The 72,089-nt window shown below is 28.7% G+C and overlaps 2 protein-coding genes across 2 annotated transcripts; both read right to left on the bottom strand.

Annotated features, from left to right (window-relative positions):
* Positions 1-37,444: 37,444 nt before the first annotated feature.
* LOC129984153 (uncharacterized) lies at positions 37,445-50,713 on the bottom strand. The gene is made up of 5 exons (XM_056093954.1): positions 50,563-50,713; positions 46,200-46,320; positions 44,604-44,779; positions 42,052-42,208; positions 37,445-37,743 (listed from the first exon to the last, which is right to left on the bottom strand). Exons 1-5 carry the CDS (start codon positions 50,600-50,602, stop codon positions 37,509-37,511), a joined length of 729 nt encoding a protein of 242 aa, XP_055949929.1. The 5' UTR covers positions 50,603-50,713; the 3' UTR covers positions 37,445-37,508.
* Positions 50,714-56,459: 5,746 nt separating this feature from the next.
* Positions 56,460-70,784, bottom strand: LOC129984154 (uncharacterized). The gene is made up of 5 exons (XM_056093955.1): positions 70,643-70,784; positions 66,620-66,740; positions 60,915-61,090; positions 58,727-58,883; positions 56,460-56,857 (listed from the first exon to the last, which is right to left on the bottom strand). The coding sequence occupies exons 1-5, from the start codon at positions 70,680-70,682 to the stop codon at positions 56,629-56,631; spliced, it is 723 nt and encodes a 240-aa protein (XP_055949930.1). The 5' UTR covers positions 70,683-70,784; the 3' UTR covers positions 56,460-56,628.
* Between the last annotated feature and the right edge of the window lie 1,305 nt (positions 70,785-72,089).

The raw sequence follows: 72,089 nt of genomic DNA, 5'->3' as shown, positions 1-72,089 counted from the left end.
GTTCCCAGAATTCTTTGTTAGATCTTAACCTTGACTTCTATTCCGTTTGACGTATGTTCTGTAATCTCGCTAGTATTTTGGCGAAATAAGAGCATGCGCAAAAGAGCAGAATGAATCCGAATCCTAGAACTGATAGTGAGGTGGTAGCTTCATAAGCCAGTTAACAGTCTCCGGACTGGGTGATCACTTTTATCTAGTGGTTATGTTACGTGGCTACGGACCCTAATGTCCCGGGTTCTGTTCTCTGGAATGCAATCTCCACAATACTACACACTTCTCTAATTTTCCATGTACGTATTTATATATTCTTTTTAATCACAGGAGCAAGCAATGATATTTAAGAATGGGTGCATTCTAAAGATTTTTCGACATTGACGTTTATCTGAAGTTAAATCTAAATTTCAAGTGCAACAAAATTTTTAAAATATAAAAAGGATTCCATCCACTTACTCAACGTGGAAAAATAAATAAACCAAATCTTCATACCTTGATTCTCAAAAATGCAAGAAAACAACCAGGATGAAATATTATAATTTGGGTTTGATTGATTAGCTGTGAACAATTTTGTCAATAAAAATACAAATGTCTTTTATTAATTCCTGTTGTTTCCTTGTAAAGCAAATTTAAAGTTATATTAATTTAATGCTTGGTGTCTCAATGAAATTTAAAAGAAAAATGATATAGGTCGCTTCGATTATTTAAAACGAATTTCAATGACAAATTTTTCTTTTTTAAAAACAATTCTGGTTGAAATATTTGAACAGAACAGGCAATTTAATATGATGTTTTATGGCGAAGTATTGTGCGCTGTTTCCCGTTAGATATTTGTTATGATTTCCAGAGTATTCTTCTTTTCATATATTTGATTTTTCAGCTGTCCGAATAAATCTTAAGAATATATCTTTTTCAGAAATATTTCTTGTCAATAATTCAAATGTTTACCAGTTTCCCTTTTCACGTTTTTACAGAAAATATATCATAAATGATTTATTCGTGTTCAGAATTCTCTTTGAAGTGTTTTCTTTCCTTTTACATGAGAATGACAAATCAATTCGTCAAAAAAAATCCTTGAAATATTTGGGCATCGTAAAATAAATTCTCATAGCAATTTTAGTTACTCATTTTATAGCTTTAAGATATCTACAAAAGGTATGAAAATCAGTTAAGATATTTTTGCTGTCATCTGTATTTCTTGATTAACATAAAACCTACAGCGATGATGTGTCAACTAATATGATCCTTTTGTCGAGTTTTGTCATAATGTATTTTAAATTATGTTGAATTTTTTTTCTTGGTAGTAAAAAAATTAATCAAAACCGACGATGTGAACGATTTAGCCAAATATTATTTATTTTATGTGTATATGTTCTGACGTTCTCTATACGTAGTACAGAAAAGTAATAGTAATCGTAAAAAAAAAATCAAACTTGAGATTTAAGGAAGTTTTACGTTTCAGACCACCCCAGTTCAAAAAAAAAAAAAAAAAAAAAAAAAAAAATGGAAAATGTCCGTCTATATGCGACAAGGATAACTAACTCAGAAACGCAGACTCAGAAACGTCTTGTCTAGAGGATGAAATTCGACATACGATCGTTTTACTAAATTTGCAGATTTTTATAAAATTTTGAACAAAATCCGCTCTGAGGAAGTCTGTCTGTCCAACTGTTTGAATATAATTTAACCCTATAACTGCAAAATAAAGAGAGTTAGACAGATAACATTCAATACCAAGAATTAAAATATGCAGTGTAGATATCTTTCAAATTCTGTGCCAAATCTAACAAGGCATTGGCCGTCTGACTCTCTATACTTTCAGGAACATGTAAACGCGATAATTGAAAAACGGAATTATTCAAATTTGATATAGGATTTTGGCACTATAATAGTATGCTGCGTCAAATCTTAGTTTGAAAGGTGTGGTGAAAACGCATTTAAAACAAAATTCGAATGTTGAATATTATTAACCGAATGGCAGAGATTAATCGCCAAAATACTCGCCAAGAATTGCATGATAGATTCAGTAAAAATGCTAAATTCAAGCCAAACGTTAATATTTCTTAACTATTGTACGCCAACGCCATGCAAGTGTTTTCTGGAATTACATCTTTATCAGAGAAGTATGCGAGAAGATTTCGGTTACTTTACTGGTTACACACCTGCTGGTTATTTTCTCTTTTTACTTTGTACAAAAGAGAAAATATTGTAGTCATATAATATATATAAAAAACTCGATTTTAACATTTTCCCGTTTCCTGAATTCGAAAAATATATTTTTATAATAAAGTCTATCTGTTTATTTGCCAAATTTCAATTAAGATAAAATTTTTGTTTAGCATTTTGTATATATAAAGTTTTTATTTTCTTTTCTTTTTTGTGTAATCGGTACATCCTGAGCTGTTCGTTTATAGTTCATGATGATGAACATATCATTTTTTTTTATTGAAAGGGAACTATTTCTGACTAATAATACGAAATAATTAAATATTAGGTTTTTTGAATTTGATTTTGTTTTATTTTTGAATTGTTTTGCCGTATAAATTATATATCAGAGGCCTTTGGTATAGCTCACTGGGAATATAGATCTCTGCATTTAATTTCAATCAAATCTCGCAAGCATAAGTTAATGTTCAAAGTATTTTTAAAGATCCAATTATCAGGAGACTACTTTTAAGTATCAAACTATCAGGTGATTACTTTTAAGTATCAAACTATCAGGTGATTACTTTTAAGTATCAAACTATCAGGTGATTACTTTTAAGTATCAAACTATCAGGAGACTACTTTTAAGTATCAAACTATCAGGAGACTACTTTTAAGTATCAAACTATCAGGAGACTACTTTTAAGTATCAAACTATCAGGAGACTAATTTTAAGTATCAAACTATCAGGAGACTAATTTTAAGTATCAAACTATGAGCAGACTACTTTTAAGTATCAAACTAGGAGCAGACTACTTTTAAGTATCAAACTAGGAGCAGACTACTTTTAAGTATCAAACTAGGAGCAGACTACTTTTAAGTATCAAACTAGGAGCAGACTACTTTTAAGTATCAAACTAGGAGCAGACTACTTTTAAGTATCAAACTATGAGCAGACTACTTTTAAGTATCAAACTATGAGCAGACTACTTTTAAGTATCAAACTATGAGCAGACTACTTTTAAGTATCAAACTATGAGCAGACTACTTTTAAGTATCAAACTATGAGCAGACTACTTTTAAGTATCAAACTAGGAGCAGACTACTTTTAAGTATCAAACTATGAGCAGACTACTTTTAAGTATCAAACTATGAGCAGACTACTTTTAAGTATCAAACTATGAGCAGACTACTTTTAAGTATCAAACTATGAGCAGACTACTTTTAAGTATCAAACTATGAGCAGACTACTTTTAAGTATCAAACTATGAGCAGACTACTTTTAAGCATCCAATTATATAAGCGGACTACTTTTAAGCATCCAATTATATAAGCGGACTACTTTTGAGCATCCAATTATATGAGCAGAGTATTTTTGAGCATGCAATAATATGAGCAGAGTATTTTTGAGCATGCAATAATATGAGCAGAGTATTTTTGAGCATGCAATAATATGAGCAGAGTATTTTTGAGCATGCAATAATATGAGCAGAGTATTTTTGAGCATGCAATAATATGAGCAGAGTATTTTTGAGCATGCAATAATATGAGCAGAGTATTTTTGAGCATGCAATAATATGAGCAGAGTATTTTTGAGCATGCAATAATATGAGCAGAGTATTTTTGAGCATCCAATTATATAAGCAGAGTATTTTTGAGCATCCAATTATATAAGCAGAGTATTTTTGAGCATCCAATTATATAAGCAGAGTATTTTTGAGCATCCAATTATATAAGCAGAGTATTTTTAAAAATCAAATAATGGTAAGTATTAAAGCCATGTTATTTTCATCACTCTACAACTGTTCTGTTTAATCTGTATATGTAAATTTTGCAATGAAATCGGGTGAAATGACATCATAATGTCATAACAAATTATATGTCTGAATAATTTATTTCAAATTGCATGTTGTCATTTTTCAGTAAGTATAATTTCTCATTTTAATTTCTCTTGTAAACTGAGCAGATAATTAGAGATAAGCAGAGATTTTACGCTTTCAATCATAGAAAAAATAGTTGAGGAAATAATAAAGCGGTTTAAATTTTATTACAACAATATAGTCTGTTGGTAAAAATTATGTAAAAACAAACAAACAAGAAAACATACTTTTTTGAATATTTGCCAGAACTCGGAAGAAACTGCGTACTAATTGAATCGATGTTAACACGATAGTTTTTTAAAAGGATAAAAAAAATTCCAAATCTCATTTATATTTTAATCAATAACAATACTACAGTACAATCAATATAGTATCGTATCAATAACAATTGTACAATCAATATAGTATCGTATCAATAACAATTGTACAATCAATATAGTATCGTATCAATAACAATTGTACAATCAATATAGTATCGTATCAATAACAATTGTACAATCAATATAGTATCGTATCAATAACAATTGTACAATCAATATAGTATCGTATCAATAGCAATTGTACAATCAATATAGTATCGTATCAATAACAATTGTACAATCAATAACAGTTTTATTTCAAATTTCAAACAATCGCTTCAAAGTGCATTTTTTTTACCTTCTAAAGTATATCTATTCTGAATTTATCAGCTTTCGATTTAATGATCAATCATATAAGGTATGCTCACGCACTTTCACCTCTTTTTACAAGCATGGAGATTGTGGTGCCTTAAATTTTGAAATGCTGTTATAAATAAGTGTAAAAAATTAGTGTTTGAAATTGATAATATCAATGATCAGCTTTGGTTTGTAACATGAACACTAACTTAATTCTGAAACATAAAAACTTATCAAAACACCTCAGAGAACAGAATTCGCATGATTTCAGTAGCTGAATTTTTTAATGTCTTCAGATTATAGGTAATTTCTCTAAGATAAGTCTTCGTAACAAATGTATTGTTATTTTTTGTAAGGGAGAGAAGTTATAAATTTAATTAAAATAATGCTTTTTTTTAATGAAAGATGTATAAGATTCTTTTTTCTAAACCTCATATATCATACAATCAACTTAATTAAACAATTTCTCTATGTATTGCCACTTAATGTACCACTATCGATCAAAATACATTTCCAAAGACATCATTAATAAGACAGTTTGAATTATATTAAGTCGATGCAAATCGTAAGTTTACATTAACTAGCTGCCTTTGGTGACCGACCGTACGCCCACCACATCAACAGCATTGATTTAGTTATATCAATCAACTTTGATGTGCTACATCAAAATAAAATATTTATTGGAAATTACTCTTCAATAATTAATATAAAAATTTTGATTGGCTAGCCCTTCTTGTAAAGAATGTCGAATTTGGCTAACTTAGAAAATTGGCTAAATAACTCGATTAATTGAGTTTCTAAAGCTGGGGGCTTTACCAAATTTTATTTTGCAATATCTCTGAAAATCGTAGGGCGATAGAAAGTAGATGATTAATGACTATTCTAGGGGTCATGAACTGCTGAATATTACAAATATTTTTTTTATTTCAGTATATACAGCGAAATAATCTTTTTTGATGTTTTTCCTTCAATATTGATGGTGGTAGAGATAAGCGATCATCGATGACATATCTACAGGCCAAGAGCTTTCATAAAAATAAATTAGTGAAAATGGACAATGGTTGTGGTTGGGAACTGATTGTTTGGTTTTGTTAATTTAAATATATAGATATATTGAAAACATTAAATTTTATGTCGATTAAATAGCTTTTCTTTATGTTAAAATTTCTTATCCTAAACCATAAAATTAATTATACATGCGCACTTCATTCATTTAATTCATATTATATAATCTTTTTCCATACTTAAAAAAATTATGCGGCATCTTTATAAAAAAAAGAAGTGAAAATACCAAAACAAATTCCTTTTGCCTATTTTATTTCTTTTCCAGCGTGCTGCCAAAACAGCAAATATAAATGCTGCCAAACCCAGCAGATATGCTGTCTTCCTTCCATTTATTCCAAACATGCGTGAGATAATATTATCCCCTAGACACCTAAGGATTTTGTGCGGGAGTCGCTTTTGTTGAATAGCTTAAAAAGAAGCACGCCCTTCTTTGTGCCTGTATCACCATTCCTGCGAGTTACAGTTTAATTTGCATATTTTATGAGGAAGTCTTGCTTTGTTTTCCTCATTTCATTTGAACGAAAATTGCTTTAGTGTCTATTCTCTACTGTGTGCAGAGGAATATGTGCTTTCAGCTTGTTGTTACCCGTTAATTCTTAATATCACCCGTGTCTGTCAAGCTGTATTATGTTGAAATCCCAGTTATTGTTTCAGTCATAATGGTATATTTGCATATTATCAATAAAGCAGCGGTGTTTTTGAACGTAATGAAGCGAATCAGTGGTATGAGTCATTTTGTAAATGCACGCTTTTGTTCGACAGTAATAGTTTGTGTCGATTAGTGAGGTAATGTTTTTATTATAGAAAATCCGAGAAGGAAAACATAAGTATCTCACTATATATGTTGATTTCATTTTATAAAATGCCTTTTTTTTATTAAGGATAGTGTAGTAGCGTCAAGTTAAGTTTACAGCAAAAGATTTTCAGTTATTTATTATAATTTAGGGTAATATTTTGTTGAGATAAATAACTCTTTAACACAAATCTTGACTTTAATAAAAATCAAGATTGAATGACTTTAATAAAAATCAAGATTGAATGACTTTAATAAAAATCAAGATTGAATGACTTTAATAAAAATCAAGATTGAATGACTTTAATAAAAATCAAGATTGAATGACTTTAATAAAAATCAAGATTGAATGACTTTAATAAAAATCAAGATTGAATGACTTTAATAAAAATCAAGATTGAATGACTTTAATAAAAATCAAGATTGAATGACTATAATGAAAATCAAGATTGAATGACTTTAATAAAAATCAAGATTGAATGACTTTAATAAAAATCAAGATTGAATGACTATAATGAAAATCAAGATTGAATGACTATAATGAAAATCAACGCTAAATTGTACAAAGCTACCATGGTACTAAATTAACACCTTACCAGGGTAAAAAATAAGGTAGGGATAATTAAATGTTACGATAAATGAATATTTATCATTTTAAAATTTTGTCGGCACACGCTGGTCATCACGAATTATGAGTTGAATTTCTCGTAAATTGATCAGCTAATCTGAGCCCTCACCTGTGACCCTATGCATCACTTTCACATGCTATTAATTTAATATTTCAAACAAGAAGTATAAAATAAATTTTCCAATAGATATATTTCAAATTTTTGGCTGCTATTATGAATTTCACACGGTAAGTTCACCGAGCATTTATCAAATTGACAAAAAAAAAGTAACCAAATGTTTTTTGCTGTAAGAAATGCATAAAATATAAAATTTAATTATATAAGATTTAAACGTGTTCCAAGCATATTAAAATGAATTGTATTAATAAAAAAATTAATTGATTCTCAATGATGCTATATATTTTATGTTTGCTATTGAAATCATATAAAACAAGTACAGAAACAGAATTATTTGAGTTTTCTTCATAGATTAAAATATACAATTCTGGTCTGAATGTAAAAGCAACAAATATAAAGGAATATTTTTAATGTTAAATTTCAGCAAGCTAAAATTTCCATTATATGAGTCATTCACTTATGGCTAGAAATTTGGAAATTATTTCAATAAACATAGTTTTAATCCGTACCAAATTTTAACACTTAAGAAAGATATTTAAATATGTAATGATATCTCTTGATCTATTTTAAATTCTTCCTATTTTCTTAATTCTTAAAATAGCCCATATTACTTTATTCTAAAATTTTCTCTCATTAACTGATGCAAAATATCCATTTTTATTTAATTATTTCTAACACGCGTTTCGAAAAATTGTGTCTGGTATTCTCACTCTCCAAGTGAAGGGATAAAACCCCTAACACCCATGACCCAAATTCCAAAAATTCTGAAAATTCTCTTTCCGAAAACGACACGAGAGAAAAAAATCATTAAAAGAATCTCTTAGTAAAAATATATTTGTGCTATGTCTGGTGGCAACAAACGCATTTCATCGATCCTCCACGTGTACAAATCATGCACTTCCGTCAAAATATAAATTGTTGTTCATTCCAATTTTGTCTTCGTTTGGGCCTTTCATACACAAAACTATGTTATAATATATATATAAATTGTACTTATTATTTTTGTTGCTATCTTTTTTTATTTATTTTTTTACTTTTTATCTTTTCTTTGTATATTATTTTCTTTCACTCTCTCGCTCATAAAGTAATAATTTCTAATTTATTTTCTAAAAAAATGTTAATTATTTGAATTCCAACTTCACTTCTGAATTGAATTTCGATGGTTATTTTCCCCCAGAATCTAAATACTGTGTAGTCAAATTCTTTTTTTAAATTGTATAAGAACAGATTACTTTCTCACGGCCTCTCATTCCTGCTTTCCTTATTTTCAATTTGGCACGCTGTATCTTTCTCTCCTAGATCAGACAAAAAGTCTTGATAATGTATAAAAATTTGGCTACTTTTTAAAATTAAAAATAATAAATATTATTAAAGAATTCTACAAATCTTTCCTTAAATAATATTTTATAGATGCAAGTGCAGCGCACACATACACACTAATCTAGAAAAATATTTTAAAAAATTCATTTTATGCCCAACATACACACCGAGCAGTGCATAAGCTTTTAAACAATTTGTTTGCATCCACGCATGCACGTAAGAAAAGTTTATACATTTGAATATTTTTTATTAAAATAATTGACACAACTTTAATAATCTAATTAAAAACATTTCGACTAGACATTTCTTTTTTTACGTTGAAAATGTTTTAAGCAAGCCATTTTGCCAATCAAATAGCAAATCATACAAAATTGCAAAAATGTTTCTACTGATAATTTACGCATTCATGCTATAAAAATTCATTAAATTCACTCTTATTTTATCGCTTTAAACCTTCAAAAGGTTTATATGCAATATTAAACTAAATACAATTCATTGCACTACAGTTTATTTTATATAGGATATTTACAACGAAATATTTAAAGTACATAAATGAATTATGAAAAAAAAAAAAAAAAATGAATCTTCAAATTTCTTTTCTCGAAATTATAATTAAAATTAAATCTACAATTTTGCATTTAGGAATTGGTCCCTTATTGCGTAATTGCGTCTATATACCTACCTGCGTGCGTGTGCGCAATATTTAAACTAATAAAACCAGCCTTCATTGTAGAATTAGGAGCGGATTGAATCTAGAGACTTGTCTGGGAATAAATTCATAATTATGTTAAATGCATCCTGTTAAATTTTGAAAACTATAGCTTGTTTTTTCTTCTTTGTTGCAGTTAATATACTGCACAGTTCAAACTAAAAACAAAATGCAGTTAAAAAGGTAAATTCATGGATGGCTTGAGCATTTGTCCTTTTCATGAAATAATATCTACATTTGAATTCACTACACTTCGGCAGGTTTTTCAATTTTCTAATGTCTATTGTTTTTTAATCATTTTAAAATATATAACGAGAAAAGTTGACTTATACCATATCTAATTTAAATGTGTTTCGAGAAATGAAATGACGTGGATTTAACAGAACAATATTTTCCTTCCATTTTCTGTTAGTTTTTTTTTTTTTTAACATAATTGTTTTTAAAAGCACTTTTTTTTTTTTTTTTTTTTTTTTTTTTTTTGTCAAACAGAAATTTGAAATTGTTTTGTTTTTTCTTTCATACTTCGTTGATTTTGATTAAAAAAAAAAAGGCATATCTGTTTTTCTTTTTCTTTCTATAACTTTTATGACTCTAAACTATTACAAAGAAATTATAATTTTTTTATGAATTCTATCACTTTAATTTATCGTCAAAAGTTATATAAAATTTATCTGGAATAAGTTCATTTTTTATTATTCTCAAAAGTTAGAGAAAAAAAGGGAACAGGACACTTTTTTTTTGATAATAAGAAAATAAATATATCTACAATATTATTTTAAAATTTCTGAATCTAAATCTCCCTTTTTTCAATTAACAAAACTTTACTTGCTTTGTGCATAATTATCTCTGGTTGACTAGTGCAAACGATTTTTAAAAAATAAATATACATATTTTATTGCTAGTATAAAATGCATGAAACTTTTAGCCGACATTTTATAGTAATAAAAAAAATGCCCAATTCATAATTTATAATTAATTTTATTGCAATTAAAATACAGTTGCTAAATAATGTTTTTAAAAGTTTTATATCATATTAGCTTCGAAAAATGAAATCCTATGGAAAGATAAAATCGTAGTGGAATCAACAATTAAATCAGTAGAACTTAAAGAAAAACTGAGTAAAAAAAAAGACATTGATAAGAATTTAATAAATTACTAAAGATAATAAATATATAGTTGCAGAAATAGTTTACTCCAGTTTAGTTTTAATCTAGGGCTAAAAAGAATATTACTATTTCAATCATCACTGTTTAACTACTAGGGAACTGATTTCGGATATAACAGCTAGCATATTCTAACTGCTTCTGTTCTTTTAAAAATGAGGAATTGCATGTTATTCCTATTAGCTGGGCTTTGACTTTCAATTCTTTCTTAAATATTTGTAAGAATTTTGCATTTCGGAGATGGTATTGCTCTATTTTAGTTTTTCTAAAACATTAATGTTTACTTTAAAGGAAGAATTTTGTGAGGTTTAATTTATATTTGATCTTTTTTGTATCTTATCAATTGTCTGTGCGATATTTTATTATCGTTTGCAAATATTTTACTGTGAAGTTAGTGTGGATTCTGATCTTCTTTTTACCTCTTAAAAGCCTGATTTTTCAAATTAAATTTAAAAAAAATATCAATGTGTTTATTGTAGGATCCAGATAAAGGGAAAAATAATAAACAAAATCACAATAAATATTTTAGTACATTTTAGACTGAAGTATCAAAACTGATATTCACAAAAAGTTCAATCTTCTTCAAGCAAAACAGGACCTTTCTAAAAATGTATCATGGTAAAAAATAAGATACTCACCTGCCTCAAAAATAATTTTATTTTTCGGAAAAATGAAATGCGTCAAAGATTTATTTTTTTCTAAAATTATGTCACTCGTTAAATACTGCTGGAAAAAATATTTGATTATATTATTTGTTATTATTTGAACATTATTTATATTATTTATATTTATTATATTTAGCATTATTTATATTTTAATAAATATTTATTATATTTAACATTATTTATATTTTAATAAATATTTATTATATTTAACATTATTTATATTTTAATAAATATTTATTATATTTAACATTATTTATATTTATTTATATTATTTGAACAGTTTAGATAGCTTAAGTCTATTTTTTTTACTTTTCTTTCAAATGGACATTGCATAATGTTAATATACATACAGCCAAATATTAAATACAAACTAACTGCAAGTGTATAATTCGATTTAAAAGTCCGATATCAAATTTGAAACTTAGATCATTTAAAAGTTGATAGAAATATTTAATCCAATATGCATATGTATGCTCAATGCATATTTTGGCATATTTTAAATTATTGCAGCACAGTTGCTATTCTTGTGAGTTGCAAACTGAATTTGTGTATATTATCCGATTAAAACTTTTTTAGCACTTGGTTTAATATATTTGGTCACTTGTTTTTATTTTTATACTCAAACTTGGTTCAAATATTAAATATTTGTTGTAAGGAAAACATTTCGAACGCTTGTTATATTTGCGTTTGCCAACCAATGCGACAGAATATTCTAAGCTTTAATATTCAGTTTACAAACTTGAAATTTTATGTATAAGATATTTTATGCAGCAGTATGTACTATACTAATAAACTAGAGGATGGTGTACTAAATAATAATCTCTATTCTCTCATATTCTCTATTCATGTATAATATTCTCTACTAATCTTTACTTCGAATAAAAATGTGTGTTTATATAATTGTTGGCGTTCTGCAAATTAAACCGTTTGACCTAGCGCTACTACTGCTGTGCTAGCTAGCGTTACATGTATACTGTGAAAATTGTGAATGAGCCTATCAAGGTGATTTGTTTCAAATTTTAATTAGAGTTTCACTAATTAAAAATTACGGGAAGTTTCGGCATTTCCCCAATATATTTTTCTAAAATATTAGTGCACAAAAAATGGCTTTTACATCGTTTCAAAATTTAAAAATTGTCTTTCTAATGATACTAATTTAATAATCGTGTAAAATTTTCCTGAATGTTGGGAATTAAAATTTTTTGCCTAATTTCCAACAATAGATTGCATTGCACATTGGAATATGTGGAAATGAGAGAGCAGATGAATGTGCAAAAAAAGGTTACTCAGAAAGACCAAGTAGATATTGTAGTCCCAAAATCATTCCAAATCTTAAAGAAGGAAATTAGAAAAGAGATGACTATGAAGTGGCAGGATAGATGGGTAATGTTGTGCAAAGGGCGCACATATGAATTCATAACGGAACCAACAATTTTGAAAAGAATTTTTCACTTGGTGTTAGTGCAAATTATATCGGGACATGGAAGATTTCCTGAATGCTTCTACAGATTCTGAAGGATTCAAGACAACACATGTATATGTGAGGAAATAAGCTCAGTTCAATACTACATAACAGAATGTGTCGAACTGAAAGAAATTAGAGGAAGTCTCATTATTGGATAGTAATTTTAACACAATATTACAATACCATGGAATTTAAAAATATTAAAAGAAATGAAAGAAAAGAAAAGAAAGAAAAAAAAAAGAAAGAAAAGAAAGAATGAAAAAGATTTCTAGGCTTTTACCAATAGTTTGAAGATTCTTTAAAATTTGTTGGCTGTTCTTTTCTTATGCAAAAGCTGGATAGTGAATGAGCATAAAAGGCAGTCACAGTATCCTCTGTTTCTACGGCTTAGTTCTGTGTTTAAGGGGTGAAAATAAATTTTAAAAAAGGGAGATAAATTGTATTGTTGGCCAGATTCAGGATCGTTGTTGTTGTTATTTAATCAAAAATATTTAATCGAGTGATTTTCTTCCACTGTTGAAAGCCGCGATAAAGAATTTTGTTTAATGTCTATGTAGTTGACAAGAAGAAAAAAAATAAAGTTCAACATTGAGAAATTTAAAGACATGAATCGCATATTTGCATTTTTAATGACGCTAAAATGCCATGGGAGTTCTCTCCATTAGTAAAGTTTAATAAACTTTACATTTTACATTATTTTATTTTATTCTGTTTCAATAAACAGAACAAAAATAAAACAATTACAAATAAACCGACTTTAATGTTCGAAAATTTGGCAGAATTTTAAAGTTACATCCAAATTATTTAAATGAAATTAAATATAGATAATATCTTATGTAAACCAGCTTGTTGCGAAATGGGAATAGCTATAAACATAATTGCAGCATTGTTAATTTATTACATTTTAACGAATCCATACATTATATCAAGAAATAACTAGACATTGAATAAAATAACTGAATTGCATTCAAATTATTTAATAATAATAATTCATTTGCAATTAATATTAATAAAAGCTGCCAAACAATCTCTTAATTTTCATGCTTATTTAACACATTTTCGTGCTATGGAATGTCGCTGAGTGCGTACTCCTTTCATGAAGGAATCGGAAAAATCAAGAGAACATAAAGTAATGTAATTAATCCTCCTTCCTTTAGTGTAACAAATGAGCTTTTTCTTCTGACATCGTGGCAAATGAGAGAATCAAATGAGCTTGCTGATTGGCGCTTGAGGGCAAATAATTAATGAGCTCTTCAGAAACAGTGATTACAAATCTGGCGAAATGTCGTTTGGAACTTTTTGTTGCTGATGCTAATCAGCGAGGTTCTTTAATTCTTTAGTTAAAAGGGTACATTGTTATTTTTCATTGTTAAGGATTTTTGTGTTGTTGTTTCATTGATTTGACCATATTGTGGATGTTAGCGTTTTCTTCCCTTATAAAGTATCGAATCTTTAAAATTATTAATGAATTAACTCAAGATAAAAATTCAACAATAAGATTAATTTTTAAAAACTCAGTTTATTTTTATGTAAAATGGCTTTAGTATCATTTATTTGTGATTGTATTAAATTATTAGATTATTATTGTTTTATTTTTATTGATTCGCCATTTTTGTCAAGGCAAATTTATATAATTACATTAATTTTTCATTTTGAAGAAAATAATGGGCTGTAACTAATCTGTGACAGACAATATGAATTTAATAATCAGATGGGCAAAACAATACCCGAGCCATTGGCATTTTCTCCAAATTTCCATACCATTCCACCAAAAAGGTGTTTGGCCATATAAAACCTTAAATATTTCATGTCAAGACTGAATTGAGCCCTACAGATGCCTGTATAGACAATGCAGATTTCGTATTTCCTACCTCATTTTCTATATACTGATATTCTTTAATTGATTTCAATTTAATGCTTCTATTAGCAATTTTTAAGCAAAAATTATAATTGCGTATAATTATTATAATTATCTAAATTTAATATTGAAATAACGAAACATATAATAGCGGATCAATTTTAAGAGAATTGGTTTTATAATATTTAACGCTTATGGGCATTTTGACTAAAAATAATTCTAAACTAAATAGAAGAAAATTCTGAACTTACAAAAGTCCGTCTAACTGAATTAACACAATTTATGCTATTGACTTGCAAGCCAGATAGCCAACTGCTAAATTAATTAGGTCATACTAGTAGGCTAGGAAAGATGAAAATCATATTAAAAATAATATTCTGGAATTAAGCATTAATTATAAATGTAATTAAATCGAATAATATCTTTTCTGAATAAAATAAAAACACAAAATTAGATTTCTTCGAAAAAATTTTAGAGTTATTTTCGAAGACTAGGGCCTCCAAAGTTTGAGGGTTCCGCGGGCATTTACCTACTTCGCTTATTTAATAATCCGAATTTTTTTAATAAATTCACTGATCCAGATTTATACTTTGGCATTTGCAATCGTCGGAAACCTATCATTGGCACCGTTATTATGGCGTGTATATTATTATCCATCCACCTGTTGGCATATGATGTCCGAGCATTTGGCGACATTTCTCCAGAAAGGTTGCAGTACCCTACATCCCCGGGCATAGCAAGGAATCGTTGGATTCTATCAAAGTTGTAATATGATGCATTTTCAACTAAATATGCCTCACCATGAATCGTTGGAAAAAGGCTCAAGTCAGAATTAACTTGCATGAGATCACAACCTGTCACCATATTAACAGCAATTATTCTACGGGATTTTATTTTGAACTGGAATTCTCTGACACTTAAGATGCGATTTTGTCATCACGCAATTATCGGGTGAGTTTTGTGATAACGCAAGGATGTCAGATTACAATTTATTTTTAAATTAGGCAACTTTTCGATGGTCTCATATTGAGGTTCGAAGTTTGTGCATTCGAAATCTCCATTCTATCATATCCATTATCTTCATAAATAGATGCCAGTCGATGTGATGCCATTTTCATTTAATGTGATGTCAGTCACGTGCACGCAGTATAATACTTTACAATATATTTCCTAAGGATGGGCTTATAATATGCCACTATGATCAAGCAAGTAAGTTACGAATGCGCAAGAAATTGCGCAGAAAGAATAGACTTTGACTAATGATTACTTTCATGAGATGATTAAATGATGCTATTCTGTCTTTTCCTCCCTGTGTTTTATTGACAGTGGCTGCACAAACTTAGTGTGAATTGTGACACCATTTTTATTTTCGTCTTGCAAAATGCGTCATGGATATCAGAATTTAATTGCATCACACATTTAACGAGTGTCACATGTCGCATTATAAATTGCAAAAATTATGTTGCTAAACAATTGTTACGATTCTGTGAAAATATAATTAGGCTGTTGGAAGGCATTCAGATTGAAAGACAGCCGAATCAGTTTAAACTTTATTTTATTGAATGTTTATAATTAAAAAATAAACTGTTGAATAAGGTAATTTTCCTATTAAGTAATCGGCGGGAGGGATCTCTCGGAGATAATCTCATATATTTTCTAATAAAGATTTTAGTCCCCTTGTATAAAATTGTGAATTTTGGATAATGCCACGAATACTTTGCATGGTATTGGAAAACGATAATAATTAAATATAGATCATTGCTGTGAATCATCCACTGTAATTGAATCCATTACGCGAATGCAATTTATCCCACTTTTGCTGCTTTAATTTCTATCTTTTCACGCCACATTTGGCGCGAAACTACAATAGCAGTAACAAATCAACACACCGAATTCCATTGATTTAAGTCATTGCGTGTGTGACTGAATTTACATACACGCTAAATTACAGATCGACTGACGATTATTGACTGATTCGATTCAAAATTATATACGGATCTACATTTTAGATGATAAATATTTGAACCATATTTTATCCGTTTAGCGCTTTTTGCTTTATAATCGCACTTGCTTGTGCTAGAAAAGCCGGACAGACAGATTTCCTAAGAATAGATTTCGTTCAAAATTTTACAGAAATCTTCAAATTCCACCGTAATTCCATGCACCAAGTTTCAGCATCCGACTCAAAGCGTTATTGAGTTATGCCCAGAGGTGTTGTTCACTTCCCATCTAATTCACTTGTACTCAGACTGTTAGACAGACAGACTGCCTGCGAAAAGATTCAAAATTCGACAGGCATATACAAATTTGGTCGTAATTCCATATACCAAGTTTCAACCATTTAATTCTAAGCGTTTTTGAGTTATGTACACCGGCTGGCAGGCAGGCAAACAAAACTGTGCTCCAAGATGCAAATTTAATCTTTCCTATATGCTAAAAATGTGTTTTTCACTTAGAGGGAAGTCTGTAACGTGGAGAGTAGTCAAAATCTCGAATCTCCAATTTTTTGACGATTACAATACTTCCTTTATAATTTGTTTTGGAGAAAGTAATAATATTCTACAAAACAGCATGGTTGTTGTTGTTTCTTATGCCACTTGCCATGGACAAGCCCGCTGTTCAAAGACAGCCGATTTAAGCCTGAGGGGGAGCGCCTCTTGTTTCTATAGTAGCACCATCTAGGGCCAAGAGAACGACTTAGCTACACACACGTCACAACACTTTTTACGGGGTGGACTTCATTCACGCATTTCATTCACTCAATCACAGATCGTAATTTAGACCTGAATTAGAGAACGATCACCCCCGATCCAGTACCCCCACTGGTATTACTCTCGACATGGAGGACTTTGTGACCACGACAGATTTAAAGCGCGTCAGCCACCAAGCACATGGGAAACAGCATGGTAACTACAGGAAGTGAGTAATTAATACAATTAAAACAAATAGACCAGATATACAATAAATATACTAGCTATGACTTGAAATACGTCATAACCTGATGACGAAAGAATTCAAACTAATCGTTGCCAATATAAGATAAAAGTAAGTATTAATATCACCATACTATTTCATCTTTAATACTGAACTTTAATGCAAGAATTGTTTAAAGAACTACTCTTGCAAATAGCAGTATTTATTTACTACAAAATTTTTAAAAAACATTTTAAATTAAAGAAATATAATTCAAGGTATCGATTAATGATATTTATTACTTTCTTTAATTCCTAATTAGGGAAACTGAATTAACATCCCCAAGGCAATAGATATCGGAAAGGTAATCATAATTCGGGAGAAAAGCGATAAGATTTTCAGTAGAAAATTCATTGTTTCAATAGAAAAGATAAGCTAATTATACTTGATAAGGAATTTGTATTTTTGCTTCATTACTGGATTTGCGTTGCTTTTTTTCTGGTTATTAGGATCGATTTTTCATGTCTCAAAATGGCAACTGATGTGTCGTAGTTAAAATATTTTCATTCTCTAATAATTCTGTCTGAAGAACACTTTATATAGCCTATAACAAGCAAAAAATAAATTGATTTCGTTAAATATGAGTTATAATTTCACATCACATAGTGTGTAATGTAATTTTTGGTTTCTTTTAGAATACAGTTTTGATGTATTTTTTACGAACCAATTATTATATGATAAATCTTTTACAGCTTCGATTAATTTCAAAGAGTTTTTGCTTACTCTTTTAGAATATTTAAGTCTGTTAATTTATATCCGCATAACATATGAGACATATAAAAGCGTAGCATTAAATAATTATTGAACAAACTAGTAACATTGTGTGTTTTTGGTTTATTTCTTGACTCGACTTTTAGCTCCGACTGCTTCGTCAATAATCACGCAAATGTTATGGTTGAGCTGCTTTTATCAGGATACGTATGCAATTATACTACTATATTACATATGCAACTATATGGTTGTACTGTTTTTTCTTACCAGCACACATTTGCACTCATATGGTTGTGCTGTCCTTATCAGGATCCATAGACAACTATACGGTTGTGTTGATCTCATTAGGATACATATGTAATTTTATTATTATTACATATGCGATGTTAAAGTTGTGCTGTTGTTATCAGGATACATATGCAACTATCCATTTGTGCTGTTGTTATCAGGATACATATGCAACTATCCATTTGTGCTGTTGTTATCAGGATACATATGCAACTATCCATTTGTGCTGTTGTTATCAGGATACATATGCAACTATTCATTTGTGCTGTTCTTATCAGGATACATATTCACTCATATGGTTGTGCTGTCCTTACCAGGATACATATGCAACTATCCATTTGTGCTGTTGTTATCAGGATACATATGCAACTATTCATTTGTGCTGTTCTTATCAGGATACATATTCACTCATATGGTTGTGCTGTCCTTACCAGGATACATATGCAACTATACGGTTGAATTGTTCTCATTAGGATATATATATGCAATTTTACTATTATATTACATATGCAATGTTAAGGTTGTGCTGTTCTTACCAGAATACATATGCAACTATTCATTTGTGCTGTTCTTACAAGGATACATATGCAACTATTCATTTGTGCTGTTCTTACAAGGATACATATGCAACTATTCATTTGTGCTGTTCTTATAAAGATACATATGCACTCATATGGTTGGGCTGTTCTTACCAGAATACATATGCAACTACACTAGACGTAGAGCGAGCGCCTACCTACATCTTATGTGTGGAAAACGAACTATAGTTTTTTTGGGTAATGCAAAGCAAAAAAAAAAAAAAATAGATATCAGTAATATGATCGTTTATTGATATCTAAATGTCTAAAAGAATGATAATATATTGTGGAAATTTGAGGTGAAATAATTTATTGGATTATTTGAAGAACTTTGCCGATGTAGAAAACTCAAGATTAGACCGTACAAAGAAACCCAATGAAATTTTTTCATGAAACTTTCAAAAGTTTTTTTTTTTTTTCAAGTGGGTTGAAATTTTCTGAAATGTAATTTTCATAAAGAAAAGTCATAAATGAGAGTTACTATGATGAAAAAAAAATGCTTGAGATGGATGGTGAAAACGAATGTGAAAACAATCAACCGTAACAAAAACTAATTGTCATATTTTCTCATCCATTTCCTTTCAGCAAGTATTGCTATAACCGTCATCTAAAAAAATATCAACATAAAAAGTAATTTTAACCCTTTCATTACTGACCTGGCCTAACCGGTTGCCCATATTCTGTCCTGGCGGCCGGTTTCTGTTTCAAACAAGGAGTACAGGATGTAAAGCAAATATCATTCTATGTGATTACTCGTTTTACATCCTGCACCCCCTCATCTGAAACAGAAATCGGCATGCCGGAATCGCATTTTCACTGCTGGGTGGGCCGGTTCAGTAGTGAAAGGGTTAAATAATAGGATAATACGCTGATAAATGTACAAAATGCAATTTTACTGTACTGGTCGAATAATTCTAACTAATGGAAAACGTATGAACAATGTCTGAAGCGTGCATCTCACCAGATGCAATAGTTCTAACTAATGGAAAACGTATGAACAATGTCTGAAGCGTGCATCTCACCAGATGCAATAATTCTAACTAATGGAAAACGTATGAACAATGTCTGAAGCGTGCATCTCACCAGATGCAATAGTTCTACCTTCTAGTATGAATCACTAGCAGTAAATCTGATCTGAGCCGAGATACGATGTTGCAATTTTTTATACTATTTCTCAATAAAAGTTAATGAATAATTGATAATCTAATTTCTTTTAAATGGTATGGATTTATGTTATGCAAAAGTCCATTTTTAATATAAGAAATCAATGTATTTATAAAAAGAAAGTTGATGTCACAAGCCTGTATAAATTTTCACTATTGGGTAAGCATTATTAAAATAAGTTTTTCTTTGAATCGTACATTCTAGATACAATATAAAAACAATATAAAGAACATATATATAAGCATCATAAAAAAATTACTTTTTTTTACGTTTTTAATATTTTAGAGATAAATTCCTTAAAAAAAAAAATTCCGAAAACATCGAAAGAAAAACTGGCTTTGGTTCAATTTCCTTTTTTTTTTTTAAATTGCTTTGAAACATTTTCTCATCTGCTATCGCAATTCATTTTGTGGACATTCCTTATTCTTCGATTCGGAAGTGTTTCCAACGTGCGCTGCAAACAATAAAATATTTATTATTTCTGCGATGATAGATGGTTGGAAAATGTCTTTATCACGGAACTGCAGGCGATAGACTGAACTATTATCGTGGAAGAAAATAAAAGAATAAAGAATGATGGAAGAGAAATGGTATTAAAGGGACTTACAAAAATGAGAAGTAACCTTTTGGGAATAAAGAAGATTGGTATATAAAACAGCAAAAATGATGCATCATGCGAAGAAGCATTTCTTCTATCGAATGCTTTTTTATTGAAAAAGAGAAGAGAAGATAAAATAGAGAATGAAGCAATTTTATGCGAATGTTAGATTACGTTCTACTGCACGTTAAAAAATAAATTGATTTGATTTTAAGCCATCAAAAAATTAAATGCGGGAAAATATTCAGAATACTTTATATTTTCATAATACAATAAAAAAAACATACCAAAAGGTATTCTTTGATAAGAGTGGAAAACATAACAAGAGTAGCAGTCGAAAAAAAAAATGCTAAGCATTTTTTATTTTTAGGGCAGGATTTGGAAATATAAAGAAGTTCTGAAGTTAGACAGGGAGGCTCCATTAATAACTCTAGTTTTGTACCATATTTTCAAACCTTTTCAAGGAATGCTCTGAAAGTTGGTCGTCTTAGAATTTCGGAGTGTGTGATGGATCAATATAACCATTTATCTTATTAAACATATAGTTTCTTAATATTTAAACATTATTATGATCTATTGCTTTCTTCTGTATTATTATTTTTTCTTTAGAATTTTATATTAATTTTTGTTTTTGTCGTTAATCATGCTCTAAATTTTTTCAATCTTTTCTAAATTTCTTTGAATGTCGGTATGCATACATTATTATTATCTATTACTCTCTTCTCTATTATAATTTTTTTCATTAGAATTCTACATTAATTTGTGTTTTTATTGTTAGTCACGGTTTAATTTTTTTTCAATTTTTTCTAAATTTCTTTTAATGTCGGTATGCGTATATTATTATCTATTAGTTTCTTCTCTATTATTATTTTCTCATTAGAATTCTACATTAATTTGTGTTTTTATTGTTAGTCACGGTTTAATTTTTTTTCAATTTTTTCTAAATTTCTTTTAATGTCAGTATTTGTATATTATTATCTATTAGTTTCTTCTCTATTATTATTTTCTCATTAGAATTCTACATTAATTTGTGTTTTTATTGTTAGTCTCTGTTTAATTGTTTTTAAAAAATTTTCTAAATTTCTTTTAATGTCGGTATGCGTATATTATTATCTATTAGTTTCTTCTCTATTATTTTTCTCATTAGAATTCTACATTAATTTGTGTTTTTATTGTTAGTCACGGTTTAATTTTTTTTCCAATTTTTTCTAAATTTCTTTTAATGTCAGTATTTGTATATTATTATCTATTAGTTTCTTCTCTATTATTATTTTTCTCATTAGAATTCTACATTAATTTGTGTTTTTATTGTTAGTCATGGTTTAATTTATTTTTTTTTTTCAATTTTTTCTAAATTTCTTTTAATGTCGGTTTGCGTATATTATTATCTATTAGTTTCTTCTCTATTATTATTTTTTTCATTAGAATTCTACATTAATTTGTGTTTTTATTATTAGTCACGGTTTAATTTTTTTTTCAATTTTTTCTAAATTTCTTTTAATGTCGGTATGTGTATATTATTATCTATTAGTTTCTTCTCTATTATTATTTTTTTCATTAGAATTCTGCATTAATTTGTGTTGATATTGTTAGCCACAGTTTAATTTTTTTTCTCAATATTTTCCAAATTTCTTTGAATGTCAATGTTACCGTATGTTTTAGTTTCGAAATACTTTGTTTGTGTTTTTTGTTATGTATTGTAACATATATGATTTGAGAATCTTTTTTTATTGCTTTCATACGCCTTATACCATTTTGGATACGTAATTGAAGCTGATTATAGTTAAATAAATAATGAATTGAAAGTATTCTTGAGGCAATAAAAACTTTAAATTGAATATCAAAAATGATAATTATCGATGTATTTTATCCAATGAAAAAAATGTTAAAGTCTAATCCAGTGAAAAAAATGTTAAGGTAAATCTTAAGGTTACTATTTGTTAATCATTTGAACTAATCATGGATTGTCTAACCTAAGCTAACTTCTTTTTACTTTTAGTATGAAATAAATATTGTATAAATATTATTATCTCCGAATATTCAACCTCGATTTTTTCATGAATTTAGATATATATTATTACATACAAAAATTAGAGTACTTTTGGTTAATTATATCTGTGTAGGTTCTTGATTATATGAATACAGTAATTCAAATATGTGATCATTTAGATTGACGAATTTTGATATGTGATTCTTCAGACTTAAGTGTATACTTGTATCTAATTTTGCATAGTATTCAACATCAAGATAAAATGTATAAAAAATAAGCCAAAAAAAGAAGAAACATTCGAAATTAACTTTAATTCATTTCTCCAAGGAAGTCAAGATTTCTACAAGAGGAAGATAAAGAGATTCGTCCATTCACATCATTTTACAGAAACAGAAATTTTCCCTTCTATGATTTTACTATCAGATTTTGATAGGGATTTCTTTGATACGTATAGACTTAGAAAAGGGAATCTTGGGTATCTTTGAATGAAATACCGAAGTATTAGTAATTTTTTATGGCGTATGTTAGAAATAATTAAATACAAAGGAAAATAAGAGAGCATTTTAGAATAAAGTAAAATGAACTAATTAAAAATAAAAATTAGGAAATAAATTAAGATTTAAATTCAATTAAAAAATATCATTACATGTATAATTTCTTCATTATGCTATAAAACTGCAAATAAATAAAATATTTTTTTTTTTAATATATGCCTTTTTCCATCCACATCGAATGAAAGCATTACAATACTTTTTAATTATTGCGTATTTTTATCCGTTCAGTAACATGTATATATTTTCAGTTATTGAATTTGTGCGCTTTTTTTACTCCATGAAACAAAAATTGAAAAATGAATTAGTAAAAATATAAAATAATGCTTTAGTATGGGGCTTGATGTATCGTGAATATATCTAAAACCGATTTTGTGAAAAATTTTTGAAAATGGAGGAAATGTTTAAGCAAATCTAGCTGAACTGAAAAAAAAATAATAAATTGGATTTAAAACGTTATAAAAAGTTGCAACAGTCGCCATTATTATAATAAGAAATCATTAAGATTACAAATATCAACAGAAGAATATAGTCAGATATTCTATATGCAGAGAAAGCAATATTGAATCCTGTAAAGAACTTTTATAAATTTTTATTTTGTCTCGTCTCTTGTTTGTAATGTTGCATTTTTCATTCTATCTAAAATTTTCAAACTTTTAATATGTATATGATCTCGATTACAAATTATGTATGTAATTCTTATATTTGAATCAAATTATAGTTAATTCAATTGAATTTAATTTTAATTCTTTTCAAATGGTGCAACCTTGAAATGAATTTGTGAAAAATCATTGCCAGATTCAATTAATAAAGTAAATTTTAATGATAATAATTGAAAAAATTATAATTAAGAGACTGAAAATAATTAAAATAAAAGCATCAGGTACACAAAACGAAAATAGATTAAGATTATTAGGAACTCGGTTCTAATTTTTGCATTCATTTGATAATCTAGACTACATTTTATTTCAATCAGGTGATATTATTTCAGTATGCCTGAAAGTAGTAGGTTGATGTAGTTTATTTCGCAGTCTGACCTCGACGAAACTATGGACATACGACGATATTTTTCTTTTCCTCGTATACAATTTCTTTCCCTAATACATTTCCACTTACAAATTCCCGTCTTCTCCTGTACTAATTATATAAACAATATTTTTTCCCCTCTTCTCAACCACTTATCAATCACTGTTAAAACTAAAAGTAACAACAAAAGTTTTAGACAGCGAACAATTTCGAATGGAGATAAGAGTCCTTAAATATGATATCTATTAACAAATAGTGTTTTAATACATATTTATAGCAAATAACTAAGCCTATTTAATAGTTTAAAGGTGTATCGAATATAAATTTATGAGGTAATATTGCCCGGTATAAATGAATATCAGTCATATTCTGTTCTTTTTGCAGCAAATCCGAGTATCAGTAGCATTCTGCTATTTATGCTGCAAAACAGAATATCAGTAGCATTCTGCTATTTATGCTGCAAAACAGAATATCAGTAGCATTCTGCTATTTATGCTGCAAAACAGAATATCAGTAGCATTCTACTATTTATGAACAAAACAGAGTATCAGTAGCATTCTGCTATTTATGCTGTAAAACAGAGTATCAGTAGAATTCTGATATTTATGCTGCAAAACAGAGTATCAGTAGCATTCTACTATTTATGCTCAAAACAGAGTATCAGTAGCATTCTGCTATTTATGCTGTAAAACAGAGTGTCAGTAGAATTCTGATATTTATGCTGCAAAACCGAATATCAGTTCAACCTAATTTCAGCGCTCGTGCGGGAACCAGTATCCATGAAATACAGTTTGATTCAATAGCAAAAGAAATAAATACCAGTTTATCAGGCACAATTGATTATAACACCAACCTGTACCTGATGCAGAGAAATCCGGTATTAACTATACTCTAATACCTTTTAATATGTTCTTTAAATATGGAATGCCAAAGATTTTGGAACACGAGATTCGATTTTCCTCAAGCGTTGCAAAAAGTATGAATTTGTGGAAGCATAGAGTTGATGGAAAAGCCTTTTTTAATCAATTATCCTCAATAAATATTTTTTTAAAAAGTTGATGATTTCTTAGCATTTCTTTTATAACTGTTTTTTATCTGGATCTGGAAATAAAATCCAGATTTATCTGTATTTTATTTTTCTAGCTTGTTAGATTTTCTGTTTAAAGAGCACAAAACACAGGCAAACGAACCATAGTCAACTTTTGATGGACTTAATGTGTCTAAATTTTTACACAGTTTAACTATCTTGATAAAAAGATCGTACTTTAAATTTCCTTCATTTAGTTTATGAATTGAAGTATTCACAAACGAATGGATTGATAGATCATCAAATAGTTCTTATGCATACTATTGGCAGTTTTGGTTAAAAATTTGATGCAAATTTTAAATTATAGTAATTCTATTATATGCCAAATTTCATCTATTTAGCTCAATGCTGTCTTACAGGTATTCTGCCATAAAATTGGGTAGACATATTTCTAGTAGAGATATTTTTCCAAACACACATGAAAATGTACTATGTTGTTGTAAATACCACATGTTTGATTTTATTAATTTACTTTGTTACTTTTTTTAACCCTTTCTAGGGCCGTGGGAAGTATATTTCCCACCAAATTGATCAATCTTTGTGTGAAATTATTAAGGTTGGCATAAGTTCTGACAAACCTTTTTTAGAAAGACAAACTTAGATGCTTCAGTTCTTTATCGCACACAAAATGTGTCATGATTTGTTACTTAATTATTAATTAACCAAATTAATTAATCAATCAAATTAAATTTATCTAATAAGCTAAATGAATCCCTTTCCTTATTCTAATTTTAAGTCTAAAAATATTTTAACATAATATGACTAGAAAAAAATGGCCCTTTTAAAGGGTTAAGCTATCGTATGTGGAGTCTCAAATAGATAAATCCAAAAGTGTATTTCTCGAATCCAGAGATTTCGAAAATGTAAAAATTTCTAAAATATTCGAAGTTAAAATACCAGACGAATTCACTATTTTCTCTTTGCATATTTTAAATACATAAATGTTAACACGAGTAAAATACCAAATTATATATATAAAGTTTACTCAACGACTTGTCTCTCAGGACTGTAAATCTGCAGGAACCCTTAAAATTGTTTTAGAAACTTTTTTTTTATCTTTAAAGTTTTTTCGTTATTTTTCTACATAAATGTTTGATGAGCAACAAAACTAGTGGAAAAAGACAAACAAAGAGAGGGAAAAATCAAAAAGAATCATTAAATAAGAGATATGCAAGTTGGAGCTGAATGAAGAGCAGCTTCTGGAAGCATTAAAACTCTCTCATCGCGCAATAGCAATAAGCGAAAAAAGACATCCCTACATTCCCTACATCTTTTGAGTTTAGCAGTAACTCGACTGCTCTGGGAGCAAACAAAATTTAACTGAAGACCAATTGTGCTGTATTTCTTCTTTCTCCCATGTGTGACCAACTCTTGCTCTCTTGATTTTTTTCTCTTAATATTTTCTTGTTAACTATTATTTTGTTCTACTTTCGCATTTGTGGCGCTTTGTCGGGAACTCATCTAATTTAATATACATTTATTTTTCTTTTATTAAAAGTTACTCATCTTAAAAATATGCAGCTATAATCTTCTGAAATGCAATTCTATATAGAAGCAAACCCTTTTTTTTAAAAAAAAATATTTCAGTTATAATCTTTTGCAAAATATTAACAGCTCGAACTACTCGATAATAAACTAACTGTCGACCATTGTGAAGTAAAAATAAAATCATTACTTATCTACGCATAAAGCATGCATTTTATAGTTCATCAACTGACCATCGAACTAATCAACAGTTGTTTAACTACAGTTACTAAGCGATAATTCCTTCAAAGGATGAAAAATTCTCGAATAATCCAAACAATTTAATCAAGTTTTCCCTAAAAGTGCAGACTCGTCCTTAAATATCTCGTCTGAGCTTTCCGTTGTGAAACTCCAATTTCGGCGCGTCTAACGGCCGCTCTTAATGAATCCGCATCCGGAAAGCGGAGAACGCGTTGTCATGACGACGCGTCTCGGAATTCGTCTCTTCGATCGGAACGATTTGTCTTTTTAACTCTCTTTGCAGTTCGTCACGATGAGTTTTACGACTGTATTCGGCCCCTGAGCCCCCGGTCGTCGCTTAAATCAGTCTCCCGTCTGTCAAGTTTTCGTTCCGCCGTGGTTAATTTTCCGGATTGGAGACGACTTTGTCATAGCTGATAAAATAATTTCGCAGCCTTGGATTAGAGTTTCCCTTCTGCCCAGAGTGAACAGTTTTGAGTTACTCGTAGTATTCTTTGAGTGTGGGACAAGATAAAATATGGCAGAATTTATTCTAGAACATCGATTTTCATAGAAGAGTTACTGTATTAGTTCTCAAAAAGACTAAGTTTCTAGATAAAATTAACTCACTAGAATCGAGAATTATTTTATCACACTTGATATACTTATTTCCAATTAATGCATATTAAGTGCATTATTTAATAAAGAATTTTTTTCATGATTTCTTACATAATAAAATGCTTAAATGCAGAACTGGATAAGTTTCATTAACACCAAAAAAATTACGAGAAAATATCATTTATCGTGTGCAAGACTATGATATTAACCCTTTGCACACGAGAGGTGACTGATGGTCACCTATTGAAACTTGACCGAAAAAGTTTCTAGAACTAATTATATATAATACAGTGTTGTAAGAAAAAGACAGGGTGAGGAGATTTTTTAAAAAAATACACTTTTTATTTTATATCTCTTAAGAATGAAATCAACTTTTATATTCTGTTAATAATCATGCAACTAATTGCTTTTCTGAGTGCAAAGGGTTAAAAGTTTTATAATATTTAAGTTTACTATCTTTTTACAAAAATTTAAATACAAAAAAAATACAAAATTTTAAATAAATTTTGGATTTTTTTATGGACAAATAAGCACATGCAGAACATGTTAATGTGTTGCTTCTGTCACAATATCTGCTTTATATAAATTTTGAATTTTCTGGATCACTCATGCAAAGATGTAAATGCAGATTGTAAATCCCCGTATAATTTTATAAGCTGCACTTTTTCGGAACTTGCGAATTGTTTCGTTTTTAAATTATTCTTCAGAGAGAAAAAGTCACACAGATAATACCAAAAGAATAGTTTAGTTATGAAAGTACTAGGGAAAGTGTCAGATGATGTTGTTTTAGCAATTAATTTTACAAAAGGAAGGATTTGTGAATCAGTGCATAGTCATTATACTTCTAAAGACATAGTTACGCGCTTCTTACCGAATCATCAAATATTTAAGGACCATAACGTATTCTTCATATAATTATGATAAAAGAATTTCTTACGTGCAATCTATCCCCATTAATACATATTCGATATACTTATTCCACGAAGGAAAATTTTGAAAGTCTGTGATTATGATTTAGGCGCATGTACTGTACAAATTTGTATTAGAAAATCCATTTCTAGTTAATTGATCATATGACATTCGTCACGTGATTAGTAGGAGATTATTTTTCAAATGTTAAGAGTTCTGGAACTTTTTGAACTTAGCATAATTTTTCTTATGCGGTGATTTTCATAGGACACATTTTGTCTCACTTTGGGAAATTCGACGTCTTCTAAACTAAAACTTTTACCAGTAAGAAATGAAATTTTTAAAATCGTATACGATTTATTAGATATTTTTTTGAAGTATAAAGCGATTAGAAACCTAGTATTTACTAATGAAGCAAAAACCTAAGCAATTCTTCTGAAAAACGTTCAATTATGGTACCGCGCCTAATTATGATATTGATTTAAATATTAGTTGTAGAAAATTCAGATATCACCTAAAAAAAGTAGAGAATCAAAAATATAAAGATAAAGGTTTTTGTTTTAAAAATATATAATATAAGAAAAAAATGTTAATGGAAAACTTGCCTTCTTTCAGGATGCTTCAAAGAGCAAAAATGTGCAAGACTTAAAAGAGGGCAATAACAGGGCCAGAATAAATATTTTTCATGGCAGAAAGAAAACATGAACCTTCAGTTTTATTCAGTAATATATAGCTGATTGTTGAAAACTCTAAAAACTCTAATAGAGGCATGGTAAAAAACGAACAAGTCAATGAATTTTAAAGACTTGAACCTTGTCCATCTCGACTCCTCTAATCTTATTCGGTTTATTCCACTAAACAAGTCTCAAGATAAATAGGAATTCTGAGACCTTTTGTTGGTTCAGAGATATTTAGAGAGTTTAATTGGGTTCAAAATTTCACTTTTTTTATTGATGCCCGTTGGAAAAATTAGATAATTCAAATATAGGTCTTTAATTGTCTTTCGGGGAATATTCAAGAGAAACTGCATCCCATTAATTGTAGAAAAACCTGAAGAAAAGCAATCACAGCTAAAGTATAACTTGGTCAATCAAATTTCTGAATAAAACTGATTAAGAGTACATCCAGAGACCAAATATTATAACCTTAATCTGAATTAACCCTTTAAAGTGCCATTTTTTTCTAGTCATATTATGTTAAAATATGTTTAGGCTTGAAATTAGAATAAGAAAAAGGATTCATTTAGCTTATTAGATAAATTTAATTTGATTCATTAATTAATTTGGTTAATTAATAATTAAGTAACAAATCAAGACACATCATTTTGTCTGAAATAAAGAACTGAAGTATCTAGGTTCCTGACGTACTAAAAAAATTTGTCAGAACTTATTCCAACCTACATAATTTCATACAAAGATTGATAAATTTGGTGGTTAGCATACTTCCCACGGCCCTAGAAAGGGTTAACCTACTAGGTTTCTTGAAGGCATAGTGACCCACTTTTCTTTGGTTCAACCACTTAACATATTTAAGTATCATTCGTGCTGCGATTTATCTAATATTTAAAATGAATAGGGAAACAAAAGAACGGATCGCCAAGCTCTAATTAATGATCCGTTATTGTCAATTTTTACTTTATTGTACACGAAGTATACTAAAAAACAGTACAGTAATTGTCAAAAAAAAAAAAAAAATTGAGATTTCGTCAAATCTCGTTCTATAGATCTTCCCAAGTTCGAAAACACACATTTTTGGAATTATATTCATTTGTTTCAAAGAATTTTTTAATTTTATTTTGTTAATTTTGTCAACACAAACTTGGCTATATGTTAAAGATATGTTTCTCATCAAGAATTTGCTCACGAAATCACTACTATATCTCATTGTTTTGAACGTCATAAGGATCGAAGCTCTTTGGGCTCTACATTTATGAATCTAGTGTTAAAATTCGCCTCTAAATTTTTGTCTATAACTGTAAGATGTCACATAGATAGGGTGATGGTCACAGCGATAGATATTTGAACAGGAACTTCCGATGATTCTCCCACTTCATGTCCGTTAGACACTGTTTGAATAGACATGGTTGTAAATGAAATTTGGTAATATGGCCTCTACTTCAAATCTGTAGATTTCTGTCGAAGCTTGAATTCATTCAGTTCATAGGAAGTTTATCAGGTTATTTGAATATAAATTAAAACGATAACTACAAATGGACAAAAGTTAAATGTATAAAATTTGAGATACAAATTTAACATTAAAAGTAAATAATATGCATGCATGACAATTTTAGAATTCATTCCATTAAGAGATCGGTCCTATGCCCAACTTTGCTTTCACAAAATTATAAATGCGAAAATTCAAAACGCTATGACTTTAAAAAATCACATACTAAATGTAATATATTTAAGTATTTGTGTCAAATTTTAATTTTAATCGGTCCTAAAAAAGGAGTTTAAAATACACATTCGTTTTCTTGGTATTTTTGTATTAATCACATCCAAACGGTATATGACAAAATTATCAAAGATTGTACTTCAATAGATTTTTTCGTAACTATTATTCACTAATAGCACATGGTTAATAATACACAAATACAATTATTAGAGAGTGTGCGATAAAGTTCTGGAGAAATTATTCCAGTTGATAATTTTATGTGAAAGCTCATGATCTCTATTTAAATCCAAAAGAATCATTTTTACGCATAACCGCATCCATTTTAAGTTGTAATCCAAAATGAAACATTAGTAGAGCTCCCATTTTGCCAATTTTATTTACCATTTTCGTTTTCATCAATTTACAGATGTCACCATATTTCAAATATGTAAATTATTTATTTTATTATTTTGATTAAATTCGCAAATATGTGTTTTTTTTAAATTTATTACTGTAGACCTTCCAATATCTATGTTCTCACATGACGTTTTAATGAATCAGATATAAGGCTACATAAACACTTAAATAACTAAAAGCAATTTACAAGAATTAGAAAAAATATGATAAAACGCTTATCCTACTATTTCATCACATAGAATATTGAGATTATATTTTTACAAACTAATTTCGCTTTTAATTCGGAAATAAAAATAAAAATTTGATGGATCTGCCTGAGTTCCCTTCACAGATTGACTGACCTCAGATAGTTTCCTAATCTGCCTCGTTGGAAATCCGCCATTGGTTCTATTTTTAATCTACAAGTATCAAATAAAAAGTTGTTTATAATTATCACAATTCTATTCAGAAAATAAATGGAATTCATCAACAATAGATTTTTTTTCTAAATTGGGCTAGATAGAAAAAAGAACCTCATTTCCAGAAACAGATTTAGAAAAAATAACAGTACTTAAAATAAAAAAAAAATTAAAAAAAAAAAATTAGAATTCTGAGTTGAGCTGAAAGTCGTTTAATTTCAGGAGAGTTGTTTCTACATCTCTGAGAGATATTTCATCATTTATCAACAGTTTTGTTACTTGTGTTTTTGCACGTATAGTAAATTTCAATTTTCATGGACCACAAAATATTTAATGAATTCCATACTTAGAGTTTCCAAATATTTTTTACTGTGTCTTACATGAAGAATAATTCAGAACTCATTTTGTAATAGAAGAATGTTAACAGATGAAACATATTATTTCATATTTCTTTCGAAGTAACTTTATCCTTTATATAATTATATACATGGGGTTACAAACTTCTAATGACATTGTTATTGATTTTATTTGTTGCACTTCTTTGGAACTTGAGTATTGTCTCCATTAGACAAATTCTTCATCCGAGAAAAAAAATGGCGGGAAGTGCGAATAGGAAAATTTACTATTTGCGGAAATAGAATGTGATAATTTGACAGGCAATTTAATATTTGGTGAGAATTGGGATGCTGTATATTGCCATGATAGTGCATCCTCTGCTTAGCCTTATGATAATTTAGTCCCCTTAATGAAGAAGTTTTGACTTTTGTAATACATGAAACATACTCTTTCGTAATTCGATTGGAAATGAAACCAATTCTAACTAGTGCTATGTGATGTTTTTCATTTATTCAGTGGTAAATGGAAAAATTAATTTACACTAAGAAAAAAAGGTTTCTTTACTTATTCGCTTACGAAATACAGAAAAAGTATTTTTAATGTCAAAAAATTCAAACTCGAGATTTTGATCCCCCTCTTTAGAGATTCTCGAGTTCGAAAAACATATATTTGGCATTAAATCTGTCTGTGACATAGGTAACTAAAAAACTCTGTAAGCTATATGGATGGAATTTGGTATATGCTTTTTAAATTAAATTTGTAGATTTCTATGAAAGTTTGAATAAAATCCATTTTGTTGAAGTCTGTCTTTCTAATATTTTAATATAAATAAACACGATAAATACATAACTTGGATGGATAAATATTCAGGACCCGCTTTTAACATTTATAGTATCGACATATATCAAAGTTTGAGCCAAATCCAACAATTGATTGATCGTCTGTCCGTCTGTACTTTCAGTGCATGTAAACGGGTCAAGTCAAAAACGAAATGACTTAAATATGTTGAATGTGACATGCGATTTTCCGACTATAAATCTGTCGAATTTTGGTGTTAATCAGTTGAGAAAAATGCGTCAATAATATGTATTATTTTCGATACCTAAAATGGATGTATTCGATTTTAGGTTACTATTAACCATATTCTAGGGACTGATTGTCAAAAAAGTCGCCAATAATTACATATGGATTCAGTAAAAAATGTTACATTCACACCAAAGGTTAATGTTTATCAACTATTGGACGTTAACGCATGCAAGGCATTCTCTTACTCACAATCCACAATTTTTGGCGGGGATAAGGGAGGGATAATACATTTCTTAAAGAATACGCAAGAAAATTTTAGTGAGAACTTCGCGGCTGGTTATATTTGTGTGTGTGTGTGTGAAAATAGTCTTATCAAAGTACATTTGTGAGCCTAATATTATTAAAAAAAAACGCTGTACTCATTTAACATATGAATTTTATTAAATAATCCACGTTTTATCTCCCAAAATCCACCTTAAATATCAGCTGGTCACCTTCTATTTTTAAATCTTGTCCTTAAAAACATAAGCTACGTGCTGGATGGTTTGAATTTAGTCAGAGGTATAGTTTTTTCAGAAGTAAAATTCTGAATTTCTATCAAGTAATAGATGAAACCCACCAACAAAAAGCACGTCTGTCCTTCGAGTGTGTTCATTAAGAGATTAAAATTACATGTAAGGAACAAAATGTAGAACACTGAGCAAACGATTTTATTATCAAAATCATGATCTATATCAAACTTTAATCTAAATAATGTCTGTTCATTTATCAATTCTTGTTCATGAAAAGTTGATATTCAAAATTGTAACCAGCTAGATTGATGTATTTAAAATTTTAATTAAATTTTTTCTGGTATTGTTTGTTAGTGCTAATATTTCTTAGTATATATGAATATAATAACTAACAAAATATTAAAAAAATAATAAATGAAAATTGAGTCATTTTTCATATCCAAATTTTAGATACTTATTAAAATTTTGTTACTAACACGTCAAATAGGAAATGGTCAAAAACACAAACAATTCTTCTTACTTTACTACAAACAATTATTTTTTATCAACTTTAAATGATTGCATATTCTTTCAATTTTAGAATTTTCCTTTTTGATAAAATGAGTAAAAGGGAAAATTAAATAGAATATTTAAAATAATTGTTATCAATATAACCTAAATTTAAAACATTTTAATATTGCAATTGGTGGTCTATTATCTATACTTATAATAAAGCTCAATGTGTGTGTGTGTGTGTGTGTGTGTGTGTGTGTGTGTGTGTGTTGGCGCTCTGCAGGCAAGGTCATTTGACATACAGCTATCAAATTTGGTACATGTATACCTTAGATGTCAGGAATGTGCACCTGGGGTCCCTTTTTTTGAAATTTTAATTAGATTTTTAATTATTAATTAAAAACTAACTTTCCCGCCCCAAAAATCTTCCATTTTCCCCACCGCCAAATGAGTAAGGCTTCAGTTTCTTTTTTCTCCCAACAGTAATGAGGCTAGGGCTAACATTTTTCGGCGGATTATTTCAAACGATTCTGTTTATTTTCTTAATGTTTTATGCATTTAAAATTAAACATTGTTAATTAATCATGTTTCAGATTCATTCTGAAGTACTTTTGAATTAAAATAACACAGAATAAAGGAAATTAAAAATGTATAATCTGCATAGCGTTACCCCAACTGGCGTAGAAAAATTCACGCATTTGCGTTACCGTAATTGGCGAAGAAAATTCACGCATGCTCATTGTGTTCCGATTGTTGCTATGACAACCATTATCAACGGACGATTTAAATTATTTTTAGGTTAGTTGCATGCATTTGTAAGTAAATTGTATTTATGTTAGTTATATATTTTTTGTATATGCTTATAGTTTTAAGTACATCGTTTTTTAAGTAGTTTTTTTTAACCTGTTTTCAATGATTTAAATTATTTTTAGGCTAGTTGCATGCTTTTCTAATTAAATTGTATTTATATTAGTTATATATTTTTTTGTATATGCTTATAGTTTTAAGTACATTTTTTTTAAGTAGTTTTTTTAAACCTGTTTTCGACCGATTATTTTAAACGATTCATTTTATTTTCTTAGTGTTTGATGCATTTAAAATGAAACATTGTTAATGAATCGATCTGTTCCTGATGAATCTGAGAAAATTTTGTTGACAAATTTTTGAGATATTACATAAATTAAGAAAGATATTCTTTAGTGCCCATAAAATTTAAACGCTCAGTGACTCTATTATCAGTAATCATATTATTAAAAAAAATGCTTTGTTTCAGTAAAAAATATTATTATATTAATTGCAGATTAATCATTTACACTTTAATTTAAAGCATAAATTCTACGGGAGGTAACAGAAAATTAGAGAGATACATATTACGTTATGACTGAAGGCCTTTATAATATTATGAGTGAATTATATGACTCTCAAAATTTGAAGTTTTAAAATATTTTGATGAAAAATCTATTAAAGTTGGAATTGCGTAAAATATTTGATGGTACAACCGGAGTTTAATCCCCCGCTTGCGCAATTTTTAAAAATCGCCAACAACGGCCTTGCGAAATGTTCAAAAGCAAAGGAGCAGATGTTCAATTATAGTGCATAATAAAGATTGCCAGCTTTGGCGCGTTATCGCAACTCGGCGAAGAAGGGGGTTAAACTCCGGTTCATCCTATTTAATTATTAAAATTTAAACGAAAATTAAGATTGGCGAACCGGCTGGTCGCCAAAGGCCGCTAGTATAAAATATACTTATCTCAAATTATTAAAATTTATTCAGAAAATATTATAAATATAATATTTTAGATTCAACTAATGTTTTTTTGCGCTATAATAATAAGTTTAATGTATTTGAGTTAGATCAACATTCCATTTTGAAGCAATATTTGGATTATTTTTTGACTACCTTTATACTTTGAGTTACAATCAGATGACGAGTTCTGAGAGGGGATACCTGAATTAGCACTTCCCTCTCCGAACTTCTATATCATCCTTGTGGGAAGGTTACGAAACCCAGAGATATTTAACGTGCGTTTTTTAAATAGAATAATGTCAGCTAAAAGCCTGAAAATGCAAAGAAGGAAAAAAAAAAAAATAGATTTTTCACTCACGCGTACACAAGCAGTATCATTTTAGTTCTGCCATGAATATAAAATTTTAAATTATTCAGATATTCATTTTGTACAATTCTTTTGATGAAACGGATAAAAGTTTCAAAATTTATTTCCTTATTGATCAAACCAAATAAAACAAATTCCATTCCAAAAACCAAACAAAATTAATTCAACTCGCGGTGTTTGATTAAACTAATAATAAAATTCAAATTTTCATAAACTTGTCTGTTTTTGTCGTGGGTGATAGAGTTTTTTCATTTAAATTATAAATTTTGTCAAGAATGAATATTTTATTAAGCATGATTAATTAGATACAAATTAAGATTTCTTAATGCTATTAACATTAATTATTGACCAAAACAGTATAAAAGATTATATTTTTTTAAAGCGTGATGTGTAGAAAGGTTGGCGTAGTAAAATGTAGACCCTTTCTACATTTTATTTACATTTTTTTTGATATTTTAATTTTTATACATATTATATAAATTAAAAATCAAAATTGGAGAGACATTTTAGTAATAAAATAACTTAGGATTGGCTCGGGACGACCTCTAATGGCAAGGCCACCGGCAACAATTTTAAAGTTTATTTTTACAACATAATACGGAAATTTGAAATCAAAATTTTCATTGAAAAGATTTCTATAGATATTCTAAATAAAATCGGAACGTTTTAAAACGAAGTGGTGGCAAGTAAATAAAAGTTTTAGATTTTTAAATTAGATCTTTTGAGTGAGTATAAAGAGAAATTATAGGGAAATATTGATGTCTTTGGTTATGTTAATCATATATTAACTTTGACTATGAAGAAAAGATGCTTTAACTTGCTTATGAAATAATAGTAAAATAGATCTCGCGAATTTTTGAAACAACTGAGAAATAAATGTAAGCATGTTTTTGAATGCAGTTTCTATGGCGCCATCTAGTGGTTTTAATGTAAAAACAAAACAGAAATATTCCAAAATTTTATTTCTACTTATTTTCCACCCCGAGGGAATCATATTTTCAACAAAATTAAATCATTTAATTCTATTATTTTTTCATACATATTGGTTTAGCTCTCGTAGTAGGTTTTTTTTTTTTTTAATATTCCAATTAAACAATCTTAAAAAAATCATGAGAATGAATTCGAAGTAACTATTTTTATTTCTTCTTTTGCTCATCCTTTGCTTTCCTTCCAAATATATATAATTAATCTATAAATATATCAAGAATCTGTCTAGATTCTTCCTCATACTCTTCATTATCATAAAGAAAGTCCAAAAATTCTTCCTTCAAAATTGAAATTCCTTCGACATGTAAACAATGCATTTCCCTCAAAATGGGACTCAGCCGCTCCAAAACTGTCACGTAAGTCCATCTAGCATATTCGCAGCAAACACAACGTAGCTTATCAGTAAGACATACATATTCGAAAGCACCTTCCCTAGAAATTCGAAAGGAATTAAATTATAGTAGGTTTAATTAATACTTCTTCAAAAGAAATTTAAAAAATTCATTTTTTAAAACAAACTTTTATAAATATATTCATAGAATTTTTTTTTTCAATTCAAAAATATAGTATCATTATCTTAGTAAGAGTTTGTAGGAATGTGTTAAGTAAATTGATAACTAATTATATTCATACGATATTTTAATTTTTAAAAAATATGCTAAATTTTCAGTAATGATATATTTAATTTAATTTCCTTATGACATTTCTAAAACAACTTTTTAAATATTTTTATTTTAATCTCCATATTTTTAATAAAAAATGTTTTTATTTTAATTTTTTTACACACTAAAAAAAAACTTGCTTTTTAAAATTTTCTAATCGATTTCTTTTTAGTTTACATTTATTTCACAATTCATTAAATTTAATATCATAGAACTTCTTAAATATATATATTTTTTCAGATTTACCTGATATCGCCTTGTGACATGAATTTAATTATAATTAATCGATCAGCTAATGTTTGACAATATTGCAGTCTTTCATTGCTGTCAGAACGTAAACAATTGTACAAAATTTTAAAGTTCCAGCATATTATGAAACGAGAAGCTGATATTTAATAACTAAAAATATTAAATCATTGTAATGCTTTTAGAACAATCAACAATTGATTTTTGGCAGCAATTCAACAAATTTTAAAATTCTAGCATATTATGAAATGAGTAGCTGATATTTAATGCCTAACCCTTATTAAATCATTATATTGCTTTTAGTGCAATCAGCAATATAAATTTGACATCAATTCAACATTTTGAAACTCTCCGACACTGAGGTACCAATTTGAGGTACGTGTACTACTGAGGATACATGAAAGCAAAGTTGGTAATGGCTGAAGGTATACAACATGAGGGATAAAAACAATAACATTTTTATAATTTCTTTTATGCAAATTCAAGCGAAAATTAGAAGTTATGCGGTCCAAAAATTTACTAAGTAGCAATGAAAGAAGATATTTAATGAATACCTCAGTGTTAAAGCAATAAAATATTAGTTATCTTTCATAAATACAGAACTTGTCGAAAGCATATATTCATTTTGCATGTTTATATCGACATCAAATATTGCAACATATCTGACACAGTTCCAGACAAGATGTTATAATATTAGCTATGAAATATAAAAAGATATTTAACTCAGCTTCTTGAAATCAACTCGAGAATTTTATCAAATTCGTTCTTCCATTTCAATACTTGTTTATGAGAATGAATCATCGTTTGCTTTCGTAATGAATTAATATGAAATGACTTTTATGCTGTTTTCATTTTTAGGGCGCAAAACTAATATGAATACAAAAAACAAGTAACAAAATCTTGCATCAGAAAATTAATTCTACCAGTTTCATTAAGTAATTTAAACTCGTTTGGCTAACATAAACCTTTTGTATAATAAATGAAATATTTTTTTGCACGAAATGTGTGTGCATGTATGATAATTGAAGGTATTCTAAAAAAAGCGATTGATGAATGTATAAGTTTAAAAAAAGATGGAAAAATCTCTATTCTAAAACATCAGAGAATAAGGTAAAATTCGATAAAAAATTAATATAAAAACATGAATGAGACCATGCGATCAACATCAGGAATTTGGGAACCACTATTATAAATAATATCTAAGTTGTTTCAATTTCAGAATTTTATTAAATCTTACATAGGATACAACAGCCTACTTATGAACTAATAATCAATTTTAGAAAAATGAAGTATTAGAATTTTACTGAAAATTTTTGTTGAAATAGAATAATGCATATAATAAAATATATAGCTTGGAGATGGTTTCAAGTAGTATATTTGGATCATTCTAGATCCAAGTCAACTGATCATACTAGACTCAACTGGTCATCTGAGTCTAGTTGATGAACAGATCAAACTAGATTTGTCAACTGATCATACTAGACTCAACTGGTCATCTGAGTCTAGTTGATGAACAGATCAAACTAGATTTGTCAACTGATCATACTAGATTCAACTGGTCATCTGAGTCTAGTTGATGAACAGATCAAACTGGATTCAACTGGTCATCTGAGTCTAGTTGATGAACAGATCAAACTAGATTTGTCAACTGATCATACTAGACTCAACTGGTCATCTGAGTCTAGTTGATGAACGGATCAAACTAGATTTGTCAACTGATCATACTAGACTCAACTGGTCATCTGAGTCTAGTTGATGAACGGATCAAACTAGATTTGTCAACTGATCAAACTAGATTCAACTGGTCATCTGAGTCTAGTTGATGAACAGATCAAACTAGATTTGTCAACTGATCATACTAGATGAGAGCCTTTAAGTATTCTCGAAAATTCCGATTAGTGTGATTAAATTGTTAAGTTATGGAACTGAAAAGAAATACTGGTCACATATACGCAATGAGAAATTTAGCTGAAAATATAGATTCAACCAATATCAGTTGAATGACATTTCTGACACCTAATTATTTCCCTTTTAGTCTACCTCTACTTATAAATATTGAAGAATCTGATAATTTGACGAACATTTTCACTTTCCAGTTTTGATTTGATGCTTACTGGAAGTCCACAGATAAATAATTATTGTTCAGTGACTTAACATCCGTTTTCATTTATTAGGCAGTTTTTGCTATTCTAAGCAAATTCAACATTTAAGAATTCCAAATTCAAAAGGATTATACTTTTTCTTGAAGAACAAAGTTTTGCCTAACGATTATGTTGCTGACTAGTCCAGAACAAGGTTCATCCAGATCAAATATGTGCATGCATGCGCATGATCTGCGGTTATAGATAATCTAAATTTTCGGTCTCTCTCTCTATCACGATAAAACTCTGGTCTATAAGTCTTTTCTGGTGTCAAACTATGTGCAATACATCACACTCAGATAATTTCAGAATTAGCTAATCTCTTTGATCTCGCCTCGTATGTCACGCCTCGTATGTTATCTCAAACGAACAGTTTAAGAAACAACTATTTTCAAGTCCCAAAGAAGAGCAATCCTTGGGCAATCCGCAGTTGTTGCTTCCTTGCTTGACTGATGAAAGGATATATATATATATATAATATAGTTTTAGAGGGTAATTACTTCAAAGGGAACAACGAATTACCAGGTTATCTTTGTGCCTCTTCTTCTGTGACAAAGCACTTTTGGAACTTATTGTAAGTAGAAATAATTAGTAAAAAGAAAGAAATAATAATAAATGATGACTTATGAGCCATTTTTGTTTTGGAATTTGGAATTTCATTAAAATTTTAAACTATTCCGAAGCATATAATAGCATTCCGGCTTAAAATACTGCTTTAAAAAATGGTAATATTAAAAACAAAGAATATTAAGCGCATATTTGTATGGTTTAGCTATTTTATAAGACGTTATATAAAAACAAAAAGGTTTATTTTTTCCCCTTTTTTTATTTATAGAGAGATGATGTTTCTTTCATGTGTTAAATAATTTCTCAACACCATAATGTGGTGATTATTACGATGTTTTTTGCCTGTAATCTGAAATTTATTTTTAGGTCATTGGATTAGTGATTGAGATTCATTTTTTATATCTACCTAAACTTGAACAAAAGGTATATAAAGTCCAAACTATTTATAAAATAATGGAATATGGTTCACCAGTTCAGATTGTTTCCAAGTCTTTTGACTAAACAACAAACTGAATTGAAAAAAAAGAGGGAGAAATATAACAAGATGTTAAAAACGCCCATTCTTATACAGTTTAATGTTACGAAATTTTGTCACCTTGGTAGATAGTGGCGTGCGTGGCAATGGCTTGACAACAAATCAAGTTATTTGGGAAAAAAAAAGCAGTTTTTTTAGAGAAAAATTTTCGGAAAGCAATAATTTCGTGTTGTATTGGCTTCCAATATCCATATTTCCTATTTTTCATCAGATAATATCTAAAGTTTGCAAATGAATTTAGAATGTGCTTAACTGTAGAAGTATGGCAGATATATTGCTGGCAAAACAAGATTTTTATTCCTTCGTGTGTTATGAAAACAATTCTGTTGCACAATATATATCTTGGAATGATTCCTATATCACAAATAGCTTTTGTTTAAGATTTATAGTCCCCCCGCTGGTGTGGTCCGGAAGTTTGGAGAGAGGGTGCCAGCTCAGGTGTCATCCCCGTCTCCTGATCGCGGTTCCAAATGACGTGGTCCGTCCCGAAATAGCCCTAGTGTTGCTTTAAAACAGGAAGTTAATATAACTAAACTAATTAAGATCTGTAAAATACAATTTGTGATTTGGTATATTTTTGAAAACTTACAGGCATTGCAGTTCTGCACGAACTGTAGCATTTATAATTCCGTTCGTAAGATTGAAGGAATTGACGAATTCCCCTAGCTGGTATTTAGCTTCCTTTTGGCAGGATCTGGTATTGCGACTGAAAAATTTTCTGAAGCAATCTATATTTGCCAGGTAAGCTAAAATAAAAAAAAGGAAACAAAGATTGTCCTTTCAGATCAAGAAAAATGTGCTTAAATTAAATAATTAAATTAATTCAATGTGGTTGGTATAAAAAGGAATATACACTTATCAAAAATTACCAATTAATAAAACATTTTCTAAAAATTAAAGTAATTTAGTGTGGCTGATACAAAAGAATATAAATGTCGTCACCGAATACCAAACTGATTCTAATTTAACTACATTGTGTATGGTTTATTTTAGAGTTTGTACGATTAAGGTAATTTTGGAATTATCCTTTACCAAGAATATCCAAAATTTGCAGAATTTCCCAACCGCTATCTTACGAGGGAAAAAAATATAAAAGGAAAGCCTATATTCGGATTTTTATTTGTAGAATGGGTAAATGAATCGCATTTCATATTAAGTACTAGGTGCAAGAAAACATTAAAAGAAATCCTGTTGCATTCATTATGATTGGAAAATGTGGAATTTTTCGTTCTATCTAAAAGGAAAGGCCTTAGTTAGTGATTTTGAAATATTCGGTAATTATCTATTTTAATTGATTGTGCTTCAAAAGCACACCAACATTCTTGATGGAATTCGGTGATGCACTCTATGCATTTAACTGTTTGCTGCTGTAAATAACTTTCCACTATTTTATTTTTGTGTTGCCGTCTTGCTGACTGATGCCATGACTAACTATCACGAGAGATCTTAAATAAGAATATAGCATGCTATCCTTAAAGATCTGAGCTGTAATTGTTCAATAATTTGAGATATAAAGATATATGAATCTTCCCAAAACATACCATTCCATACATGGGTATAATATCTTTTAATAATATTTAATAAAAGATAAAATGTTTTTATTTTGTTCAGCGAATTGCACTAACCACCATTCCAAAAATTATGTTAAGGATGTTGATTAAAAATATACAGTACATAAGATATTTAATGTCATAAAACATATTACCAAGGAATAATTTGTTTGGAAATAAATACATTTTTAAAAATAGAGTTAGCAGGGTATAGAAAAAAAATATCCTCAATTTGCATTGTGATTATTATATCCTGAAAGGCATTTAAATAAGATGTTTTTACAAAGTTCTGCATTCTAATCCGAGGAAGGAGTAACTGTATTTCTATTGACAGTGCTAGGAATATACTAACAAATTCCCATCAGAAGTATGCTGCTGTGTGTTAGTGAAAAGCCCAAGATTGTTTAATAGCCTCATTTAAAGACCAATTTCAAGAAGCCCTTTTATACATAATTCGATGCAATTCTTTTAGAAGTTGCAACAAGGCCTAAAGCTTAAACTGTTTTGGTGCGTAATTGAAATATCTTTCATCTTCTGAGCGTGCGCTCTATTCTAGAATAAAATAGTATTCATAGAGCTTTGCAGTCTGAATATTATCTTATATGCTGCCCATCTTCATTGATAATTTTTTTAGCCTATTTCCTGAGCTTATAGCCAATGCAACATAGTTTTAGTTGGGATAGCGTTTCAATTACTCGTGTGCAAAACTGAATATAGCGGTGATAGACTTCCAGTGTACCTCTTGGATACCCTGCTACGAATATTCTGCATGTCAAATGTGTTGAATTTCTTACTAAAGTCTCCGAATTATAGAATGACCATGCTCAATAACTTTGCCAATTTCATATGATTTTTGTCAGAAAATAGAATTCCATTGCCATTTATCCAGCGAACTGTAGAATGATTCATGCTTAACCACCTGGGCGGTAATGTTTAATTTTTGTCACAAAATATAATTCCATTGCCATTTATCCAGCGAACTGTAGCATGATTCATGCTTAACCACCTGGGCGGTATGGTTTGATTTTTATCAGAAAACAGAATTCCATTGCCATTTATCCAGCGAACTGTAGAATGATTCATGCTTAACCACCTAGGCGGTATGGTTTGATTTTTGTTAGCTACCATCGTTGATAACCCAGTGTCCTGTAGAATAACTTATGTTTAATCACCTGATAAATTCTCTTTGATTTTTTTCCTAAAAGGGATTTCCATCATAGTTTATTCAAGACATACTTAAGTCATGAAACTGGTATTCTATATTTTTTTATTTCAGTATCAACGAAAATTCTGAAATCATAATTTTTTTTTACAAATTACGTTTTAGGAAATTGACAGATAAACCATTGCAGAGACGTTATATTTTATTTGCATTCGAAATATACAGATTAAAAAATATTATTATTGCCTATATTTGACTTCAAGATTTGAATGAATCTCTACGTTTTAGTTTACTAATTTAGTTAGTTAACTTAGTTTAGTTAGTTAAAAAAGGCTTTTTTTGGAATTATATCAGTCTAGTAACAGGATAACTCTAAAATAAAACAAGTTGGACTGATGAGAATTATAATACAGTTTAACTCATGCTTACCCCGACGAAACCATGATTTCTTGTCACATGTATCAACTGTGAGGTAGTCGATCTCTACAAGTGCTTTTGTAGTTGATGCTATGGACTTATTGGAAGAGAGAGCTAATATGTCAACTGTATGTCCAACGCAATTTTCAATGATGTTGAATATACAAGTTAGGTAGCTCAATGCCTTTCTGAAATTGAATATTACATATTTTACTTTAAAAAAAAGATTCACATATTTACATCAAACTTCTTAGTTAAAAAAATTCTACTTGCAGTGATATATACGTAGAAAATGCTTATTTTACAATATCAAAAATTACTGTCAGATATTATCATATATGCAACAAGTATTTAGAAGCGAATTTATATTTTACATGATCCATTTTTTTTGTATTTTATGCAGCTCCATGTTTAATAATATAGATAATGATATTTATTGAATCGCACTTTAAATACTAGATTTAAAAACGAGAAATCATAAATCAATAATTTATCAAAATATTTTAATAGAAGTAAATTTTTTTAAGAATACATAATGATTTTGTAGGGTAATAGTATAAAAATTTGAAGTTTGAAATTTGACAAAAGATTTAATTTACAAAACGATGAATAAAAAAAACCATACATTTTGAATGACATTTTATGTGCCTATTTTTTGACTTATTAAATATATTTTTACAAAACAAGTGAGACTAAGACATAACTATTGTTGTGAATCTATAATATATTACTGCAGTGTTAATTTCATCGCTGAAGAGAGTCTTACAGATATCCCCGACGGATACTTAACGATGCCAAATCAGTGACCCTCGGCCTCAACGAAAAATTTGACAACCGTTTAGTGACTTGGCGATAAAAGTGTAATTTTGGGGAAACGCGAGTATTGAACTCATGTCTCTATTGGGAAACGAGATTCGTAGATTCTTCTAGAAAATCCCATACTTTTTACGCATTCTACGCGAGCAGAGGCACTCATCTTGCGTTGATGATTATTTAGTAAACTTTGATTCTCTCTTTGGAGTGTTGATCTCTAGCTGCAGTCTGAACCCTCTTGTGCTACTGCCATTGTTTAATAACAACTTGCATTGTATTGATTAATTTGTTTGCCAATTTTGATTATTATATTTAAAAAAATTAAAATATTATATCATATTGTATAGACAATTCATTCATATAAATGATTACAAATATTATTAATTTATGTGTAAGTTTTTAATTATGAAAAGAAAAAAAAATCGCTTTCATAAAAAATATCATATTTTTATTTTACTTAAGAAAGAAGCCCATTTATGAAAAACTGAAAAAGCTTTTAAAATCTCTTAAACAGTTTTATATATCGAATACTATTTATATTTCATTTATATGCGAGGTTCAAATATTCAATCTATTTATTAAATGTAATATTTAAAATCACGCAATTATTTCTGTCAATTTTATCAAAATTCTGTCTAATAATAATGTTTACTTTACCTTTTTTATGGAGAAAGAATGCTTTTTAAAGTTTTACATTTATATTTCTTTAAAGTAAGGCAGTTTTCCGACAAAAGTTTTGGACAAAATATGGCAATGCTTCATTTTAAATTGTTCCAGGGATTTTGGCCTACTTACGGACACAAACGTTGTAGCTGTCTTTCGGTGGGCATATAGCGAACGGCTTGCAATTCTTCCACTGGGCTTGTATAGGAGCATTTGGAAATATCACAACGATCTGTGATAAAAGCAAGACTAGCTACATGGGGGAAAAAAGACACTTAAAATCTAATTTCATGTCAGTTTGCTATATTTACATATAATATTTCTAACTTAATTTGGAACTCGAACATACAGCTATAAGCTCTACATATTGTCCGTTCCAGATTATCAAATAGACAAAAAGGTAATCGTCTAGGGACCTCACAACTTTAAAAAAACCAGAGCCTTCGAGATTTTCTTGCAGTATTTTGACAAATATTTAATGCCGTGAAATCGGAATTATTCAGTTTGAAAGCGAGTATTATTTACATTAATTATGGAATGCCATTAACATACATAATTAACTACCATTTATAGGTTTTGTATCATTATAAAACTACTATATTATAAAGTTACTGTATATAAGTTGCATGTCATTTTATCATTTTGAAGAAATGTGTAGCTTTATGATTTTAAATCAGCTGTGGTTGTTACCCCGAAACTTTCTCTCGTATTCTCTAATAACCTTATATTAATTATTAACCTTATATAAATTCCTTTGCATACAATTTAAATCTCGGATAAGTCTGTGAATGCCTTGTATGGTATTGGTGAACGATATTTATGAAATACAGATCTTTGGAGTAAAATCCAGCATTTTTAATTTATGGCAAGAATGTACTTTGGATGCCTTTTTGAGGGCACCGGTTTACACCAGTATTTGATGCGAAATTACATTTGTAATCACAAGATAACATCTCGAATTTCACGGATTTAAATCATTTTTTAGCATTCATGTGAAAACACAGACTGACAGATGGTCAATCATTTGATGCTTTTGGTACACAATTTGATATGTATCTATATTCCAGATGCTAAATATGTATGTCAAATTTTGTCTACTTAGCTTTGTTTTTTTTTTGTCGTTATCAAATTCATTTATATTCGGCCAGACTGACAGACTTCCTGTGAATAGATTTCATTCAAAATTTGACAGACACTTGCAAATTTGATTGTTATTCTAAATACTAAATTTCAATAGTTTAGTTTGAAGCAATGTTGAATTATCGTGTTTATAGACATACCGATATAATGCTGAACTGTGTTTTTCGGACTCGGAGAGATCTGAAAAGGGAGAAGGGGAGGGGATTCATCAAAAATCTGGTGTTAGCATTTTTTGACGGTTTTTATACTTCCTCTGTATTTCGCATTGGAGAAAATAAAAAATTTGTTAGGATAAATTTTCCCATATTTTTTCCTCCTATTTTGTTTATTATATTTTTAAAAATAACTGTAATTTTGTTTTATACGTGATATTCCGAAACGAACATTTTAAAAAAGTATTCTGCGATTAATCACTTTGGAATTTCTGTTGTTAACAATTTACTACTTGAAATCCTTTAATACTTAATCGCTATGTAAAGAAAAAATAAATGGTTTAAAAGCTTGGAGAAGAAAAAAGATTTTCCAAGATTTGCATTGTTTAAGGCTCCCTTAGAAGGCTCAATTCGGTTTTGCATGTGTCAGCACTTATAAAAATAATAAAAAAATCTTTGAAAATCTATTACAATAAATTATACATACAGATGAGTATACTGAAAGTAATCGTGATTCATTTTATGATTGTGACATAATAATTAATGATTTTAATTATAAACATTTCAAATTATGTGGCTGATGCCTATGCTACTTTTCCGATCTGTTATCCAATATTAATTTCATTTGAGTATTTTCTTTTATTGCTGAACATACATAACATATATTAAAGAATTACAATTCTTCGATCTTGGTACATCCAAATAAGAATTTACAAAAACGGAAACGCTCCTTATTTTCTGACTTTATATAGTCTCAAGCATTCTGAGCCAGAGAAATGCGTAGGATATTATGTTAAGAGAGCGCATTACATTATTAAAAATATTACTTTAATAAGAGAGGAGATTCGTGTATGTGCTGCCATCTATGTGTTGCTACGAAAACAAACACCTAAGCATGTTGACTTTAAAAAAAAGAAGCGGGTGAATAAAATTTAATTAAAAACAGTCATTCATTTGGCATGATAAAGTTAAAAGAATAAATTAGAGTTACTATGATTAATTTTTGAAGATTAAAACGCACATTTACGTCTGAAATATAAATGAATAATTTCTTTATTTTTTTTATTAGCTGCGATGACGATACAAAGAAAATTAATTAAATGTCTCAAAATTTGCAAACATTTTCGCAATTTTATTTTAACTCATGGCAATAACTCACATTTGTAATATTCTAAATTCACTTTTCTATAAAGCAATAGTAAAGTTCTTTTAAATAACAACAGTAAAAATAAACAAAATAAAAAGAATAAGGTACGATATCTCTCGGATGTCGTTCTACGAATGCCGGCCAATATTGTGAAGATATTGTAATAATATTGTTGGGCATTTTGTGCTAAAAGAGTTTGAATAAATCTGAGTATTAAAGTGTTATTTATAGAATTTGCCATTATTTTCTCATAAATTTATTTTTAATGTTTACCAATTTTTCGTTTCTTGTCGAAATTGCACGAGTATTATTACATTGATTTTGAATTGATCAAACGGCAATCCCTATCAGCACAATGCATTGTCCGATATCTACATAAAAGTTGTTCTATATTGTGAATGCTGTACAATATTGCAATATTGTTAGGCCTTTTGTGCTAATAGTAATTTGTATTTCAACGAATTCCTAAATATTGATGTAGCATTACTCAGATACTCAATAATTCAAATAATTATACATGGCTGACATCTCTCCGATGTCAGTTTTGGCTGAGTGAATTTTAAACATATACTAAATAAATAAGGATATGACTCAAAACAGTTAATCACAATACATACGCAGTAAAAAATAATGTATAGAAGATTTTAGTACATATGAAACAATTAAAAGCAGAACAATGGCCAGTTTTGATTGGAGGAGTAATGCCATTCGTAACAACTGATATTCACATAAACTTTTTATTTTTTCGTAAAGATAGTATAGAACGCTTTCAGATAGACAGATGAACTTTGGTACGCGGTCTTTACATCAAATTTTGAGCAAAATACGTTCAGAGGAAGTCTATCTATAAAGCTGTTTGAATATGAAGTGATACGATAACTGCCAAACGAAGAGAGCTAGATGGATAAAATGCAGCAGACATATTTAACATTTATAGTGTGGACACCTATCATATTTTGAACCAAATTCAATGATGTGTTGACCTTCTGTACTTGCAATTGTACTTTCAGAAATATGAAACGCGATAACTCAAACTGAGTGAGTAATTATATATGTAAATGTAAAATCTGTACAAATATGTACATATGTCTTTGTACCCAGTATACAGGCTTTAGATGGAAAACATGCTAATATAAAAGCGTGTCCAGTGTAATAAGTCCTTCTGTGTTAGGAAAGGCTTTCTTATTAACAAAATTCTTTTTACTATGACTTGAATTAAATTTAAAATTAAGCATTTAATATCTTTTTTCCTCATCAAAATTTCTATGATGCCTCTCATTTGGAGAAAAAGAAATACGATATCGCATTGGAGAAAATCGCCAAATAAATAACTGATAATATGACTTTATGTATCAAAATATTTAGTTCTCACACAGAGAAGAAAATGTGGTTAAGTAAAGCATTGAAAAAGGTTAACATAAAGACATTAGATTCAAAACCACTTTGAAGTCTCAGAAGGTAAAACATTCTTATTTTGTACAGGCGTCGTCTCGCCATCACTAAAGCAGTAGTATCGACAGGTTTTGTTGTGGCCAACTGCTATCCAAGTGATACGTACTATTGGAGATTTTAAAAGTTATCTGTCTAAATGACGCCCCAAGAAAGTTCTTAAAACATTGATTAGAAATGAATACTCTAATTTTACAATAGTGCCAGTTTTTCACTTTAAATTAGGTCTCATAGAGCATCACTTATTGCAGCAATGGTTCAGTGAGTTACTGAAATTAAGACTCCTTTGTAGAATATATTAACAGCTTTGATTTACGATCTCACAACCGATGCAACTGTAGTGAAGAGAGTATTCCACAGTTTGCCAGACAAATTGTTGCGTTCTTTATAAGAACGGAATGCTCTATAAGGTGGCTAAGATATCTTCACAATAGTATGCACCGTTCAGGATATTGAAGAACATCGCGATGACATCGTATATTGTAATATATTAAAATAATTCAAAAACCTTTGAGACTAATATATGCATACATTTCTCTCATAGATGCTGAGTTAACATTTTAAAGAAACATTCCAACAAAACAAGAAGTTAATAAAAATAACCTACCTCCTGTCGTCAAAAATAAGTAAAGTAATGAAAATTTCATTTTGTTTCTTGAAATTGGAATGAAGATATAGTAAATATAAGTGTGTGATTGATTAACCACATGTTTTAAGAATGCGTATTTGCAAACAGCAGTTGTATCGGGGTTCCAAACAAATGAGTCTAAATTCGCAAGAGGAAATAAGGTTGATAAATAAAAGGAAATCCGTCTCTTAATAGTCTATGGCATTGAGGGTCATATTTTCATTTGTGTTCGCCACCAATAAAGAATTGAAATTCAATGCTTCGTTTATAAAATAATTAAATTCATGACTTTCAAAATTTAAGTCTATTTATAGACATAATTATATTATTTTTAATTGTATTATTCGTTATTTATATATAAAATATTATTTTTGATTATATTATTTCTTATTTGTAGATAAAATTATATTATTTATTATTTATATATAAAATGATATTACTTTGAATTATATTATTTATTATTTATATATAAAATGATATTACTTTGAATTTTATTATTTCTTATTTATATATAAAATTATATTACTTTGAATTATATTATTTCTTATTTATATATAAAATGATATTACTTTGAATAATATTATATCTCTTTTATAGACATAATAAAATTCAAAATAATATCATTATTTTTCATTTATAGACAAACTTATGTTATGTAAATTGTATTATTTCTTATTTATAGACAAAATTATGTTATTTTGAATTGTATTGTTTCTCATTTATAGACAAAATTATGCTATTTTGAATTGTATTGTTTCTCATTTATAGACAAAATTATGTTATTTTGAATTGTATTGTTTCTCATTTATAGACAAAATTATGCTATTTTGAATTGTATTGTTTCTCATTTATAGACAAAATTATGCTATTTTGAATTGTATTGTTTCTCATTTATAGACAAAATTATGCTATTTTGAATTGTATTGTTTCTCATTTATAGACAAAATTATGCTATTTTGAATTGTATTGTTCCTCATTTATAGACAAAATTATGCTATTTTGAATTGTATTGTTTCTCATTTATAGACAAAATTATGCTATTTTGAATTGTATTATTTCTCATTTATAGACAAAATTATGCTATTTTGAATTGTATTATTTCTCATTTATAGACAAAATTATACTACTTTGAATTATATTATTTATTATTTATATGTAAAATTATATTATTTTGAATTATATTATTTCTCAAATTGTATAATTCTGTTTCTTTTCAATTATAAGATGTTGTATGCTATTTTTTTATCGTAAATTAATAGACCTGAAATCAATTTTAATTTTCAAATTACAAATTATTTGAAGCGCAGAATCTCTTTTAAATTTAAAAACAATCAAAAATAAATTTTTGGGGAATCAAAAGTGAATCAAGAATTTCTGAATTTTTCATTCAAATATCTCAATGAATTGAAATTACTGTAATCTCTTTCAATATCACTATTATTGTCAAGAGTAATTGACAAGCCTGATATTTTATTTTTCATTCATTTCGAGATAGATTGGATATAACGCATTCCACTTGCGTATTCGTGTATCGCTTTCATAATTTAAAATGTGCTTTTTGTAAGTTCGTGCAAGTTATATACTATTAATAAACACGAAGTAGTACAATTAGAATGGAGAATGTATTATTATTGAAAATGAAGAATCTTAACACTAGAACTATTAAGACGGTCATTTTGACGGTTTTCAGATTTAATACTTAAAAATTTTGATATAATTTATGTATTGTTCTAGAACTTTATGACGACTTTTAATGACATATAAGAACAATTACATATTCCTATTTAGCCACATATTCCTAAAAGCCACTTTAACTTTCATATTCATTATGAACTCTACCTATATATACCATGACGCGTCAAAATGACGGCTTTAGCAATTTCAAAGTTTATAATATTTTATGGATTATCTATGCAATGATTGATATAATATGTATTTGCTCTCATTCCTACATCGCTTTTAGACATTTCTTGGGAAAATTTGAATTGCATTTTTCATATGAAATTATATTGATTGATCTAAAGTTTTCAGCTGCCGTTATAATAGGATCTATTTTATTCCGATTATAATTCAGTTTAGAACTAAAAGCTCTAACTGGATATCCAATAAATGCAAATACAAATGGTTTTCCTTTATTAATAATTAATAAATTATTACATTAAATGTTGTTTTTATTAAATTATATTCTTTTATTAGCATAAACTAAACCAAAAGCCCGTCAATCTGACGGGTGTCGTAAAACTAATTATTTATTTAACATAAATAGTTCTAGTGTTAAAGTTATTGGAATTCAGCCACTAAATCTTAGAACTGAAATGATACAGTACAGAATTTCTAATATTTCTAGAAGTTTTTATCTAGGTAATTGAACAGGTTTATATCAGGGGGCTCTTCAGGGGCACAACTAAGTGTGGCGGGATTCACGACCCCGAGGGAACCTGGTGACTATTTTTCTTTCTACCCCCCTCTTTCGAGTTATAACTTTTATTTATTTTCCTCAAGTGTAAGCGAGGGACATTCCCATGGAAAACTTGCAAATTGTTAAATTGTTAATTTAATTTAATTGTTAGTTATTATTTGAATATGGGAAAGAACCTTGGACAGAGAAACAAACAAACTTACAAAAATCTTGCATTCAATCAAAAGTTTTGAAAACCTCGCTATTAGGAAACATGACGTAATTTTTTATGAGAATATTTTTAACAAACCACCACCTTTAATGCTCTGATGCTGCTATTATATGCAACAATTGCAATTTATGCTTTAAGCATATTTTATGTACAGTAGACTCCCGATTATCCGCGGGCGTATTATCCGCGGTGCGGATTATCCGCGCCTGCCGCATAAAGTTTTTTTTTTTTTTTGACTGATTTTTTCAAAAAGGTGCAGTTTTACAGTTTTCTTTTGTAATTACATAATACATTACAGTATTAAAACAGTACATATGTATTAATTTTTCTGTGCATCCTTGACGCCTCTCGTAAATACAAAGCCCTTTTCTGTTTTCATTAACAAAATGCATTTTAGGTTAGTTTTGAGTGATATACTAAAAAATTAAGTGTTCGTGAAACATTTCTTGCTGTTTATTTTACGTTTTATTGTACATAAAACGATTTTTCAAAGTTGGAATGACTGTTTTCTTTTTTGCTATACCCGTTTTTATCTTTTTTCGGATTATCCGCGATTTTTGTTATCCGCGGCGGCCGCGCCACCCAATTCCGCGGATAATCGGGAGTGTACTGTATATGCAAAGAAACTTTGTTAGTCAAAGAGAAGTTCACTTTGTTACACATCACTGATTTAGTTCACATCCTTGGAGCCAATCTTAAAGTCAATGTTTTTCTTTTCTAAGTGAAACTCAACTTTTTTAAAATGATCTAGCTTTAACATTTACATTAAAAGAAATCTTATGATGATCTAAAAGGTAATGGATATTTGGCGCAGTGTGGTAAAATTGGCTCTTGCTTTATAAAACCATATCAAGCCAAATCATACCATGGGAACGTCATTTGCTTAAAAGGACAACAATAGAGAAACTTTAGATAGAAATTTCTGGAAATACTTCACTGTGAGATATTAAAAACGGAAGAAAATATTGAGTGTGTCATTGTGTGATTCATATAATGATAAAACATAATTAAATGTTCAAAGTTATAGAAAGAAATCACCTTTAATTCATTTTTTTTAGTATTGACTATTTATAAAATAAACTTGCATAAATTGGGAGGTGTCCCATCCAACGGAGGCTCGTTCATTAGGGTCACAGCATTGCATAACATTCTAAACTTTTTTTTAATGTCACCTTTTTAGCTTTTTAAAAATCAAATTTTCCAACTTTTTCACCATGAGAGTGAACTGCTCATTGTTTTCTTGTCCAGTCTGAAAGTTCGAGATCAATGCAAATGATAAAAAGCAATCCAAACATACAAATCAGACCAAGAATCAAACAATAAGGGAAACACAGGTCGGTACGTTTTGTCATGCTGTCCATGAAAGCCCACTGCAGACACAGCTGATCAATTGATTTAAAGAGAATTGTGACACTTTTTTGACTCCCTTTGAAGTTAGAGATGCCGAGCTGCAACCAGAGCAGATCCGGTTTGGAGCCCATATCACTTTATCTTTTAAATTACAGTCTAAGTTTGTCTTTTTTCTTTTGTTTCTCTGCTTCTTTTAGATGCTTGTGAGTTTTGGTTTCGATTCTTTTTCCTTAGCAGATAACTCAGCTGCTTTATTGAATATTCATTTGCTTTTGGTAGTAATTCTTCTTTGTAAAAAGAGCTGCAATAATAATTTTCTTAAAACAATATTCAGATTAAATTTTTATGATAGATTTATTATTGTTAATTATTACTTGTAAAGAAATAAATATTGCAGACTTTCTTTTGTGCATTATCTGTTGAATTATCACTTCAACAGATAAGTTCTTGATTTTCTATTAACAAAACTGCAAGCAATTTATTTCATATATTGGTTATTTAATCTGCTTGAAATACAGCAAACTTCATACATGAATATCAAATTAAAACTTTAAGGCTATTTATGGCTGAATTTTTTTTTAAAATTATAAACCCTCGAAACATATATATATATATATATATATATATATATATATATATATATATATATATATATATATATATATATATATATATATATATATATTGTATCGTTAATTTCTGAGCTGACTAAGCATTACTGCGCAAAGCCCACACGCCTGAAGGACAAATACCAATGAAGTGAATTTCGAGAGGGGAAAAAAAATTATATTCGTATAGTTTACAGAAGTGCACAAGAGATGGCGCCACGGTATTGAAACTAAGTAATCTGAAACTTGTCATTTATTAGTAACTTTCAGGTTGGATGAAAAGTATGGACATAGGAGGTGTTCAAGTGATTCCAATCTCCAGATGAACTAATGAAATCAGAAAATAAATTCAAAATTAAATTTATTAAAAAATTTTTCAAAATACACTTTTATTAATATATATTTAGAGAAATTAAGCTATATTTTAAATATTGATTATTTTTTAATTTTGAAAATTAATTCATTCTTCATTACCATAATTATTAAATCTTGAAATAATTTTTCTCAAATTTACCGAGGCGATGGCGCCACTAGTAGGGAATCATAATTTAATTAAATTTAATAAATTAATTGCTAATTTTGTTCCAAAAGTATTAAAATAATGCATCTTTATCAAGAATACAGCATTTCATAATGTCCCATCAGTAATTTAGGATAAGATTCGTCTTCAAACATTTCACCTGTGCAAGCATGAAGTAAACCAAGTTAAATAAAAGTGCATAAAAACCAAAAAAAAATGTTGATTTTATGTTTAAGAAAGATTTCTGATTTTGAAAATTTGACAAATGCCAACATATTCCGTATTACTTAGTGAAGTTATGATTTCTATTTTCTAATTTCTTGTAAATGCTTTTCTGAAATTTTTTGAGAAAGAAAAGATTATGATTGGGTATGAAAATAATGAAATGTTAAGAACTATGTTCGCAAGGCAATCAAGAAAGAAGTGAGCATTGTTATTTGTAACTATATTAAAAAAATTGTATGATTTTATATAAATTTTAGGTATTTTCAGAATTTATAACATTTCCATACAAAGAAATGGTAAATCTACGATTTCTTGAAGATCAAATCTTTCACCTGCGTCTGTTCCATTACCAATGATCCAATTGTATTTATGCGATGATTGCAGTGGGTAACTGTTTTATGTACTTGTTTAAATTAACACCATGCTTTTAAATGCTTAGATAAATTATATGCATTTCAAAAAGATTCTTTCTATAGATAATTCGACTGCTCAATCAATTTTAGAAGTGATTTTTTTTTAGTAAATAAACAGATAGTAAGCATATTATTTATTGCAATCCCATTTTATTATTTTTATTTGTTGTAGCAAAATATTTTAAGATGTTCACATACATTTTATTGATTTATTATAGAAACATAATTTTTTTAAAGGATTACGACAATTCATTCCAATGTTTTTTTCTTTTGACGACATTTCATGGCAATCCGAAGAATCACCTCCTGAACAAATCAAATGTTTCCTTGATTTTACTCATCTGCTCATCATCAACTTCCATATAATCATAGAATTTATTCTTCAAATTGCTGCTAGAGACATCTTTGCATTGGATATCCATAACAACATCCATACGTCTCGCAACATTTACAAAAGCTCTTCGGGCAGTTTCACCACAGGATTCACCCAAGCGAAGTGAAAAACATGTCACTTCATATGCCGCTTCTCTGGAAAAGAAACAATTCATCATTAGATAATTTCATAAATAATTCTATTTATCCACATGTTGTCGACAACCATGTAGATAATTTCGTAAACACTTCTAATTATCTACATGTTGTCGACAAACATGCAGCTAATTTCGTAAATACTTCTAATTATCTACATTTTGTGGACAAACATGCAGCTAATTTCGTAAATACTTCTAATTATCTACATGTTGTGGACAAACATGCAGCTAATTTCGTAAATACTTCTAATTATCTACATGTTGTGGACAAACATTCAGCTAATTTCGTAAATACTTCTAATTATCTACAAGTTGTGGACAAACATGCAGTTAATTTCGTAAATACTTCTAATTATCTACAAGTTGTGGACAAACATGCAGTTAATTTCGTAAATACTTCTAATTATCTACATGTTTTTGACAAACGTAGTTAATTTCGTAAACACTTCTAACTATCCGCATGTTGTCAACAAAAATGTAGATATTTTAACAAATACTTCTAATTAATGTGCCAACAAACATGTAGATATTTTCGCAAATACTTATAATTATCTACATATGGTCGACAAACATTTGCTTACAAGTTGGAAATTATGAGTTATATTATTACAAGCCGTCTTCGGTGAGCAATTGGTTCGCAGAGAATATTTAAAGCATTTAATATCAATAAAATCTATTATTTATAACTTTCTGTTCATGATTCTCTCATAAAGTGTTTTAAACATCAAATTTTGATAGATGTTACATCCGTATTATTTTAATAACCTCTCATCTATTTTGCTATTATGTTAATCAATTATTTTGGAGGAGTCGTGTATCATAACATCATAGAGTCCTTATAAATATATGGGTAATTTATCTTCTAATTTCATGTTTTTTTTTGTAGTAGCGTGGCACTATTTGTTTCTTTTTTCATGCAAACTAAACCGATAATAAACATAATCCTTTTTTCAAAAATCACATGATTAAATGTTTGATATAACGATGAAAATACGGTCTGAATTATATTGCAAAATGGAAATTTTCGTTGAAAATTACGCTAAAAATATTTTTTAAAAATCTAGAAAAATCGGGGAAAACTTGCCAGTAATTAATTGATATAAATAAAAATACAATTTTATGAATTTAAAAATGGCGTGTTAAAACCTGTTTTATGCAATAATATTGTAGGAGGGTTTCAAGAAAAACCCTCCAATATATCTTTTAATTCAGCCAATTAATTTAATTCAGCCACCCTTACCAATATATCTTTTAATTCAGATCCCTTAGAATACTGGAATATCTGGCTTACAAATTATCTGGTATACAAAAAATGTTTTAATAGTTATCAACAAAGCTGATACAATATAGGCTTAGACATCCTTTAAATGTTTGAAAACCTTTTTATCCTCTAAACTCATCTGGGCAAGCGTCTTTAAGGAACAAATCACTCGCTTCCGGTATTCAATCAATAACATTTAACGAAAGGGGAAAGGAATTTGACGACGATATACAAGCAAATCGGAATGTCTCCGTACTTTTGTGGTATTTCCGTAGTGAAAGAATCAGGTTTTTAATTAAAATTCTGATTAATTATTTTTAGAGGCCGCTTCGAAATTTACATTTCAATTCCTCAAAATAAATTACGGCCAAACGTGGTATTATTAAGTTAAATTGTAGAGTCAATAGACCTGTAATCATATGGACTAACACAGATAAAAATACTCAAATGAAGTATTAAACACGATTAAGAAAATTATCGAAGCTTTTATCACAATTCAGAAAGTGTTTCCATTACTGATTTAAATTACTGACATAACGGAATGGTCCTACAGTTAAAATGTATGAACAAATACACAAAATATATCAAAAGGGATTGCATTCTTACAAGCATTTTATTTCAGTATTCAGAGCATCATCCAATCCACCCTTTTCGATTTTCGATTTTGCATAGAAATCTTCCAGAGTTTCTTTCGACTCCAACTCACAGAGCCTAGATCCAACGATCACAAAACCTCTGAAGCATTCGATTTTTGAAACATAATCTAAAAGAAAATACAAAAAGCACAAAGCAAAGTATTAACATTCAATAAATGTAGTTAATACTTTATTATTAACTTGAAATATTACAATATATGCTTTATACTATATTATATATTATCTTACCAAAAACTTAAATTCCTTTAAATAAGAATAATAAGCATTCGATATCACATTTAAAATCGTCCCTTGTTTATTGTAATCAGTTCTAAAAGTAGAGCATAAAATTATAAAGAAGTTGTTCATCTCCTAAATCCAAACTTTTAATATAAATGTTGTTAATTTTAATTCTAATTTATTCTAAAAAAATCAAAATGCGTTAAAATTTATTGAAAAATATATTTAATTTCTTTAATTCTCTGAAAAAATTTACTTTTCTTATAGATGATATTAAAACATGCACTTTATTTTTTAATCTAAACAATTCTAGGAGTAAAGTATAAAATTAAAAAAAAGTTGATCTCTTCAATCCAGAAACGAGCTTTTAATATAAATGTTGTTAATTTTAATCCTAATTTATTCTAAAAAAACCAAAATTCGTTAAAATTTATTGAAAAATATATTTAATTTTTTTTTAATTCTCTGAAAAAATGTACTTCTGTTATAGATGATATTAACAGATGCTCTGTAATAAATAATAGATTAAATCTTGCGCTGTAAAAAATGACAGATTAAAAATTATACATTTAGAAAATGGAAGCAATTCAAATAAAATAATTTTAAGTTTTAAAATTTTGTTCAGTGCTTCTTACCAGTGGCTCTAAGTTTAAGAATTTCAAGGATTTAAAGTTTTAAAATTTAGTACTAAAATTAAGATGCTAGGAAACCATTGCAATTCTGATGCTCAAGCAATTGGCGAAGTTTGGTAATTGGCAGTGTTATATCTATCAATTTGGCGATTTATACAGAGTTTGGGGCTTACTTATGATAATACACAAATACCAAATTGCGAAATGACTGATAAATCAACAGTTATATTTGAATGTTTCAGTTCAAATTTCTCTATTTATGATTTATATCCAGTTCTTTAATCGTGATTTAGATTACATGTTTTAATAAGATACATAAAATTATAAATAAATAATCTAATAAAGATAAGGAATATAAAATGAGCTTTTTGCAAGTTATCCTTTGTAATCTAATGGGTACATTCTAAACCATTAGAATGAGACCTTTTTTTTTTAAAGCTGAAATTTTTTTTAAATGACATAAAAAATCTCGGCAAATGTAATCAAAATAGGTTAAGAAATTTAATATTTTATTTTTTTCTAAAATTTAAAAGAAACACATCAACGTTTTTATGAGAAAAAGTTCTAATATTATGTGACTAAAATTGATCTTTGAATATCTTAATTTTAAATCATTTCATTGGTTATCTCGTGGGCAATTCCCCAAGACGGACATTGATTGGCATATACTAACGAATTCAAAATTTTATTACTCGGTCAGTACAATTGTTTTGAATTGAATTTAATTTGCAATTGTATTTCTCTCTATACTTAGAATACTCATTATTATCGTAACTATTTAGGAACTACAATTGATATAAAATATTTCTATGAATACCTAGCAATTTGGGAATTTTTGTTTCAACTCTCACATTTATGACAAAAATATTTTTCGTTGTATATTATATTCAAATAAATATATATATATATTTATATTATATACTAGAAAGTAAAATGCAACTATAATATTGTGAAAATTGCAAAATTTCATGCATTATATCACTATATTTAAATTTCCAATAAAAGACTAAATCGATTAATTTTACTACACACTTTCTGAAAGTAATAACTCATTAGAAATTATTGTAAATTTTGCATTTTTTTATTTGTTAACAGAGCAAATTTGATTAAGAATAATTTAAGGTTGCATAATGATTAAATATTACATAAAATAATAACTTAAGGTTGCATAATGATTAAATATTACATAAAATAATAACTTAAGGTTGCATAATGATTAAATATTACATAAAATAATAATTTAAGGTTGCATAATGATTAAGTATTACATAAAATAATAAAGTTTACCCTTGTGAAAAGTAGAATGTGGATTGCAGAGATCACGGACAAGAGTACCAATTGACAAAAGGGTGTCTGCACCTTTTGCAACAGTCTTGTTGCTAGATGATACGAGTTCAGTGAGGGATTTACCAACGCAACTTTCAATAACATTTATGTTGCAATCTAAAAATTCCAACATCTTCCTGAAAAGATAGGGTCATATCATTAAAGGGCGTCTTTAAACTAGACAAATATTTAAATTTGCTTATTTCTTAAGTAAAGTTTCTTAAAAACTTTTCCTTAAGTGTATTTGATCCGAAAAGTCTTTAACGTTCTTTTCATATTTGAATGCATTTTATTATGAGGATGGGAAATCTTAACCCGTTCAAAGCCATAATTCATTCTTGTGAAAAGATGCTTATCAACTATCTAATAAGATGCTCAAATTTTTGTTACCTCTTAATTGTAGTACAGAATTAATTAGATGTAATTTAATTAGATAGTATCATATGTGATTCACAATCATATGTGTGAATCACATCCGATTCACAATCATACGTGTGAATCACATCCGATTCACAATCATACGTGTGAATCATATGTGATTCACACAATGAACAGTATGTTAAAACAACGAGATATAAACTAACCCTAGGCGTGTTTAACTCACTTCAAATTTTTTTGTCGTGTGACTATTTAAGCCAAATTTTTGCGCAGTAGCTTCTGAGGGTAAAGACCCTTGAGGACAGAAGTCTGACTTCTAGCTCAAATAAAGATAGCACACACACACTCGGTTGCACAACCCCTTTTTACAGGAGGGGCTCATTCACGCACCTCACAGAGAGAACACAAGAAAGAGAACAACCATGCCCGAACCAGGACTCGAACCCGGAACGCCTAGATCACGGGACTCACTTCAACTTCTAAACTTAATGGAATCTTTTGTTGTCATCCGAATATGTGATACTACAAGTAATGTACTAAACAGTATTCATTTTATACTTACTCGAAATGTTTTCGTCGGTCTTTACATTTGAATTCATAGCATATGATAGCATTATCGTGTTTAACTGTACAAGAGCTTAGAAAAATAGAGTTCTTGCACAGTTAAATACGATATACCAATCAAATGGACTTGTGCAATCGAAAGAGGATATCTTTTTATTTATTGAATTGATAATGGTCTTATTTAGAGATCAGGATTGTAAGCGGTAGTAGACATCAGTTTATTTAATTAGTTCCTTTTCATGACAGAATTTAGAATGGCTATTTTTGTTCTTTTTATAAAATTTCAATCCTGCGCAAGATCCATCTGGAATGGGTGTGTCTCCATAACCGCTCGGTAGAAAATACCTAAGTTGCTTTTCCTATTAGTGCAAAATGCTCAACAACATTGTTATATCTTAATGATATTGAACCGCATTCAGAATATGGAGCAGCATCGTTTAAATATTTTACAATATCTTCTGCTAACATGGTTGATACTCAGATTTAGCTTAAGTCTCTGTAAAATTTTCATTCCTTGGAGGAAACTAATTTAACCCTTTAAAGGGCCATTTTTTCTAGTCATATTATGTCAAAATATTTTTAGGCTTGAAATTAGAATTAGGAAAGGGATTCATTTAACTTATTATATAAATTTAATTTGATTAATTAATCAATTTGGTTAATTAATAATTAAGTAACAGATCAAGACACATCATTTTGTGAAACAATAAAGAACTGAAGCATCTAAGTTTGTCTTTCTAAAAAAATTTGTCAGAACTGATGCCAACCTACATAAATTCATACAAAGATTGATAAATTTGGTGGGAAGCATACTTCCCACGGCCCTAGAGAGGGTTAAAAAAACTTCCATGTGATGTTACATCCCATCTTGATACACTAGGAAATGCCCTTATTGGATTCCGATTTTCTCTGATAATGAAACCAAGAATGGCTCAGCTTCTTAGTTGGGCATATGTGCATGCTTATACTTTGAGTATCCAAGAAAGAAAAGGCCCCTCCCCCAATTCATAACAGATATGTGTGGATTTATATCGGGTGATTATAAAAAAAGCTATTCCAATATATGAGACAGTAATATGTATGAACAGGAATGGAATAAAATTTTTGTTCAAGGTATGTTGAGGTTATGTGCCCCAGAAACATATGAAAAACAACAAATTAACTAACACTTAATTACAGAGACAAAATTTGAAAATTTTCAAATGGCAACTCTGTTTTTTATTGGAATGTGTTCCCCATAGCAAGAAAGCAATAAATAGCCTTGGAAGGGTACTAGCCACCAGCGGTAGACAGACTAAGAAGAAAAGAGAAAACAACCAATAACAGCAGAGAAGCAATCGAAAACAAACATTTTATTTCACAAACTTTATGTCTGACTTACTTCAACCACGGTGAGAATTTGCATGCCGATAGATAATGCCTAAAACCAAAGTACGTGCCATGTTAAAAAGAGTCTGTTGACCTTCACGTCTATGGTAGACACACCACATTTGTTTTCTCTTTTCTTCTTAGTTTATCTAAAGCTAGTGGTTTTCTTGCTACAGCTACTGTTTTAACGTTGTTGTTTTTTTTTCATGCTATGGAGAATACATTCCAATGAAAAAATTAGTTTTGCCCTTTGAAAATTTTGAAATTTTGTAATTGTAACCGTTACTTCTAGATTTTAACTGTTGTTTTTCATACGATTCTTGAACGCATACCTTAAAATATCTTGAACTAAAACTCTATTATGTTCCTGTGAACGATACGATAGTTACGGTCTCGTATATTGGGATAGTTTTTTTTTAAATCATCTGATACGCTGAGTATGGGAGAAGAAAGTTACCCATTAAGATTATCCGAAAGGAATTTACCTAACCATATGAACTGAGAATGAGTAAAGAAACTTCATGCTAAAAACACAATTCCAATGCAACGCACACCATGTTCTGCATGTACCACATGTTTCCTCCTAGAGGCTATGCCATCAAGTGTAATTTCAGCATTATGTCTCACTAACATCGTTCCGAATGTAATGCTTTTATATGCTAAAGTATATGGACTCATGAGCTTAGATTTGGAATTAAAATCACTATCATACCATTTTAAAGGGTGTTCCAAAATCAGCGCAAGATTTGAATTTTCCACCATTTGTGCAGTAAAGTGTAGGAACCTTATTAACCCATTAACTGTTGGTATTGCGTTGACGCAACGGTCAATATAAATACATATAAAAAAATAACGACTAAACAAATTTTTGAATAAATTACAGTTTAATGTTAAAGAATAGCACTGCTAACAAATCAGTGAAAACATTGACTTAAATAAATTATTTCACACCTAATAATCGATGTTTTACTTTAAGCATTTTTTTGGTTCAAATTTCCAAACTCATTTTTTCTTAGAAAAAAAAACAAACAAAAAATAAATAAATTGGGATTTGGTTGTGAAATACATTAGCCAAGGTCACTCTTTGTCAGTACATTCCCCAAAGCAAGTGTTTCTATGGGGGAGGAGGGGAAAGTGTTACGTTCAAGCAACGTCAGCGGAAAGGGGATAGACTGTTATCCTCCTTGAAAGATTTCATTTCAATACTGTGCATCTTATTGGTAGCAACTTTTTTATCTTCTGTGGTTTAAAATGCGTAGAACAAGATATTTACGTTAGAAGAAGCTTTGGAAAAAAAAATTTCGAACAAAATACCGATGACGAAGATGCAGATGAGACCGATATTGTTGTCGTACTTCCAGAAACAGTAGATGCTAGTGATGAAGAAGGCAATGAAAATATTTTAAATAACGATGATGAAGTTTTACTTAGAGATACTGCAGGGGAAGTTGAAACTCATGTAAAGAAGAAGTTAGATCCTCCCAAAAGTTCTTCTAAAAAAACAAAAGCAAAAACGCAAAAAAGGAAGAATTGCGATGGACAAGAAAGGAACCAATTGATAAGCCTCAACCAAAAAATGAAGAAAAAGCTTCGATTGATCGTATCAAACAAATCATAGAAAATAAAACTAGTGCAGATATTTTCAATCTTTTTTTTTTTCAATATGAAGAAAACAAAAAGATACTTGTTGTTCGTTGGAATGACAACTCTATTGGGACAATAGGGTCAACGTTTGGAAAAATTGAACCACTAAAAAATGTTTCTCAATACTCTGAAAATCAGAAGAAAATATTAGTAGCCCAATCTCACTGCATTGAGCAATATAATCAGAAAATAGGTGGTGTAGATTTGTGTGACAATTTTGTTTCCAATTACAGAATTAGGGTCCGTGGCAAAAGATGGTGGTGGCCGATATTTTCAAATTTCGTCGATGTTGTAATAACAAATGCTTGGAGAATATCAAGATTTTCTGAAGGAGGAAGTAAAAAGTCACTGTTGGATTTTAGACGAGAGGTTGTGCTTCATCTGTTACAGACGCCCTTGGATAGTGAGATAAATAAGAAAAGATCAGCTACAGGACGTCTGAGCAAATTCAGCCTTACAAAACCAATATCCGAAGGACATTTTATTGTTAAGTCTACAGACAGTAGAAGACTACGTTGCAAGTATTGCCACAGCCAAACTATTTATCGCTGCAATGTTTGTGAAGTTGCTTTACACCACAATTGTGGTGAAGCATATCCTACTTAAAATTTATATCACCTTATTCTTACATAATAAGCTTGTCAACTACATTTATTTGTTAGTTTTTAATAAATTAAAATTTTCAAAGAATTGTTTTGACTATTTTACACCTTTAATAAGCTCACAAAAATTTCTAGTTTTTAAAACGTGAAGAAAATGCGGTGTAGTTCTCGGTGATAACGATCAACATTCGTACTTCTTTTCCGCTGACGTTGCGCCAACGCGACACCCTATATTTTTAAAGTTAAGAGCAATTTCCTTCATTAAATTACTATTATAAGTGGTCAAAATAATAACTTGTATTGTTTGCATCGAAAACAAATAACGATTTTGAGTTTTGGCGTTTAATGGGTTAAAAAACATCCTTTGACAGTCGATAGTTTAAGGTTAGTAAAAATGGGATATTAAACGATATAAAAACTTGTTTTTATTTTTGAGCAATATTTCGAAAATAATGAAAGTCTGGCGGCCACAATTCAAAGATTTGAAAATTGTTCCCCTAGATCGTGTGATTTAACACTATTGGATTTCTTTTTATGCGGTTATTTGAAGTCAAATGTCTAAGCCCACAAGCACGCGTGCATTGAAGGAGGAAATTCAATGCTGTATCAACGAAATTCAACCACATTTAAGCAAACTAGTCATGAGAAATTTCGACAAAAGACTGTTATGTGCAAGTAAAGCCGTCTTGGTCATTTGCCCTATGTTTTATTCTATACATAGCCTTATCCTGTGTACTTTACGATTCAATAAAAATACGACAATTCAAAGAAAAAAAGTATATTTTAATTCAAATCTTGTATTGACACGTTGTTCTATCGTGTAACGCTCCACTTTTACTAACTATAATCTATCAGTAAGAAAATGATTTTTAATAGGGTAGTAAACACTTTACTACTCGAATGTAGGCAAATTTAAATCTTGAATTAATTTTGGTACACCCTTAATTTGATGTGTTATTGCTCCTCGCTTTTACCATATGCAAATGAATATAACATTTCAAATGGTTATTTTCTAACCCATACAGTTCATAAACAAATTACTACAAAAAGATTGCAGAACATTTAATTAAATTTAATTTCACGCTTTAAGAATTGTTATAAATGACTTACGGGCATATCTCTCGGAGTTCCTGAGCATTTGGCATGAATCGGACATTTTCTAGCGCTTGGAAAGGGTTCGATTCCTTGCAACTGGAATAATCACATCGCTCTCCGACAAATGCAAAGGAACCTGTGAAAAGAAGCACGTATTTTTATGAAAAGACAGCTAACATAAAATATTTTCATTTAGCGTATAAAATTTATAACTTAACAGAGTGAGAATTCATGAATGTAGTACAAATATGAAGCATAAGAACAAGTATATATATATATATATATATATATATATATATATATATATATATATATATATATATATATATATATAATAAAAAATACACTCTGAAAAACTAATTTTGTGTTTTTTCTGATTTTGTGTTTTATTAGGTTATAATGATGGCACTGTTTTATAACTCTATGAATGTTCACAAAATTGTTTTCTTTATCTTTGCTCTTTCCTCCTTTTATTTTTCATCTCTTGCAAAGGTAATGTGTTTTATTTTAAAATTAAAATGATAAGTAAATTATTTTTAAATTATAGCCTTAAAAAAGTAAAGTTTAAGAAGAAATTAAGTAATAAGCGAACAATGAGATACTTCCTAATGTCTTTTCTTTCTAAAAATAGAAAAGAGTTGAAAAATAACAAATATAGGTTCTTATTGTTGGAAATAAGGTATAACATTTTTATTACCCATAACTTTGATCGGTTAAATATCAAGGCTTAGCAAGCATGTTTATTTATTTCAAAATTTGTATGATTTTATTATAAAGAAAGGTATAAGCAAGGCTCATGCATTTTATCTCCACTCCTTTTCATGAAACAATTTTACTGATGTATCTTATTTTTATTTAGCATTTTAAATCAGTCATCATTTATCAATCATCATTTTAAATCAGCCATCATTTATCAATCATCATTTTAAATCAGCCATCATTTATCAATCATCATTTTAAATCAGCCATCATTTATCAATCATCATTTTAAATCAGCCATCATTTATCAATCATCATTTTAAATCAGCCATTATTTATCAGTCATCAATAAATCATCATTCAAAACCAATTATCATTTATCTATCATCATTTTAAATCTGTCATCATTTATCTATCATTTTAAATCTGTCATCATTTATCAATCATCATTTTAAACCAGTTATTTATTAATTATTATCACTCATCATTTTAAACCAGTTATTTATCAATCATTATCAATCATCATTTTAAACCATTTATCATTTATCAATCATTATCAATCATCATTTTAAACCATTTATCATTTATCAATCATTATCAGTCATCGTTAATCATCATCAATCATTATAAATCTTTTTAAATCAGTCATCATTTATCAATCATCATTTTAAATTCATAAATGTCTTGATCTCTTTCATGCATGATTTATATCTTTATCGCCATGAGTACTTATTCTTTTTTCGGTTAATAATGTAACATTATTAATGTAATTAACCATCATGTATGTAATTAAGCATAATTATTAATGTAATTAACCATTAATAATATAATTTAGAAGAAGCGGAAGTTGTCTCCAGAAACTTTCTCGTATGTTTTCCAATAAAGATCTTATTTCCTTTCCTACGCATAAAATTGTGGGCTTTGAGTAAGATCGCGAATACCTTACATGGCATTGGTGAACGATAGTTACGAAATATAGATTTTTTTTGCATGAATATAGTATTTTTACTGAATTTATTCCGAGAAAATGTATTTTGGACGATTTTTTGTCGATCGAAAATTTGATACGAAACTAGAAGTTTATTCACAAGATAATGTAAAAAATTTTATCGATTTAAATCCTTGCGTCAATGATTATCATATTTACATTGATACGAAAGTGCAGAACGACAGACTTTCAAGCCTTTGACAGATTTGATTCCAAATTTAATAAGTTCCTATATTTTACTTTCTAGATTTGAGTACTAAATTTTATTTACTTAGTTAGCTTTTTCCATTTTGTAATTATCATGCTCACTTGTATTTGAACAACCAGACAGACAGACTTTCTTTGAATGGATTTCGTTTAAAAGTTGACAGAAAACTACAAATTTCTTCGTGATTTCTATATCAAATTTCAGACGTCTAGCACAAGCCGTTTTTGATAGATATGATGTCAAAAAAGATATGATGTCAAAAATTTGTTGTTAAAAATGCCAAACAGACAGATAGGATGTCAAAAATGTCAAACAGACAGATATGATGTCAAAAATTTGTTTTTTTGGACTCAGGCAGGTCTATAATGTGGAGATTCGAAAAAATATGGAGCTCGAATTTCTTTTTGATGTTTACAGCACTTTCTCTATACTTCGTACTTCAGAAAATAAAATTCAATAGATAAAAAAAAAGTACTCAGAAACAATTATCTGAAATGCTGAAACAAAATGATGTTTTAGACGAACGCAGTGATTTCAGAACTCTAAGTCGAAGTGATTTCATTTCAATTTTCCTTATTTTTAAACCAGAGGTTTACAACTGTCCAAGATATTTTTGAAAATTATGTTTAAATTTCAGCTTTGAATCGTTAGGATATAGTGTAATAAATATTTGGAGTCTTGGAAGTTTGAAAAATAGCAAATGCAAAAATCAAAAGATAGGAAATCGCTGATTGTCATTCCTGGGGGGGGGAGAAGCATAGAAAGAACAGTATAGTATCGTATCGTATTTGTTGGACTAAGATTTTTTTAAATGAGTTGCAATTGCATACACGGAAAGAGTTTGTACAAAGAGTTCGTGACATTTTGCAGTGAGAAAATTATTTCGCTCATTATATTTTGTTATCTCATATAAGTTTCTATGCCTATTTTGTAATAAATCGTTATTTAAGTTATCGTTAATTACCGTCTTTCCAAGTAAAATCGCTCATAATAATTTCTTATTTCATATACTTTTTTTATGTCTATTTCGTAATAAATCATTATTTAACTCTTTCCAAGTAAAATCGCTCTCATAATAATTCGTTTTCTCATATAATATTTTATGTCTGTTTTGTAATAAATCGTTATTTAACTGTCTTTCCAATAAAATCGCACAATATTTCTTATATTAATTTTTATGTCTATTTTGTAATAAATCGTTATTTAACTGTCTTTCCAATAAAATCGCACAATATTTCTTATATTAATTTTTATGTCTATTTTGTAATAAATCGTTATTTAACTGTCTTTCCAATAAAATTGCAAAATATGATTTCTTATGTCATATTAGTTTTTATGTCTATTTTGTAATAAATCGTTATTTAACTATCTTTCCAATAAAATCGCGCAATATGATTTCTTATCTCATATTATTTTTTATGTCTATTTTGTAATAAATCGTTATTTAACTATCTTTCCAATAAAATCGCGCAATATGATTTCTTATCTCATATTATTTTTTATGTCTATTTTGTAATAAATCGTTATTTAACTGCCTTTCCAAATAAAATCGCTCATTATTTATCTCAAATAAATATTTATGTCTGTTTTGAAATAAATCCTTATTTAACTGTCTTTTCAAGTAAAATCTGCTATAAGAATTTATCTTATATAAATATTTATCTCTATTCTGTAATTAATCATTATTTAACTGACTTTCTAAGTATAATTATTTTAACTACCTTTCATTATCAAAACTGGCAACCAGATTCCTATGATATCCCTAGCTTCTTTAAATCTTGGATGAAGTACTTCTTATTATTGCATTCCAAATTTTAGAGTATAGCTGTTTTCGAATTTACAAGAAAAGTTCTTTTACGATTTGGCTACGTTGTTGATACTTTAAAACATTCCAAAATGATCACGAATTGCACTTTCGACTCAACTTTTTTTTTAAACATCATAGAATTTTGTTCTTAAAAAAATAAGTTAAAATTTAAGGTTATTTTAAATGAAAATTTTTGATTGAAATGTGCGATTACTGTATTGTCCAAAAATAGCCAACGTTAATTATATCATATATACAAATACAATTAATGTAATTTTTTTAATTTGTGGTATATTCAAATTATATGAATTAAAAATTTAACATAATATCTCTTACCTCCCACCATCAAGCAAAGTAGAACAGCTAAAACTTTCATTTTGGGTTGAAGAAATATAACAGATGGCTGTCGAAGCTGTCACGAAATTTATAATACTATGAACATTCGCGAACTGTTGAGAATTTATTCTTCATTCCCCAAGTCTTTATCTGAAGATATAGTGTAATTAAATATTAATTAGCGGAAATAATTCGTTTGGATAAGGAAATCCGCTCCGGAAAATTATAATACGGATATTTTCTTACGTCTTTAAGATAAAGTTTCATTTCTGACATGAAAGAGAATTTTGGAGAATTCATTAATTTATTACGCACCTTTTAATTCTGCCATTTTAATCATTGTATCAAGTTTTTTAATGTTATTTTTATATGATTAATTTTAATTCTAACTTTTGTAAGTTCATAATTATTTTCCCACTCTTTTGATCGACGTTGAATTGATGGAAAAATCACGAAAAATCCATCCAACTATGATAAAAAATCTACTATATAAATTTACGATAAAAATGTTTCTTACGTTTGTGAGATAAAGTTTCATTTCAGGCATGCATTAAAGAGAATTTTGGAGAATTCATTAATTTATTACAAACTTTTTATTTCTTTCGTTTTAATCATTGTATCAACTGTTTTAATGTTTTTCTAATATAATTTCAACTCTAATTTTTACAAGTTCATAATTATTGTTTCACTCTTGTGATTGTCGGTGAATTGATGAAAAATCACGAAAAATCCATCCGCCTTAAAAAAATTCTATGTTATTGTTAATAATGAAAATTTGTTGATTATATATATATATATATATTAAAACAATATAATTTTTTTGAAATAATATTCTTTGTTAAATCCCAAGTTGTTCGCGATTTTTTTTTTGCTTAATATAGCGGGCATTTTTAATTGCTATTAGGGTGTAGTTTTTGTTAATGCAGTAAAGCCCTGTTTATACATTTCTCATATACACATCATTTCAACAGAGCTCCGAAATATTTTTTTAATGAAATTCCCTCACTTTAAACGACACAAAACTTCGATTATACGTTGTTTCAGATATTGTAGAGCACTGAATTTCTAGAAAGGACAGATTATTTTCGAGAAAGTAGAACGATGATATTGCGAACACATGCTTTCAAAATTATACAATTTATAGAGCACACACTGTTTAGATCTAATATAAGCGATAATGAAAAAACATGAACAAATTTCTATACCACTTTCCACTGAAGACGTAATGGACTTCCTTGAACTCCGAACACATATTATTTGCAAAAAGAAACCTGCCAAAATATTTAATGAGTTTAATTTTTCTATATTTAATACTAATTGACAGTTATCAGGTCAGGTGAAGGTTAAATATTTTTTTTCAATAAACACCTACCAGCAATCAAACAAATCTTTTAAAATAAGAAATGCATAATTTGTTTTTAAAATTTTCAGTGAGAGTATAGAAATG

Source organism: Argiope bruennichi, chromosome 9, assembly GCF_947563725.1.
Source record: "Argiope bruennichi chromosome 9, qqArgBrue1.1, whole genome shotgun sequence".
Classification (NCBI taxonomy): domain Eukaryota; kingdom Metazoa; phylum Arthropoda; class Arachnida; order Araneae; family Araneidae; genus Argiope; species Argiope bruennichi.
The sequence above is the reverse complement of the archived record's forward strand: the minus strand, read 5'-3'. Positions and strand labels throughout refer to the sequence as shown.

Coding starts and splice junctions, on each gene's coding strand:
- LOC129984153 (XM_056093954.1), bottom strand. CDS start 50,602: ATGAAATTTTCATTACTTTACTTATTTTTGACGACAGGAG. Junction 42,209..44,603: donor GAAATCATGGTTTCGTCGGG/GTAAGCATGAGT, acceptor TTTTTATTTTAG/CTTACCTGGCAAATATAGAT. Junction 37,744..42,051: donor CGTGCAGAACTGCAATGCCT/GTAAGTTTTCAA, acceptor TCGAATTTCTAG/GGAAGGTGCTTTCGAATATG.
- LOC129984154 (XM_056093955.1), bottom strand. CDS start 70,682: ATGAAAGTTTTAGCTGTTCTACTTTGCTTGATGGTGGGAG. Junction 66,741..70,642: donor ACTTTGCTTGATGGTGGGAG/GTAAGAGATATT, acceptor TTCTTTTCACAG/GTTCCTTTGCATTTGTCGGA. Junction 58,884..60,914: donor ACATTCTACTTTTCACAAGG/GTAAACTTTATT, acceptor ATTTTCTTTTAG/ATTATGTTTCAAAAATCGAA.